The following is a 72089-nucleotide window of genomic DNA, read 5'->3' as shown; positions in this document are numbered from 1 at the left end:
CAATCAATTCTTTTTATCGCAGCTTGCCTTCCTCATCACCTCACAGCTCGATCACACCTCACGGCTCAACTGCATCCTCATCCTCACAAACTTATTTTCACGAACCTCTCCCGTACTGCTCAACTACACCCTCATCCTTAGCTTCATTATAATTCTTACACGCCTCATTCCCCAAGTCAACCACACCCTTACGGTTAAACTTCGCCCTTACCCTCACAAGCCACACCTCACAAACAGACCTCACCCTCACTGCTCAACTACACCCTCATCCTCACAAATCTTTCTGGGAAGTAAGAGTGAAGTCTAACGTCATGAGGATTGCCTTCCAGAGATTCGTTACGTCTATATGTAGTATGTGCTTATTCCATGTCGTCGTCGAGCACAAAGGTGAAATCAAGTTGTCCTTACGCTATTGTTGACTTTTTTGTGCCAATATGTCAACAATGATGGAAAGAAGGAAAGTGAAACAAAGGAAAGCACCGCTGTCATTGACTGATTGATTGGGTTGGTGCTTTAAGCCAACTTTATGCATAGTAAGGCTAATCGGGCATAGACCTACAGTTTAAAGTGGGATCCGAACCACTATGTGCCTCCACCGGGTATCGAACACGGATCCCCTTGATTACAAGGCGACGACGCTACTACTGCGCCATCGGGGAGGCCCTCGCTCTCATCGAGAGTAACATCCCGGTATTTGCATGAAATTGCGGAGATGCGAATACGACCCACGCCAACTTATCCTTTGACTTAACACGTTCAGTGGAAGTTAGTCGTGTAAACACGTTTGTACGTGTGAAATCGACAGAATTAAATTGAATTAATTCAACTGTTGTTTTAAGTCTACTTTATGCACACATAGACTAATCGGAACTGGGCCTACAGTTTAAAGAGGAATCTAGAAGAAAACGCATTAAATGATACGATCACGGGTAGACGTGAATTTCGATTCGTATATAAAGGAATACAGAAAAGTGTGCTTGGAAAACGATTAATGAACCGCCCGTTTATTAAGACAGGCAAACTCAAATGCACAAGAAACTTGGAGCATTGTGTGACATGGACTACATATATTATGTTCATTGTAGAACATAAGTAATACTTGAAGAGAGACAATATGTCGTAGATATTCAACGTAATGGAATATCCTTGAAGAGCATGTATAGAGACAAAACATAATGTCATTTTTTATCAAAGCATTTTAACTAGTTTTTCATGGTTATAACCCACTGCTTTAATCCTTCGCAAACGGAGATCATTGGATGTCTGCGTATGAGTGTGGGGTCAGTGTGGGGATGTAATTTTAATGCTCACTTGTCTGTCTGTCTGTCTGTCTGTGTAATTTTATCTTATTGTACTTTTGGACATTTTATGATGCTTTTCTCTTCCTTTCTCTAAGTTAACCAGGACGATGAAAACGAAGGAAGAACTTATAACTGGTGTTTCACTCGGGGCGGAACCCTGTATTTCGGTCTTAACTCGGACACTAATAAAGATATTGCAACAAAATTTGGAGTATATTTACCTCCGTTCATGCCAAGTCGGGTGACATCATAAGAAGTTCTGGAAATGGCCACCTTTGGCGTCCACGCAGCAAAACATCGCGCGACCTGGAGTAGCAACGGCGCCGATCGGTCGCGCCCGTTTGTCAGCTTTCCCCGTTTGCCGCCGGTGTGTCGCGCAGTCTAGCCCCTGTTTGACCTTGCAGACTCGCCTCGGCTGGTCTCAGTTGCTGCTGCGCGTTTGGCCATCCCAGCAGTGACACCTGAAGTACTGAGACGGACTTTCCACAACATAGAACGCCGCGTCCAATGATGCCTGAACGCCAATGCTAGCCATTTCCAACACTTGTTATGATGTCACCCGACTTCGCATGAACGGAGGTAAGTTCACTCCAACTTTCGTTGCAAAATCTTTATTAGTGTTCGAGTTATGAACGAAATACAGGGTTCCGCCCCGAGTGAAACACCCTGTATAAAGGAGGATGGAACAAAGAAAATGACACACGCGTGCCTTGTTCAAGAATCAAACCTGATCTCATAGATCGCTAAGGTAAGAGATCATTAAACTCCCAAAAGGCATGGAGCTACGTCCCAGATTGTACTTACATGACGAGCTGCCACGAGTGGACTGGTTTCTTTTCTTCTTTAATGGTAGATATTTTAGATTATTGTTGTCAATAATGGCTAGACGGGCAGGTTGATTGAGCTGATTTATGATGCGTTGAGCTGCTACGTGGTAGGTCCATCAGTCCGGCAAAGTTTATCTTCATAGCTCTGGTAAATATAGCGATACCGAGAGAGCGGAAATATGCAGCGCTTAAGGTACTTTTCTCCAGATTTCTAATTAGTACACTAAAGTTTCTTATTTTCTTATTGGCGCGCAAGTGACGTCAAATCCAAGGTTTAGTTTCACGTGAGGTTGTGAATGATTGAAGGATTATTCATGATTCTTGAAATTCTGACTGTGCTATGGCACCTACAAAAGCGGTGTAATTTGGCAAATCATTCGAGAGGCGCTGAAACTATTCCGACAACAACGGTTTGGCGATTCGTGCACTAAACGTTCTGCCACAGAAGCTGACTTTCTTATATTGAACCTTTTATTCGGATCATTATGTACACGACTTGAGATATTTGATAGCTTCACTCTGAATCTCCGGAGGATGCGAACGAGTCTCTGCGCGAGTAGTGACCAGAGAGAGCTCGATTAATGAACGCCTGAGAGGGGAAGTGAGTGCATGGAGGGGAAACGCGGATTCAGCTACCATCCGTTTTCAGAAGCGCGTATTGCTTTGCTTCGCCAAATCGCTTTCTCACCTTCTTTGCAGTTATGCGCGGATTACTCCACCGATTCCAAAGAGGAAGTGTATATGCACGACTTACTTTTAGGCCCTTCGGATGTATAGTTACATCTTTAGATACACACACACATACATATATTTTCACACCATGCAGCTGGTCGTTGTGAAGTAAACTTTCCATGGTATTTATCAGTTACAACAGAAAATGGTGATGCTACATTCACAGAAGGCTACTGACGATTTATTCTTGCCAACTTTTCCTTTCGTCTTCTACATTAACCTAACGTTACAGAACGTGACGTAATGAAAATCAACTAACCCAACACTGTATACAACGATAGTGAGAACCGTCAACTTATACCCTGTCCCAGCTAACTGTAGAGCAGGGTCATGGCATGTACGGACGTACGGTCCAGACCTTAGCCCGTACGCTAAATGCACGGCTTGTCAAAATTTGCTGTTGCAGTTTTATCCCTAATATTTCCCTAAGAAATTCTAAATCCAATCGAACGGACCTGGAGACAAATATACGGTCCATTTGCAATGTGCGTTCGGTATTATCCTTTTCAAAAGTTTGCAACGCTTACAGATTTCCTCGAGGAAATCGGGTAACTCCCGTCGCTCATTACACAATCTCGTTTCTCTCACTGTTCATTGGTAGAGCCGTCTTGCGTCACTAATTGCGCAGAGACTTGTTCTCGTTCACCTGGTCTACAGTTAGCTGGTACGGAGTTTACATTTACCTGACGGAAAAAGGGAAAAAATGTCACGGAACAGAGAAAATGTTGATGTGTCAACGTTAGCGCTAATAACATTTCCGGAGTGACAACTATGAAAATGGCGTCACTGGTAGTTTTCGTTTCCGGTGACGAACCAAGCTCGATGGAGTGGTGACAGGCGCCTCGTTCGATGAGGTCGTATGCGCGAAAATCAACGAAGCCTGACACATCACACGGACGTCCAATTAGCAACTCATTATATGTTCACTCAACCGGCTTCATGTAAATACCTGCTAATGATCACGGCAGCCTTTTCGATTATTGGATTCTTTGCCAAGGGCAACGCCAAACGCAGCGGCTGCGGCAACAGGAAATCATCAAATGATATTCCGTTTACATTGCCGTCATTTACCTAATGCCTTGCCTCTCTCCAAACACATGCATATATAGCGCGTCTCTGTAACTTCGCAACGTGCTAATATTGTCCACGTGAAGCATAATAAACACAATTTCCTCATTGTGTCTGCACAAAAGAGCTTGTGGCAAGTGGATGATGCGATTCTTCAACTTACTTTCAGTTGGAAATGGATGGGTAGCGATGGCCGCATGGCTGATATAGTCAGTCTAGAATTTACCTCTAAACCGGCATTGTGAGGAAAATTCGAGGGCTACACGAATAACTAAAATTATAATGTTGCCAAGTACGATATACGAGGGCAAATCGAAAAGTCTTTGCCCCTATTTTTTTTCAGCTGAAATATTAGTGTGGTTGATAAATCGAGATATAGAGGGCCATTTTTCTTGTAGTGGCAACACTGTTGGTATACACTTGTCAGTTGTAGCTGGGACAAAAGACGATCGAGTCCACACCACACAACAGTACTATCCAGCACCAAACAGCTACACACGATCTGTAGTACAAGACTAAACAAGACCTGATCGTCTTTTCTCCCAGCGACAACTGACAAGCGTATACCAACAGTGTTGCTCCCCGTGATTTTCACATGTTCGGTCCAGCCCACTGAAGAAGATCCTGGCAGGACAGAGGTTCATTTGCGACTACGAAGTGAAGACCGCTGTCCAGCGGTGATTCCATGATCAACCGGCTGAATTCTACAACAGCGGCATCTCCAAACTAGTGCTGCGATGGGACAAATGCCTGAATCGGTGTGGTGACTATGTGGGAAAATAGGGCAAGGTACATAGAACAATTCCTATATTTTGATTTCCCTGGCATGTTTATTATTGAGGCCGAAAAAAATTAATGCAAGACTTTTCGATTCGCCCTCGTATAACATGTTACGTTCCTAGCAACTTTCCTCACCCTTTACTCCTATAGTCGGGAGCATGGAGTCTCTAAGGGTCTACACTGAAACCTATCTTCAGGGTAGGTGCAGAACAAATCCAACCAACGTCGTGAAGTTTTAATGAAAAGTTTATTTACTGCTTGAGTATTTACAGCCAGTGGTTAGGTAACTCGCAACTGGAACTTGGAGATTAATGGTTAATAGATAATTTCGAACTTACTAGAAAGGTCAAACTAGGGTGGCCCAAACCTAGGTTTTACAGAAGAGCGGCATACACCTATTCACTTCTTCCTAAATTGGAACTTATATCCCATTCGGCTAACCTAGGTTTTACAGAAGAGCGGCATACACCTATTCACTTCTTCCTAGATTAGACCGTTCCTATTTGGCCAGTCTAGGTTTTACAGAAGAGCGGCTTGCACCTATTCACTTCTTCCTAGATTAGACCGTTCCTATTTGGCCAGTCTAGGTCTTTAAAGAAGAGCGGCTTGCACCTATTCACTTCTACCTAGACTGACACCAGAACAGACCCCCTCACGGACCAAATTCCTTCGTATTTATACCCAAAATTCCAGCCTCGAACACCTGTCTTTAGGTAATTTCTTATTACAATACTCTAAATTACAACAGAAAGATATTTGAGAAATACATAGTTTGGCAATTAATAATTTACAAAGAAAGTTTACATATTCATTTGAGTTAACAATTATTTCTTTAACGTTGATAAAATCTTACATTTTGGAAATATACAAATTTAAATGTTCCGCCATTATTTAATTACAATTAGGTTAGTTCATCAAACATGGATAATCTTTGATTGGCAAATCTATATTTACATCATAATAAATGCTCGTTGTCTTAAGCGAGCTGTCTTCATTAGATAGTTACAGAAAGGTGAATACATTAGTTCAACAACGCCTTGATTGGCGCGTTCATATTTGCGTCACAACATGTAGTATCACGGACATTAACAATGACTTGAGGTAACACTATATCAATTTTTCTTTTTACCACGGCATTGCAAAGTTACAAAATAAGTAAGGACGTAACAAACATCAGCGATGAAACTAGAAAAAAATGACCATCTGCCATTCAACGAAAATTCGCTTGGCAAATATTGGCCCTTGAATGGCAGCTTGCGACCGGAATAAAATTTAATGTAGGAGTTCAATGAATGCACGAACGTACATGGTATTTTTTTAAACGGAAAGGAGGCAGGGTGGCACCTATCTCTTACTTCACTAACAGATTAATAACAAAACAGAAATAGTTGTAAAGATATAGACAATGATATTTGTAACTACAGACACGTAAGTGAAGTTATATATATTTTCAGTTGCAAGACGATGTAATATTAGTACTTCCGAGAGCGTGGACATACTGGTTCGGATTCCACTTTAAATTGTAGGTCCAGTCCCGATCAGACTGTCCATGCAAAAAAAAACCCTCAAGGATATTAGTACCATACTGTGTTAGAAGTTCGAGCAACTTGTTTGGAAAATTTTATTTTGTTCAATACGTGTTTTGAAGTGAGAAATCCTGGATTCGATTCCTGGTCGAAAGATTGAAACATTTTGTGATTGTTCCCCAAGATCAACAATTCATCTTCACAGGGAGAGATACATAAGTACATGTTACAAATAAGTTTAATGAACATTTGGAAGTAAGTCCGAAAATCTCTTTGCGGTTGTGGCTCACCTAGAAAAATAATACCCATAATAAATAATAGTTTGTTTTGCTAGCAGTGCTATTCACATAAGTTCATTACAGGATAAAAGAACGGTTGTTCCTGTACAACATGAATATTAGTGATTAATCACGATTGCTGTGTTAGTTTCCAATTACCGCTAGTGAGAAGTTGAGTCTTCGCCTGTGGTAATTGTTGAGAACGACAATGATGGATGCCCTCTCAGAAGTTGCGTTTTCAAAACAACGGAATATCTCACCGACGACTAATCGGGAATAATCGGCAGGGATGCGACCACCGCTCAGCCTCCCATGTCTATCTCCCGCGATCATCCATCAATTTATCGGGGCTTCCTTGTCTCTTCTTCCACCCTCCTCTCCCGCCGCCCGCTCTTCGCAAACTGTTCCGGGCCGTCAGCTGCGGCCTCCGAAATACAATTCTAGTAATGGCGATGCTCAGGTGTGCCGCTCGCTTCACTTAGGAGTTAAAGCCGTCTTTTGTGCGCGGCTGCACGGAGGGGTCCGCTCGTGGAGAAAATGGTTCGGTAGGAAGAACAAATTGCATTACGTCGTGTCGTTGTGGTTGAACGATGTTTCGTCATAAGAGGGTGAATAATCGCGGATGAATGTTGAAAAATATTTCGGCGTTAATTGTTATTTCTACTATAGTCTTTACATGGAAGCAGTAATTCATGCACACAATTAAACAGAGAATGTATGTGTAAAGTAAGGAGTAAAGAGGAGGAATGAAGTGATAATTGTAGGCGCGTCAGCACGTAGGCGTCACATTACATGGGGGCATGTTCATTACATAACTAAAATGAACATGTGTCTGAGGACTATGATCTCCTTAGTCAGGACAAAAGCTGAAGCTGTAGAGGCGAACTGAGCACTCATAAAGACAAAGCACAGGACAGCACACAATCCTACAGAGGATTATACTGGTCGTAGGTCCAGAGGTCGTATCCCATACAGCACAACATGGTTTCAGATATATTATGGATACGTAACTCGTGAAACATTGTAACATTGCAGCAACATTGCGAAACATTACTGTGATGTTTCAGGTATGTTTCAGCAATGTAAAAATGTCAGAGAATCTAACATAACATTCGTAATGTTACAGAAACGTGTCAGTGAAACATTACAGAAACTTGTCAATGTAACATTGCAGAAGCATGTCAGGGGAACATTACAGATACATTTCCGTAAGGTTTTGTGATATTTCAGTTACATTACAGTGATATTATTTCACATGCAGCATTCAGCAATGTAAAAATGTCCGCGAATATAACATAACATTCGTAATGTTACAGAAACATGTCAGTATAACATTACAGATACATTTCCGTAAGATTTTGTGATATTTCAGATATATTACAGTGATATTACTTTATATTACGGTTATATTGAATGGAATCAGTATACTGTAGTCATGAGTGGCATATTTAAGGGAACTTATTGGGGTTAAGCCCCTTCATTTCAATATTAATTTGTAAATCATTTCCTGAAAATAAAATTCACAATGTTTGAAACCTAATTAGGAATGATATTTAACTATATTTATTTTACCTCTCCTCAAATGACCACATACTCTGTCTCAGTTATCTCTGGAGTAAGGTAGCGCATAGCGTCAGAGAAGGGGAGAAACTCGAATGGGCAGAGAAAAGCAGTATACTCTGCTCGAAGGCGGTAACTGCAGTCGCATATCTCCCCATCCACGCAATCCCGTGTCTATTGGTGGAGCCGTCTCGCTTCACAACTTGCGCAGAGGCTTGTTTTCGTTCACTTGCTACAGAGATAATTGGGATAGCGTATAGGTGTAAAACCTCGTTGCCATGCAAAAATGCAGTTTATCGGAGTGTACTATGTGGGTGTGAGGTAGACTTTTGGGTCCTTAAGGGGAAGTCACCTTACACCCTGGAGAAAAGGGGAAAAGCCGGGTTAACGTATAAGAATTCTATAGGGAAATTATTATGTCCTAATATTTATGACATAAGCATAAAAACATGTCAAGTTTGGAACTTCATAAATAAGTATATTCAAACTTATAACAAGGTGGATTACATTATTAAAACTTAAAATCATACATCAAGACACATCAACAAGGTGCATCATGGTTACTCTGCATGGTTATATCAGAAATTGATACTAAACAAGGAATTTTTTTGCGAGCTCGGACGTTATAGAAAGCTTTCGATAGCTCCAAATAATTCCCTGCATATTCTCAAATACACCATTCTACCGTGCGTTCATTTCGATCTTCAGCCGAGAGATCGGAAGAAGCGTGGCGGGCGGCGCTGACGGAAATGCCGACATTTGCGGCCTAAAATGCCCGCTTATTTTTATGGACATATGCAGACATTTATATAAATATTGCAAAACGAGCACTAACCTGTGTTATAAGAGTACGGTTTTAATTTTAGTAGCTTAGTGGCTGTATGTGCTGATGATTTTGACACGCCCATCTCTTGTGAAACACGGCGTAGAGGTTTGTTTGGAGAACGTTCTAACGCTGCACCAATTTCATCGAGTTTTGCTTCGGTTAGAATCCGTCGTTTTTGCTTAGGTTAGAATCCGTCGTTTTTGCTTAGGTGTTTTAAAATTTAACGATCCAGTTTCTCATAATTTAAGGGCAAGATGTCTAACCGTACCTCTATGTGGAGGTGAAACGCCTGGGAATTTCTGTACAAATTGCCTACACACGTCTCGATACGAGTCTGTTTTCACGTAAGTGTCATACATAAGAATTGTTTGTTCTAACGTGAACCTTGCGGCTGGCATTCCAATCGTCTCACTGACACAACACACATACACACTGCAATAACACAAACAAGTAACGGCAAGTAACCAAGAATAACACTCTTGCGCACAGTACGAAATTAATACGCTCTTGGTTTACATCTCTGCTCGCCACTATATTCACAGCTCTGTCTTCATCTAGTAGCGAAGGAACAAAAAACTCGAGCTCGGAGATTTCGGATTGCAAGGAAGCTCACGAAAACCATTGACTTTTAACGGTTTCGTCTGCATCGTAATCTTGATACAGTGTTGCACATTCGAAACCTCCAAACGATCTCCATCGACACAAAACTCTTTCAAGGATATAAACTTAAGCAGGACGTTACTGGTCAAAACTATGATTAAAATGTTTTATTATCTGTGGCTCTTAACATCGTTTCTAAAGCGTATTTATTTGTGTATATAAGAGCAGAACTTGGATGTATTACAGAATAACTTTTGCATGTTATAACACAGGTTATTGCTCGTTTTTTGCAATATTTATATAAATGTCTGCATATGTCCATAAAAACAAGCGGGCATTACAGGCCGCAAATGTCGGCATCTCCTTCAGCGCCGCCCGCCACGCTTCTCCCGATCTCTCGGCCGAAGATCGAAATGAACGCACGGTATTAGCACATTGCAGAAATGCAGCCAAAATGAAAAGTGACTGTGGAGGTGAAAAGGGGAAAGGGGAAATACTCGTAATACTTTGTAGCAGCAGCATGTTTGATTAAACTTTTTGTTTACCAATGCTTGTTTTACGTCCACTTTATGCGCAGATAGATAAATCGGGACCATGCTTACAATTCGATGTGGGATTTGAAACACTCTCTTTTATATCAGCGAGACCCATGGGTGGATGGTAAGTGAGTCGCAATTACCTACTGGGGGCGTCCTCCCCTCTATTCCCTCCCTCTAGCATCGTCATCACTAGCATTATAGCCATGTCAGGAATTCTGACGTCCAGTTTACGTCGCAACTGACAGAGACGTGCGGAATCGCCGCGAGGACAAATGCCCCGTAAGCGGTTTCCAACATTGTTGCTTGCCCAGAAGGTTCGATTGTCAATGCGTAATTTTCGCTTCAACTTATTTTGTAAAAGATTGCAACACTTCTATGAGCAAGTTAAATGTCGAACCAGAAAATGTGCTTTTTGCATAACAGGCACAACTTCCAACACTGAAATACAAGCTGAAAACTGAAGAACAAAATACAAAAGTAACCACCGCGACTCCAGGATAAAGTCTACTTTACTTGAATTTAGACTAATTTTAATTAGGTTCTGATTTCTATTTAAATTTACTACCAATAATTTGATAATAGCCAGAAAATAATTGTAAATCTTATACACAATCCAGACGACCATACATGTAGTTTCAAAGCGCACGTTGCAAATTTCTCAGTATGACTATCCGTTCAATTTAAACAACTCGTGCTCGATCTAGTAAAAACTCTTTTCGGGAGAAAATTTAGGGGATGCATTGTGTTCAAAGTGAACTACGGGAAATAATGTTTAATCTGATCCTAAAATAAAAGTGGTTACGTAGAGAGCAGTTTTCTGCATGCGATGGTTACTTTAACATATCTACGATCTTAGGAACTGCGTTCACCGTTGTATGCATAATGTGTAAGATTATAATGGTAGAAATCTATCCAGTCCAAGTGTCTCGTGCGCGCGACGTGTGACGTTTCCACAGCCTAACGAAATTCACAGTTTTAACAACCACTGATCACTTACAAAAAGAAATCCGGTAGTTTCTACTAAAATTGATACTTGTACCTGAATTATATAGTAACAAAACAAATGGACCAAACTGTAAAAATTACTCGAGAAGAATTTGTCCAGTAAAGTCGGGCCTAACGGTACAGAGGGGGAGAAGTGTGTGGGCGGAGTAAATCATTGCGTTCTGATTCAAATGGCTGGACTTGTTGTCTTGCTCCAGAGACAGTATAGTTAGTTTTCTGTGTCCTTTAAAATTTGGTCACAACACTTACCTTTAGTTTTCCAAACAAATATTTTTCATCGATGCAAGATTCGCTAAAATCAATCAGTTTCAAAAGCAATATCATGAAGTAGAAGATAATGTAGTTAAAAATATCTCCTTGAAGTGCATTGTGATTTACTCCAGAATGTTACCATCACTATCCACGCTGTCTCCTTTAATAGGCACGCAAGTTTACAGATAAAGCAGCTAGGAGACTGCTTAAAAAGAAGACCAAGATGCATGTGTGTTTTCCCGTCGTGCACCGCGCATGAAAGAGCCTTCCTCCAGGCGTCTTGTCTGCTGGAAAAATATAGGAGACTTGAGACTGCTATTCATCAAGCAACCTTTAACTAGATATTAGTCCTCGGGCATCCGCACCGTAGGGCGGTGAAGGGAGGAGAATATAGTGTACCGTGGGGGATGTGCCAAGGGGCGAGATGAAGGAAGATTGGAGAGGGAGGAAAAAAGTTGATGGACGCGAGGGAGCTTGCGGACATGCTTTCACACTCCGGACTGTTAAGCGTCGATATCAAATTTATAGAAAAGTTTCCCCAAAACTTTTCAAAATGTCCCGAAAGAAGAACTCAAGAATGCACTTTACAAAAGTCTGGGGGTGCGTCTCCCCATCTTTTCAATGTTTTCTCCCTCTCCTCCGTTGCTTTTCACACCCTTGTATTTTGAAGTAGGGGTCGAGTATTCTTCCGGTCTTTTTCTGCGAGGTTTACTGAATGTCCTCCTCCCCTCACCGTTACGAAGTTTGTTAAGGTTGACTAACGAAATTGGTGGTCTCTGAGCCATAGGCGTTGTTACGTTCCTTACGCCATGAGCTGGGTGATATCCGAGGAAAATACTAACCTATTAAATACTCAGCATTTATGACTACAGGGTACTCAGTAAATCATTACCCCAATATTCTTCTTAAGTTTGTAATTTCTGCAGTATTCTGCAATTCGTTTACAGCCTGTCATTTTTCGCCGTCCACTTTCAGAAGATTATCTCAGGAAACAAAAGTACTTGGCTTGTCTGAAAGAGTTGCTTCCTATTGGCTAATTCTGATATGAGCACGTTCGCAGACATGGGCATTCAGCGCACGATAGACTTCACTGTAGCAGCTTACATTAGAATCGGTGTTATTTTCGGTTACCAACAGTGGAGACATCCACATCCAAAATTTCTCTTTATCTTAAAAAACTTGAAACTGTGATGACAATACTTTTTCAATAAATATCAATATCAGTACTAGTAATAAAATGTATTCTATTATTATTTACTCATAGAAAATTTGAATTCACAGAAACATCATTATTGATTGGAGGTATAGCATAATACATATTATTAATAGAAAATTTTAATATTTGTGAAAATACAGGGTTTCTATAAAAGAACCCCGTGGTTTTGAAGCCAAATATTTTATTAAAAACTCAAACTCAGGAAAAGTAAATACATGTTTTTGAAGGAAATATTATCAAGTTTTGTTTACAATTTAGTAAATTTCAATGTGTGCCTCGTTTGTAGCACGGCACACATCCAAACTATAATCAACTTCTTGCCACGTCCTAACCAGCATGTTTGGGGTGATGGTTGCCACAGAAGCGATAATTCTTTGCTTTAGATGATTGACATCTTCATTTTTCTCCGCATAAACCATGTTCTTCACATGTCCCCATAGGAAAAAGTCTAAGGGAGTAAGTAAAGGGTCTAAAAACTCGGTCATGCATAAGACCGCACCAAACATTCAACTTCGGCGAGTCACGTTGATGCTCAATGAACTCATGAGGCGGTCGTGAGCCCCAAATGCGACAATTGTGTCGGTTAACAGTACCACTGACACGAAAAGTGGCCTCGTCGGTAAAACAAACATCGTTTAGAAAATTATTGTTTTCTTCAATCTTGTTCAGCATAGAAACAGCAAACTGTGATCTAATAGTATTTTCTGTAGGCTTAATTTCATGCAAAAGTTGTACCTTGTAAGCCGTTAGACGAAGCCTCTTGAGCACCACTTTAGGAACAGTTGATCTTGGTATCCCCAACTGAAGATGCGTCGTGTGAAGGATTTGTTGGGGCTTTGTACGTATGAAGTGCGAATTCTTTCCACGTCCTCTTCAGAAACACGCGGCCTATCTGGCGACTTTTGTTCCAGAACACTTCCAGTTTCTTTAAACGCCTAAGAAAGCCATTGACGAATGGTTTTGTCCGAAGGCGCAACACCACCATACTCGCGTCGAAAGTTCCGCTGTACAGTAATAACAGATCCAGTTTCTACAAGCTATGGCCGCGTCCGAATCGGCAGCAGATGTCACCTAGAGCACCGTTCCATCCGGGGACTCAGCCAAACTCCGTTGTCCGAATTCGCGACAGACGTGGAGTCGGAGGGAAGAGCAGAGAGGCGCGACAGATGCACGCTTGAACTCGCTGTGACGCTGCGCTTGGCAGCCATATTCTAACTTTCACTTTGTACAGGCAACATATACTGATTAGAGGATGTAAAACTCAGTTATACTTTAACATTTTATCAATAATACTAAATGTAGAAAAATTGTAAATGATGAAATAGCGTGTTACATTTTTAATATGAGTAGTAAATAGGTGGAAATCATTGTCATGTTTGTTTGGCGTCTGCCTTCTGCTTGCGTGCGCAGAGCGCGGTGGGTGAAGTTCGGACTGACACCTAGCGGGAAAAGTGACAACCGTACTACAAGGGGACATGTAGATTCGGACGACTTGGACGTCACTTCGACGGCACGCGAGAGCAACGGGAGAGAACGGGAGGGAGCGCTTGCCAATCCGGACACGGCCTATATCACACACTGCGTCTTTGTTCCGGCGTCGCCATTGCACTGAACTGCACTGACTGGGTTCGGCTCGGCTCGGCCACTTCAAGGTCAACGCTGCGCAGCGTTGCCAACCTTTGTTGGAATAAACTCCAAACGGCGTGAATAAAACTTGATGAGCTACTGATTTCAAACTAATTAACTAACCTGAGTTATCTAATACCGTTTGCGCATTATGATTGTTTAAAACCCAGGAGTTCTTTTATAGATACCCTGTATAAGAAATATGAAAGGTTTCATAAACATTGGTTTTACACTAGCTGTGTTATTGCAATAATTTTAAAAGTAATATGATAATGAAAATATATTTAATTGTTCTCAGACCAAACTTTAATGGTAGTTTGTTTAGGGAGGGAAAAATATTGAAGGAAAGGAAAGAAAGTAATATTTCACACCCAAATGAGCTTGAATGTATTATGAGAACCGGATACCATCAAACTTCCCTGCTATTGTTATATTTTCATGAAATTTCTCTTTGCCTTTTCACTCAAAATTCTGCCTGAATTTCCCTTCAAGTAGCAATAACGTGGGCACATTTCAAGGCTATTATCGTCCTATGGACCATATTAGTGGGACGTCACTGAGCAAGATTAAGTTCAAACGAGGTTGTCGTGTGTTTTTTCCCTATAGGATAGCATTGGATTTTGTAGCGTTAGAGTTAGCTTTAAGGATTGTGACAGCAATTGTGAAACAAAATAGTGATGTGTATTGTACATCAATATAAAGATGAGATTTCGGAGAATACGTCCATGTATACACAGGCCTTACGAGGCTTACCTCCGCTGTACTTTCCTTCAGTTCAGCTTTTCCTCACGAGAAACACGCGGGAATTATTCGAGCCTTTCTAACAAACTTTGTATCCTTTTCTATCCATGCACCTTCTATACACTGACAGCTCGACTAAAAATATGGTCCTGTGCGGTACACGTTGTTTACGTAAATGGAATATTTTCTTCCCCGTACACACTTGTCAACAGCTACGTCCTACGAGTGCGTATTCGTGTGAACAGTCACACATAATATTCTGTCCCAAGAGTCTGTGGAGCAAGCGAATGAAAACAAGTCCTCAGCGTAAATAGTGACTTCAGAGAACTGGAGGAATGAACACGTGAGAGATATAAGATGGCATGGAGGAGGTAACACTGCTTAGCCACGATCACTAGCTTTTTCCTCTTCTCTGCCATTACGCGCGGCATTGCTCCGCAGCCTGGCGATTCTAAGTTCTCTCACTGAATCCAGTTAATACATTAATTTCAGGTTTTCGCATGGAGTGGTACCACCCATCATGTAGCACGTACATTCAATGCAACCCACAGAACACAGATAACCCATGACACCGTGGCCAAACTTATCAAGAAATTCAGGACAGGTTCCGTCGCCGACCAAAGACCTGGAAGACCAAAGACAGCAACAGATGAAAGGAGGGTAACGCAGGTGCTGACAGCGATGACCAGGAGTCCGACAAGGAGGACACGACGTCTCCCTGCGGAAATTGGAATCATCCAAAGTAGAGTCATGCGCATTTTGCAAGTGAACAAGTGGCACCCATACAAGCTGCAGCTCTTGCAACATCTTGCATCTTGCAACGTAGAGCAGAGTTCTGTGAAAGGGCACTGAAGTTTGGCCAAATTGTCATGGGTTATCTGCGTTCTGTGGGTTGCATTGAATGTACGTGCTACATGACGGGTGATACCACTCCCAGCCAACAGAATTATGTCAATCCCTTCTTCCTTTGATAGTGGCATCTCTTTTTCATTGGTTCACCTGCCTGAAAAGGAAACAAGCATTAGTCACCGTTTTCACCATTTGTATGGAGACTTATGACTCACCCTGTATATATATAATCTACACTCTGTTCCAGGAATATCTGGAGAAGTTTCAATGAACACTCTTAGTGGAAGCGAGTGCATGAAGGGGAAAGGGCGGCTACAGATACCAGCCGTTTGCAGCTGCGTGCACTGCTTTGCTCCGCCAACTCGCTTTCTCCCCTTTTCTACGGATATGCGCAGCCTTGCCCCACAGATTCCCGAGACAGGATGTAGAAAATATGTGATAAAAATTTAATTGTATAATGGACTGATACACAGATAAGCTCATTGTTCAGCAGTCACCTTTCTAAGGGTGAAATAAGTGTATGTAATTATGTGGACACTGCACCTAGGGTGCGAAATCATCGAAGACTTGGGGTCGGTGAGAATATTTTAATCTATATACACGCATATACGAGTGGGGTCAAATGAAAACCTTAAAAGTCCGAAAAAAATTACAGGACAGAATGTAAACAGCTCAAATTTACATGAGGTATCGACTGTTATTTACAAAACGACCTCAAGGTTACAACACTGATCAAGTGAGCTTCACAACACCATTTTTATCATTTTAATGATTGCGCTTTCTCCACACACATGTACCAGCGAAGAGTAGTGGTTTCTTGCCTTCTGGAAGCCTAAAATGTATAGAAATTCCACGGCAAATGAAAATTCAATGCCTCTATGCATGATTACCACGCCAGCAAGTTTACAAATAGAGGAGAATATTCGACAATGGGCTCAGTCCGCATGCAGATGGGTGGAAACAAGGTCCGTAGACCGCTAGTTTCCCCCGCTCTTCAAAGTCTGGTCATAACTCGCCTATTTACCAGCCCGTGTTTACAATCTCGGCAGGGTCTCTGTGACCTCATCAGGATGAGACTTCTCGGAGTGTGTGCTATTTCCAACACTGTAAAGCATTCAACGGTCTTATTTTTAAGAGAAGAAATACATATTAAACAGCATCGCAACACAAATTACACAGAATACATGAATGTGATGGTACACAGAAAAAATTATAAGTAAGTATAATCACAAATTTACCCACGGTTAGTGCTGGAAAGAACTGGGGAAAAAGAGCAGCACTGGATCCATTGCTTTTGCTTCATGGTATTTGTCCTTTTAATTTTTGGATCCTGCGATTCAAATATAGAATTCAGAAGAAAAAAAATGTTCTTCCTTGACAAAACACTTGTATTTACGATTTTTGTGTTTTGTATTGAACAGACGAATGATAAGACCACAGTGATAAGACTAATCAAGATTTTTGTTCTCGATCTGACAGACACATTTACTCAGAACATTTTTCCTAGCAATCTTGCCTTCACATTAAGGATGGCCAAAAAATATCACGAATCCCAAAAATTTTAAATCTCGATTCGGAAATTTTACTATCTGAATTTCGGGGATAGAGGTTTATTACCACTTTTCATTTTTAAGGTCAAATTTATTAACAACGCTCTCAATGTGCTATACTTTAAGTATCGTCTTCCTCATTTCACGATCATTACTCCGGAAGTAAAAGTAAAGTGACTCCCATGTGCTTTACACAACACCATGAAGGCTTATAGGGGGTGTGGAGTTACGACTCCACACTATCTTGATCACGGCCGAAGGTGGGGATGATGTGATCAGCACCACGCCCCTGGCCGGTTTTATCTCCCAGAGTTGTCTCCAGGTACCCACTTTATACGATATTGGCTGGGCGCCGGAGACGTTTTAATGTGTGCAAAAAATCCCGGTTCTCCCCAATCGGGGATCGAACCCGAGTCTCCAGAATGGTAGTCAGATCATATACTCCGTAAAAATAAAAATATTCATTTTTCACCCATACACTACAATATGAATCGCATAAAAAAAAATACTGGGGAAATACACAAATACAAGATCAAGGAAAGAACAGAGAAACAAGTTCCCCTTGCTAAAACTAGCGGATATCAAACTTTCCCCAGCGATCTACCATCCCTATGACCTCGGCTTGCTCAAAAGAGGCGTTATGAATAGACCTTCCAAAGCAGGCGGCAAACAAGTCAACGGACCTTGGGCGGAAAGGCGGCGGCTCATAAGTGACTGCACATGGATTCCAAGTATTATTTCTCTTGAGGTACATAGGCACTAATTCAGACTTGAAAACATTTGTGGATCAGCAATGGATCGATGCTAAAATGATGATAACTTATGCAACTTAATATGCACAAATCTATTACGTAGATAAAAAAAACAAAAAGCAATTAAGGTTTTCATTTGACTGAAATGATGATAACTTATGCAACTTAATATGCACAAATCTACTACGTAGATAAAAAAACAAAAAGCAATTAAGGTTTTCATTTGACTGAAATGATGATAACTTATGCAACTTAATATGCACAAATCTACTACGTAGATAAAAAAAAAAGCAATTAAGGTTTTCATTTGACTGTCACTCGTAAATAGATATCATATGCATATTTGTGGAGTAATTAAATATGAAACTAAATTACCCCCTCGTACAAAATATTTTAAAATGGACTATTATTAAATACATATAAAATAATCAATTTATTCAGTAGCAAAGTAATTTCTTTACAAACTGGTTAATAATGCTAATACATTACAAAACAGTTGAAATGGTTTTATTATGTGTATTTTTTGTTTAGTTTTTGCTTTCTATTATTTATTTTTATTTATTGAAATGTAAATCAATTAGATTTCATGCTTATATTTTTCTTGCAACCTTATTTTACTTTTATTGTGCGTGTGTTGTTATTGGTATACATTTGTTAGTGGTCTCTTGAGAGAGAGAGAGAGAGAGAAAGTTGAAGAAAGTGGGAGAGATAGTCGTAGAAAGAGGGCGACAGAGAGAGAGAGAGAGAGGGAGAGAAAGAAAGTTGAAAGAGGGAGAGATAGTCGTAGAAAGAGGGCGACAGAGAGAGAGAGAGAGAGAGAGAGAGAGAGAGAGAGAGAGAGAGAGAGAGAACATTCAGCACAACACAACACTACTTTGTGTGTGTTCTTGATATTATCCTTAGGAAAATACATTTGAAGTAAAAACCAATTGTTTATATTTGGTTGTTGGTTGTTTGGTGTGGGGATTTTTGAAGCCAATATTATTGATGGAGGTTAAATCCCTTCTGTCCCCCAGGATTTTGTATTCTCGCTGTATCCATTTATAACGGGGTATTGGTGTACTATGTCTCCACATTTGATCATCTAATCGAACCTAACCTAACGTGGTTAAAAAGAAAGTAAAGTAAAGGAAACATACACAAATGAAGAACTTGAAACATACATACATATCACACCTACATTTTTCCTATGTGGAGACATACTACACCTATACCGTATAACGGTGTATATACGCTGCATATAACTGGTTATACTTTTTACCGCAGTAGCCATTGCCGAAAACTTCTGCAACAGTTTCACGCTTCTATTCCACTCCTTACGTCAAAATAGCGTGACACGTGATGGGGGTATAACGTCGCAACATCTCCCATCGTGCCATTTGCGACCGAAAAAAAACTGAAGCATGTGACGTATTTCTACGATCCTTTCATTTGTCGCGAAAAGGTGTTTCGGAACGCGGGAACTGCTCTTTGGAGCCTGGCGCAATGAGCGTCTGTTGTGTGCACTTGGCAGCGCATTTTCCCATCCGCTGCCCCCATAGAAAGCAAAATGGCCCGGGAGAAGTATGGTTTTGCCATTTCACGCAACGCCGTGCATAATCTCTTTCGGCGTCGCCATGGAAACGGAGACACTCAGCATCACCTCTTGGCGTCAAGTGAGGCGTGAGGGCGTTGCCAGGTGTCGTCTCACACCTGGTCGCCCGCTCCAGGAAGGGGTCGAAGAAAGAGGCAAGTTTCCCGGCGATTGGATTCCCCGAGCGCTTGTGTGCGAAGGAGCGGGGTTCATGCATCGGATTTTCCCGTTCGGTGCGTCTCGCTGGCTTAACAGAAAGCGACTTGTAGCGAGCATCACTTTGCCCGGGATTCTTGAAAAGAAAAAGCTGGAAGCAGGTTGTACCATTCACCTTCTCTCAAGAGTCGGCGAGCAGTAAGGCACCTCTGTAGCTCGACGAAATGATCTGGTATATGTCCTTACTTGGACATTCTAACGTGGTGCATTTTCTTAGAAACTATCAACACTCACAAGCCCATGCACCTGGCAATCCATTGGATGAATACGGAACAAGAGATTTCTTAAACCATCCTGCACTCTCAAAAGTCAGTTTGTTACCGCCTGAAAGAATCAGCTACTTCTAATACTTGGTACCTTTTCCTCTTTCCCACCGATCAGTGTTGACAGTCCATTATTGTTATACCAAATGTTTCGTATTATAAAATGTCAGAACCAAATGTCTACACTCTACAGCGTTTTTCTTTAATGACTGCGAATAAATACCGAAAATAGAACGAGCTACTAGGCGGAGTGGTTATCACAGCGTTACGAAGGCAGAGAACCGGTCTAGGCATAAGTGTTCTTTGTGAGTATCCCTTAATTAATTTCATCATATCGAACTCATCCTCATACTCGCGATTAGCTGAAACTGGCAGAAAAGCGAAATAAAATAAACGAAATCAAAAATACCGAAAACGGAATTCAATACTCCAAAAAAGTTGCCACACAGTAATGCTTACATTTCACCAGTTTTTGTTTCCGCAAAGTATGACTGTATACTTAAATTTAGAATACGGACAGTGAGAATCTCTACAATGCTACTGGCAAGCCTGCAGTCAGGTCATTGTGTTCGGAGTAGAGATTTAATCTAATTGAATTGTTAAACAATTAGTTTCATCTGGTTCCGAGAATATCTTCCTTAAGACAGAAATACATATATTAGATGGTTAGGTATCGCATGAAACCGAACACATCGCATTGAGAACATCATCTAGAAAGCGAGCTTATCCGAATCGTCCAATCATTTTGCACGGTTGCCAGTAGGCTGTTGACGTCGGATAATCCGAACACCTATTACCTTACTTCTTGGGGGTTAGTAGATTCTCTGATTTGACTGTAATTGAGTTGGAAATAACTGGGTAAGTATTGATACCAATAAGTGCGGCATTAATGTGGCACATATAGTAAAATCTGTAAAATTACTAAAAATTACCGAACACAAATACGCATAAAATAGTAACGATAAGCACATTAGAAAGACAAAATGGTATTAATTAGTTACGCAAGTATAAAAAATATTAACATACTTATGGAAATAGTATTATTTAAGGCTGAGTGTTTTCAGTTTTCTAAATAATATCAGGATTTTCTAAATGATATTTTATACACAAGACAGACCAACCTATATTAATTTTATTAATAAACTAGCTGATTACCTGGCGTTGCCCGAGTATTTATTTATCCCAATATTCTATTAGACAGGGAAATAATGCATTCTAACTATAGTGTAAAAGGAACATGGAGTTGAACGGCATTGGGAGCGTCACTATTCATCTCGATTACCCCGAAAACTATGGATTTAACACTAATATCGATGGTTTTACATGTCACCCTCACCCCTACGGGTGCCAAAGGTGTCTTGGAGTTGAACGGCATTGGGAGTGTCACTATTTATCTTACCGACCCCGAAAACTATGGATTCCACACTAATATCGGTCGTTTTCGATTATTTTTACATGTCACCCCCTTCCGACCCCCTCCCTTAGGTGTATCCAGGGTGTCTTCAAGTTGTACGGCATTGGGAGTGTCACTATTCATCTTAGCGACCCCGGAAACTGTGGATTCCACACTAATATAGGTCGTTTTCGATTATGTTTACATGTCACCCCCTCCTACCCCCACCCCCAGGGGTGCCAGGGTGTCTTATCCCCAAAGTATTTCTTTCAAGGTTGCAAGTGATACGTGTTCCAAGTTTGGTTGATATCGCTCCAGGCGTTCCAGAGTTATGCTGGAACAAACAAACATACATACACGCATATATACACACATACATCCATTTCTATATATACGAGAGAGATTTCTTAATAAATTCATTGATGAGATATCACCCAAGAAAAACTCGATTCTATTCCTCTTCATCACATTAGCACGTTTCTTTTCTCTTGTACTAAAAGACCAGGTATTGCCTCTGTTATATTTACGTCTACAATCTAAATTTATGTGAACCCTTTCTGAATATGCTTTTATCTCTACTTCAATATACAGGTCGTAAGTTCCACGGAAGAAAGAAGCATATTCAGGAATGCCTATCTGTTCAGGCTTTAAAATGAAAATACGTATTTCAAACGAGCAGTAAATTCCACAACGGTTTCCTTGTTACATTCGAATTGTTCATAAGGTTTCGGGACAAATGTAGATTCACCCCTTTGAATAAGTATTATTGCCCTTCTGAGCAATTTCGCCTTCCACTTGGTTAACTCGAATTACTTCATGTTTTCGTCTCGACGGCGAGAATTTCCTCAGGAAACATATGTTGCTCAACTTCTGCTTTAAGTTTTATTTAAGGCGCCTCTCCTCTCTTTGTCGCGCTTTACACTTCGGGACACCAGCCAAAATATCTCCCTCTGCCCGGGACTCTGTTTATCATTTATACAGTAGAAAGTTCTGGGATACATTAAGATGTATGATGTATAATATATGAAGCCGAAATCTTCCAGTTCTCAAGAATGTTTATCGGTTGTGCAATAATGTATTGTTTGGGTCGTTTGTCTCAACGAAAATTAATCTATTTCAAGTATATCTGTTTTGATGTTATTGGTAAAACATTTCCAAAATTTGGCATTATTTCTATTTCTGTTACGTATATGTGTACTATCTGGACATCTTGTAATAACCACATTCCTAATCATTCTACCTTACCAATGCATTGAACATGTGACCCAACGCATTGCATTGAATTGTCGACTTAATATCTCACCACCGAAAGTTCCGGATCTCACTATCTGCCTTAGTATTCGTAATCCTAAACCCCTTCCAGGCTAATGACGGGCATGGTCCGTCGTTCACTATAAAATTATATTTTGAATGGATAACGGATTATAATCGCACTGCGTCTCCAGTGCAAATGTGTCGCAACTACCTCCTTTAAATTCCAAACACTAGATATCTCATTTCCTTCGTACCTGAATTTTAATTTTTCCCATGTCGAATTAAGTGGCGCTCTTAATTATACTCTTGAGAATAGAATTGAATAATTTGTATGCATATTGTAGAAATATTTGACGAGGATTCCGCTTGAAATTTCGCAGTTACTGACGATTTAGATCCGAATAGGAAGTTTCTTTAGATAATATTCATTAATTAATTCTTTATATTACCTTATCAATATATGTTTTCAGTAACGTTATTTCAAATTTATAATTTTCTTATTTTCAAAAAATTGTTACAGAAACATTCATAAATATGAGAAAATTTACATAAAATGTAACGTATTATATATATACAGGGTGACCAGTAATTAGATGTATTCCCTGAAAGGGGTTAAAGTAGAGGCAATTTGAAATACATTTGACCATATGATAGCCCGTCCGAAAATTAGTAGTTTTCGAGATAATCGAATTTCTATTGTTTTTTTAAGTGACATTTTTTCACATAAAAATGCGAATTGAGAGAAAACAGCTCAATGTATGGCACATATTTCACCGTTTTCTGATAACTAACAAATAAAGTGGTTGGTTGGAAAAACGCTTGTCCGAAATAACAAGCACATGTAAGTAACGGGTGGGTCTAAACTTACAAGTGATGATAAAAAAATTCACTCTTAGTTTACTTGGCAACGTATTAATAACAAAAATGGTATGACACGAAGCGTACAAATTACTTAAATTACTTCCTTGTGTCTATCCAACAAGGTACAAATGTTTCTAACATTCACATTTGTGTACAAGAAATAATACTTCATTCATCTTCATGTGAATGGAATCAGTGAACAATGCAATTAAAGAACATTATACGTATTGCTCAAAGTGGGCACCTCCGTTACGAATGCAGGCAATCAGGTTTTTACGGACATTTGGTCTCTTAACTCGTGACTACTTTGTTATTTCATTCATTAAGTTCTAATGAATGCTTCTTGTGATTGTTCTTTCATCTACTTTCTGTAATCACCATTTTTACCATCTACTGTCGTAGATTTCAGAAAAAATGGAAAATACTAACACACTTACCAACATATTTTCTACGTTTTTTTAATAAAAACAGCAAAAAGAAACAGCAAAGGCTCGTCCGGAATATAGTTGCTCATTAATTTAACCATTCGCCGCCATCGTCACGATTAGTCAAAATGGCAAAAACGACATTAATAAGAAAGATACAGAAGTCCAATTTTGTAGCTATCCATCATTTACATACCTGCTTCTGATCCAGATTACGAAATTATTAATAACGATACGCATTCTAGATATCGTTGCTTCCATGCCAACATCAGGAATTTGCAAGTTGTGGCTTTTAACCTGACTACTTTTTGTCGATAGATTTCTAATCTTGCTACGATCTAGTAAACAATCATAAGATGACAACATTTATCCAAATATTGCACCTAGTTTTCCCCAGGAAATTAAATATTAAAATGTTTTTATCTGAAACTAAGATTTAGCACATTAGTCGTTTCGACATTGGAAACGACGATATGCTAAAAATGTATGTACAGTCACCGCCAATAAAAATGGAACACCTAGATCCTGAAATATTCGCTTCCCAGCAAGGCGTTAAGTGTGTTGCCTAACTTTATGGCGGTGGCAGGAATGCCAATTGAAAATTTTCTACCAGAAACCATAGAGTTAGGCAACACACATAAGGTCATGCAGAGGCGAGTATTTCAAGATCTAGGTTGTCCCATTTTTAATGCCGGTGACTATACCTGACGATACCGCTTGCCCATTTCCTGCTACTAAAGTGAAAAAGGCAGAGTTAATTGCGAAGAGACTGTGCCACCCATCCTGAAGTAACTTATTCACTTTCCCTTCCTGAGTGTTGCACACACGCTTCCGGCCAAGAGCGGCTGTCGCATCATCTTAAATATGCATGGCCGTCGTCTGCCGCGCCGTCTATCAATCAATAAAATCAATCAATTCTTGTTTCCAGTGGTCACACAGGTGGAAGATTTCCAGCTGTTCGGAGGAGAAGCCATTAAGTGACATCCGGTTGATGAACTGGAATAATAATGAGCCAATCTGTCATGAGAACATGAACGGTTTGGCGGGAAACAACCACGTGTTGGACATTTTGTTTTATCCCCTGAGAACGACGCTTTCTGAAAGTCTTTTGTTACGGTTAAGGACTGGACTTACTATCTCGCTATCGATGGTTCTGAGTTCGAATTAAGTTCGAATGAATGCTTCCTTGTGATTGTTCTTCCATCTACTTTTTGTAATCACTATTTTTACCATCAGCATCAGAATTAACCTAAATAAATTCATTAAAACACAATACGATGAACTATTGCCATGTTATGAAAAAATACTTAAATCTCACTTGAATAAACTGAAGTAGCAAGTTAATTTATAAAAATGAGTATCTTTAATTGAAGAAAATTGTTTGAATCTATTTCGGATTAAAATAATGGGCCAGAATTTGTAGGTAATAGATTATAATATATATATTAAAAATTCTTACGGTTACTTTGCTATTTCTTGGATAATTTTCTAGAGCTAAAACATTTTGTATTCTATGAACTTCCTGTATTTATGTATTCTACCATGTACTTCCTGTCTACTTGTATTCTACCATGTACTTTCCCATATTACATTCAATTGCACAGCTTCTAGATTAAGGAAAACACAATATACATCTAAACTATTCTATCCATAATAAATCTTCAGTTACTGTATTTGTCATCTACCGTTTACCTTCTTCCTCCTATGGTGTTGGCAGTTTTTTTATTAATTCTGAGCTCCTTTGCTTCTCAATTGTTCATTCGCAGTTGTTTTTCAGTACATTCAGTGTTATTTACTCACAGTATGTTCAAGATAATACATATACATCAGTATTTTATCATCTCATCTTGATGCTCACATGATTTTCATCTTCTGTTCTTCTAACGCTTCTAACGCTATCACCTTTGGTCCTGAGTTGTTTAGAATAAAATTTGGCACTTTCTTGCTCCACACGTCGTCTAAATCGTCACAGGTTACATCATATCCTCCCTGAGTGAATCTTCATTTCGTTGAGTGTGTAATTCTTGCGTTGCCTTCACTTTGTTATACCGGGCTCCTTTTGAACTGGCGGGTGGAAGGCGACATGCCAGCGATCGGTTTAATTGTGTTTGGCTATCCTCGTTTACTTTTGAGTTCCAAGGTGCCGAACATTGCTCGCGGCACAGAAGAAACTAGAATTGGAAACACTTCATGTTGCTAAATCTACTTTAAGTGTATAGTTTCCTGGGGCTGTAGACACGAGGGTTACTTCATAGCTCTGCTATGAATGGACTCTCCTGAGCGCGAGAAAAATAGCAGTCGAGGGACTTTGACTTATCGTCCTTTCTTTAAACGCGCAAACGTAGCAACGAACAATACTTGGCAACGTTGTCTGAAAGGAGACAATGTTGATCCTAAAACGCTTACGTCGATATTGACACCCGTTCTATCACACATCCCTCGTAGATATCACAATAGTTTTAGCACTTAAAACAAAAATGGTTCTAACAGTTTTCATTTTAAGTCCACTTTATGCACGGACAGGCTAATCGCTGCTGGACCTAAAGTTTAAAATGGGATACAAATCTCTGTGCAATGTGCCTCTACCGGGTATCGAACCCGGAACCCCTCAATTACAAGGTTATGATGTTAGTAAAGTGAAAAATGTAACAGTTATTGTAATAAAAATGTCTCTGAACAAGAAAACATCTCTAAAAGGTTGTCTGTTTCAAGAATTCCCAATAGTGTCCCTTTTTGTGATATGACAGACTTGCTCGTCTCCTTAAGAAGCGAGCGTCCAATAACATTGACCAAAACGAAGTCGTCAAGTGTTCGTAGCAGCATTTTCCATCCACCGGAAAGAGCAAAGGATTGGTTCAGCGAGCCCATCGATCATTGCATTGGGAAATACTCTTCTCTTCTCTAGTTTGTTGTAAGCTGCTTCACGGTTCGACCTCAAAACCAAAAATCCTTGCAGAAAATCCACAGATCGATATCCTTTAATTAACCCTAATCCCCTGTTGGTCATCGAATTGTCGTTCCAATCCCCCAAACAGATAGAAGAAGATTTGATCCTGTCCTCTGACGCAGGCAACTACCTAGCATCTCTCGTAATTGGAAACCGTTTCTCAAAGTTCAAAAGGGCACGTTTAACCATGTGTTCCTGAATGTTAGGAAATATCCTCATAGTGCAAAAAATGGAACATTCAATATACGTTATGCAAACTAAAACTATATGTATAACTTAATTGATTGGTTGAATCGGTGTTTTAAGTCCGCTTTGTGAACAGTAAGCTTAATCAGGACTGGACCTACAGTTTAAAGTGGAATACGAATCACTATGTGCCTCCACCGTGTATCGAACCCGGGACACCTTCATTAATATATTTACATTTTGTCTTGTAACAAAAGATGCAATAACGCAATAAAGGAAACAAACAGATTTAAACAGCACAAAAGTATTGTTTTAATACTCAGAGGTGGTACAACTGAACGACGAGGATTAGTTTTTTTATTATTTCTATTGCAAGAACAACTTTTAAGGTGTCTTGTTAAAGCAATGCAATTCTCTGTTTTTTTTTACCTTGAACATCACCATAGTATTTATAATTTTGCAAGGAACTTTGTGTTCAATACACAATAATATAATTGTCTCCTTGCCAGGATTAAAAGGGTCATTAACTAATTTTTGATAACTTAAGTATAACGTTAAATATTGACTTATTCACGCAATCCCAACCTCTTCGCTTTCTTGCTTCCAAATGCTACTTTACACAAGTATAACATTTTGCAAAACTGCCTCTTTCGTTTATATTCTTGGTGCAAATTTAGTTTTTATGCGCTGATATTCCTTTACGCGAAGAGTTGTACAAAGGTAATGCATCTCTTTATTTTTCTCAATCCAGATGCAATACATTATGGGAGGAATTTATATCCTGCAAGTGAAAATCTTGCGCATACATGTGCGTAATTTCATAGTTGCCCGACAGGCGGTCCCATTGTCTCACAGTAAAAATGCTGGAAATGAGACACACCCGTCTCAAACAGCGAGCATCATTGATTTTTTATGACGGAAAATGAACGTGTGCTTCACAAGCAATTGTGTTCTGCCTGCGGAAGTGTTGCGCTCTATAGAAGTACATTCGAAACAAAATGAAGAGACGGGGAAAAGCGGAGCTGGATGATTTGGGATATCGATGAAGTTGTTCTTGCAAATATGTTGTCCCGGGGTGCTACTATCACTCCAACCCTTACATCAGCACCCTCAACAATCTCCAGAAGCAACTCGGGCGAGTGTGACCTAACAGACATCTTGCTCCTCCACGATAATACCCGGAAGCAAACAAGCCTGAGGAAATAGAGGCAATCGCTAAACGTGGTTGGACTATGCTCCCCCATCCACTCCACATCAGAGATCTTGCCAATGAGGTTTACGTCTGTTCGATGCAATGAAGGACTCAATGCGCGGAACAAGGTTCAAAGACAACGAAATCGTTGCTAGGGCTTTCAATAGATGACAACGGGAACTAAATAAGACATGGTACAGGTATCGAAAACATGCTCTCGTTCCGTGGTGGCTCAAGGCCATAGAACTGAACTGAGAATTTGTAAAAAAAAATATACGTAGCTGAAACATGTAGCTTTGTGAGTGTGAATTTCATTCAAGTCAAGCCTCCCCGATGATGTAGTGGTAGTGTTGTCGCATTGTAATCAAGGGATCCAGGGTTAGATACCATAGTGGTTCGGATCCAAATTTGAACTGTAGGTCCAGTCCCAATTAGCCTTACTGTCCATAAAGTAGACTTAAAACACCAACTCAATCAATCATTTTAGTCGAAAAAATAGTTTATAAAAAATGTGGGATATTACGTTTTGAACAACACTAGTGCTAAAACTTCTGAGACACACTTCTTCAATGTTATAACATGTTTTCTAGACATGTTGATATTTTCTTAAATCATTGCTCATCTGAATGTAATAAAGCTTTAATAAGTTGAGAGTTGAAATTCCTATACGTCAGATAGGGTGTACAAAGTTAGTAATTGTGACGTTTGAAGTTGGAGTACAGCTAACCATAGGGTTTTAAACCAACTAAATTGAAATAGTAAAACTCGATAACAAATTTATCGGAGTCCTATCAGCATTGCTTAGATTTACTATGTGAAGATCTTCATCTTCCATCTTGGCATATTAAATTGCTATACCTGCCTCGGGTTTACATTACATAGGACAAATATCTCCCTTTTAAATCTATATAGACATGACCTACTCACGACAAATTTTAAAGGGAAAATAAGAGTACTTGACTCGGTTAATTTCGATCTTTCGGTCGAAAAGGTCCTTTTTCTTTTTCCACTTACTCATTCCGTTTCATTTCAATAGTGAAATGAAAACTCTGCGTCGAAGAAAAGAAGGAAAGAAATTAAGCTTGAAGAAGGTGGGTGCTAAGGAGAGTGAATGGTTGGCAATTAAAAGATTTGATTGAAGCCACGCCAAGTGTTTTCTATGGGCTGCATCCCCACCACCACCACCAAGCACCTTCTCTTGCGACACGGTTTTCGAAATCTCATAAAGACGTCGTTCCATTCATATTATTTCAGAAGGTCCTACCTACTCCATCTTTGGAAAACTTCATAAGTTCGGAAAAATAACCTTCTAAGAATTTCAGCAAAAGAGGCGAGAGTTGCTGGCGTCAAGAGATCATTGAAATTTCGACAAGTATTGCCAAGTGAATCGACAAACTAGGTCAGCACTTTGATTCGGCCGATTTTGGTAATGCGGCGTACCACGATGCGAAGCCAGGGGTGTTTCGTTTTATTCGATCGCTCATTCATTACATCAGTTAATGGTGCATTGTCATCGTCGCGTTTAACCTAAAGAGGCAAGAATTACCGACTCACAGTGGCAATCGCGTCCCATCAATTTCAGGGAAACCGTACATGATTGGTTTGATATATCACCATGGTTATTGGGAGCGAATTTCCGCTACAAGGTGAGGAGGAGTCATGACATCCAATAGCCCTATCCATTTTAACGGTTGAGATGTAAATGTGCTAGAAAAAGTGGAAAGATTGTTATTAAATCATATCAAGTAAACTGCTGAATGATAACGAAAGATTTTTCCTTCGTTTTCCTCGTCCATATCCATTACTTGATTTCGACTCATATCTCGTCATTTTTAGCCTTAAGGTTCACGTCGACACTGATACTATTCCCTATGAATGAGATATGGGACTCCATTACTCAGTGAAAATAAACTAATTTAATCCTTAAACTTAACATAACAAAATTTTTTAACCGTAGTTACAAGCTGGAACTTGATATTCGGCTGCGGGATTTCAACCTGTGACCAATCAAACACATATCCGTAACCTTATTTGTTACTTAAGTCAGTTCACTAGCAGATCAGTCAGATCCAGCAGTGATTTACATTGTAGGATTTTAGTTTCAGATTCGAGACATCTTAACCTGAACGTTATGCAACCCATATTACAAACTAGATTGACGGGATAGTATATGGCACAGGGATGCACGCTCACGTTGCAAGCATCAACAAAATTGGAACTTGTTTATTTTACATAGGTGTATATATATATATATATATATATATATATATATATATATATATATATATATATATATATATTTTAATTTCCTCCCTTAAATTCTTTCGCACATGAACGGAACAACAATATTCCACTTACTTTTGTGTTGCGTTTTACTTAGAAAAATATATTAATTAACCATTTTTGGTATGAGCAATTTCAAAAATTGAATCTAATCATCAAATATTCTGTAATTCAAATTCAGCAGAAGCTGCGGTTCCATTTCAAAATACATTTATGCAAACTTCTTTAGTGCAAGTACTAATGTGGCCTAACTCTAGGCGATATCAGAACTTTCTATTAAAAAGTTGCTATTGAAGAATTGAGCAATAGACACAACGCGTTGCAGGGAAGCCAGTATTTCAGAATGTAGGTACCTACATATTTTCAGGTTCGTTTGATTAATCGTCTTGCAATCAAGTTTGTGTTTGAGAAAACGACTAAACGAATAGCAGTACTTTTATCGAATGCTGGAAGTTTATTGCCAATGCGTACTTACTTGCATATTATGTAGTTAGGTAAGAAATGCAGACTATTTTAGATTAATTTGCTCAGCTACAGTGATTTTTATCTTGAAGTTCAATTGCTATGGTTTAGTGTTGGAAAGCCAAGAGCGTAAACGTTGTTGAAACCAAAAGTCCATAAACAAATAAAACAAACTAGAAATAGAAATACAGTAAAACCTCGTTAATCCGGACTAATGGGGGGATACGTTGACCGGTTTAACGAAAGTCCGGACTAACTGAAATAACCAAGAAGAACAGCAGAAAGTGCATTATAACTAAGTTTATAGCAACAAAACACGTTTATTATGGTGTATGTAAACGGCATAGGCCTAAATACACTATACAGTACAGTACAGAGTCTGCGGGAAACAGAATTTCATCAGTGGTTGACTGCCTTTTCTTTGGGAAGTTCTCTTGTTGACTTCTAGCCACATTTAAAATCTTGCATTCTTTTTCCCCCTCTTGACATCCGGATTAAGCGAAGTCTATCGGGGTCTGCATAAACGAGGTGTTACTGAAGTTTAATTTAAAAAGAGAGAGCTTGAACGAGGCAATCAACTTTAAAGAGAAAGTTGTAATGAGTCGAAGCACTACGACATTGAAGGGGGAGGTTTACATGGTTCATTTTAATGAATTAATTATGTAAGAAAATAAACAAAGAAGCAGAAGTATACAAGTTAAAATTATGTCTGTGCAGTGACATTTACTTTGTAAGTTCAAACAGTTTCATGAATGCATTTACAATTTACATTCAATCATGATAGAAGAGATGTACTGTCAATCATAATTAATTAATTAATTAATATTCATGCATTAGTTAACCCCATGAAGTGACGAGAAGAATATTGACATTTCAGAAGGAAATTATTGTAATTGAAATCAAAAGTTGTATTGTTAGATTTTCAATAAAATGGACATAGTAGAAATAATATACTTCAATCACCTACATAAAAATGTTGATAAAGGCAGTTGCATGTCTTAACTAAAAACTCTTTACTATTATTTCTAAAGTACTAATATAGCAATATAAATTTATCTGTTAGATATACTTATGGGGCATTTCATTGTCACGGGTGAGACGCACAGACCACATCTCTTACTTTAAAATAACTATTCCACTGCAAAGTAAATTATTTGTGACAAAGACTGACCTCTGAATATTCTAATGACGTTAATGGATAAATTAATTGTTTTGTAATATCACGGGGAAACACAATACAAAAGAAAAGCAAATCATCAAGTTAAAATAACCGAACAATATGTAAAATACCTCCTACCTTCTAACTTAATTATGTATAATATTTGAATTTTTATCCAAGTGACAATTTTAGATTCTGACTCACAAGATAGAATAAAGTTACAGCATTGAATCTAATTTTAAAAATTGGTATTTAGGGTCACTTTGACATGAAATGCCTATTGTTTATTTGGTTTCTGTGGTCTGCTGTACAGTGGTGGAAAAAAGTTCTTCCCCATAAGACTTTAATGGCAGGAAATAATGCCGGAAAGGTAGGCAACACACATTACACCTTTAGGTGATCGGGTGATTCTGTCTGTCTCACGGAGCAACTCGTCTTTCATGCAATAGCCAACAGATAGGAAATGTAGGAAAGTCACGTGACATCAGGTGGAATGTTGTTCGTCATAAAATCGCCTTTTCTCAAGCCAGGTCGCAGAACCGACAAGAGTTTATAGCCTATGTCCGAAAATGATTTCCCTAAAACCGTTGAACGAAACCCTAAAATAATTCTTGCCTTAATTACAAAGGCTACTAAACTATATGTGCAGCGGTAGCTAGGTCGTTAGGGAGTTTGATTACAATGCGAGAGATCTGAGTTCGATCTCCAACTGGGGAGAATTGGAATTTTGTCCACCTGTTCAAGTGGCTCCGGCGCCCACGCAGCGCCGTATAAAGTGGGTACCTGTAGGAAACTTGGGGGGGGGGGTAAAGGCGACTAGGGGCGTGGTGCTGATCACATTATCCCCACCTTCGGCCGTAACAAGAAAGTGTGGGACCCTAACTCCGCACCCTCTACACGCCTTCATGTCTTGGTGCAAAGCACAAGGTAGCACTTTGCTTTTTCATTTACTATACGTCCCGATTTTGTCGGAACAGAACTTTCTAATTTCTATGTGGACTTTCTTCCAAGTTCCGTAGGGATGTGAATAGGCTCCAGTTTCTCTTGACACAATTCATCCATGTTATATTTCGTTATAAAAACCACGGCCGATATCCTGTGTGTGTGTGGGGGGGGGGCTATAATTCAAACATGTGAGGTGATACTTTTCTCACTACTCCATTCTCCGATTCTTCGTATCAGAAATAAATCTTAATTCCACACACTGAAAATGTAGCACTTCCTACATCTTAGCATGCAAATGTCTAGCAGCAAAGTAATGTGTAAGCACATAGTGGTTCGGATACCACTTTAAACTGCAGGTGCATTACCGATTAGTCTTACTGTGCATAAAGTGGACTTAAGACACCAAATCAACCAACCAACACAATCCCGTAATTGTCCAGATTATCGAAACCAGAAGCTTTGTCGCGAATAACATAACCAGGAAGACAATGTGAAATTACCGAACAGAAACAGAACCTAAAACCTACAACGGATAGACTGGATTAAGTCGACGATACAGCACGTGTTCTGAAAAGAAGAAGAATACTAAAGTTGAAGGACCTCGATACACACACACTTTTCCTCCCCTCAATGGTAAGATATCTTTCTTGCAGAGAAGCCTTTACGAAGGCCTTCAAGGCCACGACGAGAAAGTGTTCTACATGCAATGACGAGACCAAAACATAACTCTAGTTTGATATGAAAGCTGTGTTCCTCCTTATTTCGTGCGTCATTGATAACAGGAACACGGGCCTCGTCTGCTAACCCTAGTTTCGTAGAGCAGACGCCTGTTTGCCACCCTTTGGTTCAGTGACCTTTGCTAGCAAGAGTGAATGACTCACCAGATACCTGTTGCCTGTGAGCTTATACAAGAATAGATATTTCGTTAGTATCTGTAAGTATTGTTTCATCTGCAGTTATATCAGTTAACGTTCGAATTGTTTCCTAATGGTTACGTTATTTATAAATTAGTTCTCGAGAGTATCTATTTGTATGGGGGGAGGGTATACAGCCGGCATGTATTATTTTTTCCTGAAACAAGAAGAAATTCCAAAACAAAAAAAGAGTCGTGGAAGAGTAGTTAACAAAAAGAAAGAAGAAAACGAAAATGTAAATGTTTAAATAAATTATTGTATAGATCGAGTGAATAATATTTTCTCACGGGGCCTCCTCGATGGCGTAATGATAACGTCGTCACCTTATAATCAAGGGATCCCGGGTTCGATACACGGTGGATGCACGTAGTAGTTCGTATGTCATTTTAAACTAAAGGTCCAGTCCAGATTAGCTTATCTGTGCAGAAAAACAAAAAAGAAATTGTCACAGTGTAAGAAAATTTCATGTTCAACGACATACAAAAGGGAATAATTTATTCCATGTTGGAGTTCACATTTATAGCATCTAACCAACACAATTATGGATCGCAACGTATTTTCTCAGATCCATTTTAATTATACGTGCATGATAAAAGAACAGAAGTTGAGGAAAGAGAAAGCCAAGCGAAACACAGATGCCTTCTCCCGAATTTCAAATCTCGTTACGTAAGGTTCTGGGTTGAAGTCCCGAGCAGGCATGACTTTCTTGTTCTTGCCCTTTTATCTTCTCAATTTCATCATAAATCGTCTTAATGGTTTACCTACAGGGGAAGAAAAATGACTATAATTGCCAATACAAAGCCAATAACAAACAGAACGACTCAATTAAGGAGATGTCAAGAAAGAACCAAAACTTGACAGTGTCTCCGTCTCTCGGTTTCTCGAATTGAAAATTGCTCTCCCGTTCTCGGTCTTGGATAGTTAAATATAGAAATCGAAAAAGTATGTGAAGATACATATATTTCATATATCCCGGTTTTATAGAAGATTTCGTGAGAGCTGAAATAAGTACTCTTCGGTCATGTTTATTTATATTAGTTTTGTTACGTAACATCACTTTTCTTCCTAGTCGCGGACGAGTGACCATTACATGAAATTAATGACGAAATACTCAAACACCTGTGACAAGGACGATACTCAAATTCGGGAACTTTGGTGACGAGATCGAAGGTTGACCACTTAATGAGCTTCCCCACCGAGTCTGCTTAATGTTGTTTGTGTCAGGTAATTCGAAATAACTGTCAATATCCCACATTCATTATCATTTGTTTCATAACTTATCTTATTGATGTTATTAACCTGAAGTCGAAGAAATAGTTGAAAGGCAATAATGCAAGATTGAATATGTCGGATGTTACTTCGTGCCGAATAATATGACGTGATATTATGATATGAATATATTAATAATATAATATGTCTACTCATTCCATTGATTGATCTTAATTGCGCACACAAAATATGGTATAATGTCCACTCCTTACCAACCTCCGTGGCGGAGTGGTTAGCACAGCGCGCTACGACAGCATGGGTCCCTGGTTAGAATCTCGGCTTGGCCATGGGTGTTCTTGGTGAGTGTCCGTTAATCAATGTCATCATATCATCACTCATTACTCATCATCATCGTCGCTATTTGCCAAAAGTGAAAAAATAGCGACACTAAATAAAAATCCAATCAAATGGAACATCTTCACCGATTTAATTCTATACAGTACGAAATTCCCACATTATTACTGCTTCTTGCTTCATTTTACTGCATCTCAATTGTTTTCCATTTCGAAAAAAATTGGAATGTTGAGCAGTTGATTGTGCATTGTTTCGTTGTTTGGATTGTTTAATTAACGTCGCATTAATTAGTTTTAGACCAATCGTGACAGAGGGAATCGAGAGCACAAAGGAAGGGGAAAAGACAAGTTAGAGACCACGGCTCTCTTTAAAGGTAGCATTCCGTGAATACGACTGAAGTGACTGCAGAATATTATGGATAAAATTTGTTTCGCTTTTTCCTTTTATTTCTGTTTCAGTTATTTTACTTCGCTTTTCTTCTCCCACTGGCTTTAATCGTGTCGGCGAGAAAGAATTATAAACTCGTGAAATGGACGATGGGACAAAAAATATATATGCCTCTCCCACGGTTCGAAACTGGGACCACAAAATATTGTCTTATTTTTAAAATTTACGCCAAATATGCTTTCACTCGTCTCTTTCTCAAGGCGTTCCATTGCCTCTCCGATGGCGTAGTGGTAACGTCTTCGACATGTAATCAAAGGCTTCCGAATTCAATACCAGATAGAGGAACATTTGGTTCGGATCCCACTTTCATCTGTAGGTCCAGTGCATAAACTGGACTTAAACAATTAGCGTGTGGCATGTGGCCTGTGATGAGAACCATCATTTCAGTGAACCTTCTTGACAATGACTAGTATCACTCGAAAAATATTTTCTTACGAGTAGATCTTGTTAAGAAACCAGTTGCTGAAATGTTCTTCTTGAGGCCACGTAGCACCCAGCTGTTGTTTGTTGTTGCTGGGGCATGAGTCATGTGACTCATGCTATCAATGCTCAATCCTTCCCGAGAACTCAGATCCACCAGACAAACTTAAGCGAATAATTTGTTATTTGGGTTGCATAAACAACAGGCTTTAAGACGTTACGAAATTCTAGGTCCCGTGGCCCAGGTAATTCTTTCTCCGACTGTACACATGCAAACATGCTGTAGATGAACTATAGTCAGAAATTCTGACGGCAATAATTTTTAAGATGCAGACGGTATGGTTCCAAATATTTGACAACTTCATGGCTGTTAAGTAGCTTAAGCCAGTGGTATTCAACCTTTTATCTCCGCGTACCCCTAAAGAAACTTTTCCACTCAAGCGTGTACCCCCGTTCCCCGAGTTATCCTTAATTCAGATTATACATAACTACATCTAAAATAAATTATGCAAATCATTACCTATTAATTATACAGTTTTACTATAAAAAGAAAAAAGGTAAAGTGCTCCCCTGTGCATAGCACCACGCCATGAAGGCGTAAAGGGGGTGTGGGGGTAACGCCCCAAACTTTCTTGATCCGGTCGTGAGTGGGGGTGATGTGATCAGCATCACGCCCCTGACCGCCTTTACCCCCCAGGGTTTCCCCCAGGTACCCATGTTATTCGACGCAGGGTGGGCGCCGGGGCCGCTTCCATCGTTAGAAAAGTTCCCGGATTTGAACCGGCCGGGGATCGAACCCGTGACCTTTAGCATGGTAGTCAGACGCGTTACCGACTGAGCCACCGCGGCATTATAAAATAAATAAAGGAAAATTACGGGCATAGCAAAAATATATTATATATTATGAATATTAATGAGATGGCTGAGCATGTTTTCTGCAAACTAGGTCCTAGATTCGTGACTGAATCTTCGTTAGTGCGAGTATCAGTGGTGATTCTGGATTCAGGCGATTTCTGTCTTTGCAACGTTCCTGCCTGCGGGATGCGAAGGCGCCCAAGTCAATTGCGTGGGACGGGCGTGAGCCCGCGGGAGTCGTCCAAGCAAGGGACGGGCCGGGGGGGGGGGGGCGTGGAATCGCAAAGGTGTTGCGAACAAAGAACACCGCGGGTCACTCGGGCTACTGCAAGGGAACGGACAGGTCCGTTGGTATGTCCAGGCAGAGGCAAGAGACGGCAAGGTACAAAGGATAGGTACGAGAGCACCCAGGAGACTTGGGCTTAGGTCGCCGCGACCTAAGGGAGCAGTCATGGACGGGGAAGTGAAACCCTCTCTACTCTGGGTTTTATTTGACCTATAACTTGCACTAATGGGTTTGGATGCATCGTAATCCGTCTCCACAGGTTATCCAGGGCAATATGTAGTAAATCTTCAATCCTGGGCTGATCCAGGTCTTCGTGGAGTTGTTGTATACGTGTCGCTAGCGGGTAATGACCAATGTATCTGAGTGTTCTGTTTTGTACATATCGCAATTTCTGTAAATGTGTTTTAGCGGCCTGTAACCATGTAGGGCCGGCATATAATAATATAGGTCTAATCATCATTTGATACAGATGGAGTCTTGTTTCAATTGACAACGCTGGTGGTCTTAGTAGAGGCATGAGGTATCCTGTTCTTTGTTTTGCCCTTCTTGCCATCTCATCTAGACGTGGGCCAAAAGTCAGTCTTGTATCAAAGCTTATTCCTAGGTACTTTATCTTATTGACCTTAGGGACAAAACTAACTAACTCCCTAGCCTTCTTAAACCCGAAGGTTCATGGCTGCAGCAACACAGGCCTTCCATGTTTCCCTATCTTGAGCAAGTTCTATATACTCTTTTCCATCCCTACCGATTTCCCTTAGGTCCATCTCAACGTTGTTCCTCCATCTTCGTCTTGGCCTTCCTACAGGTCTCTTACCATCAGGTTTCCCAACAAGAATCCTGTAAACTCCTCTTTCCTCTCCCATTCGTGCCACATGGCCTGCCCACCTAAGTCTTCTTGATTTAATTATTCTAATAATATCTGGACATGAATACAAATTATGTAGTTCTAAATTATGTAACCTTCTCCACTCATATGTCTCCTCATCTCTTTTAGGTCCAAAGATTTTCCTAAGGATCTTATTTTCAAATACTCTCAATTTATGTTCCTCTTTCAATGTAAGGGACCAAGTTTCACATCCATATAATACTACAGGCAAAATTACTGTTTTGTATATTTTAACTTTTAGTTTCTTAGATATTAAACGAGAAGACAAAAGTTTATGAAGAGAGAAGTAACATGCATTTCCTGAATTAAGCCTGCTTTTTATTTCCTTTTTAATATCATTTTCATTTGTTAATATTACTCCTAAGTATTTGAATTTGGAAACTTGTTCAAACGAGTTGTTATCAATAATTAGATTTTGGTTATTACCTAACACTTGGTTTCGGCCTGTAAGCATATATTTAGTTTTCTCTTTGTTATCTTCCAAACCTATCTCTTTAGCAGTTTTGAAAAATATTTTAGCATTATTCTTAATTGTATTCACATCATCCCCCAGTAAGTCTACATCATCTGCATATGCTAACAACTGAGTCACACCATTTAATTTTAGTCCTTCTTTAGTTTCTTTTACCTTCCTAACAGCATATTCTAAGGCAAAATTAAAGAGCAATGGAGATAATGCATCTCCTTGTTTTAACCCATCATGAATTGTAAATTTGTCAGACATATTAATACCCACACGAATTTTACTTTCTGTTTCACTGGTGCATGTTTTTATCATACTAACAAGCTTCTTAGGTATTCCAAACTCTACTAATATATTATATAATTTATGTCTTTTGACCGAATCATATGCTTTTTTGAAATCAATGAATAGCTGATGGACATTTTGATTATATTCCCACTTTTTTTCAAGTGTCTGGCTGATGTGAAAAATTTGATCTGTAGTTGATCTGTTACGTTTAAATCCACATTGATAATCACCTATAATTTCATTAGCATATGGGGTTAGTCTTGTTAAAAGAATGTTAGATAATATTTTATATGTTGTTGAGAGTAGAGAAATTCCACGGTAATTATTGCAGTTCATTTTATCACCTTTTTTAAACACAGGAACAATTATGGATTCTTTCCACTTTTGAGGGATTTCTTCTTTATTCCATATTAAACAAATTAATTTATGAATTTGACATATTGATGAATTTCCACCATATTTAATTAACTCAGCTGGTATTAAATCAATGCCAGGTGCATTGTTATTCTTTAGCCTTTTAATAGCATATTTAACTTCAGTCAAGTTAGGTTCTGGAACTAAAGGTTCTGCTGTGTGGACTTCATTTACTTCTGATTTATCTCCTACATGAACATTTAAAAGGTCATTAAAGTAGTTCTTCCATCTATTTAGAATATCCCTTGGGTCAGCTAGAAAATCACCGTCTTTATCTTTTATCAAGTTTACTTTAAGTCTTTACCGTAGGGTCTGGCGTGTGGAATATTTGGAGTTTGATTTTCTCCCTACCTCCACTCGATGGAAAAACTATGGTATTGCTTTTTGTTGGATTTACTTTTATTTTCCATTTCTGAGTACATTTTATTAATTCTGGCACATACTTGTTAATTCGTTTTTCGCAAGTGGACAGTAATTTTGCATGTACTAACAATGCAGTATCATCTGCATATGTTGCTAGTAATCCTTCTTTTGGATATGGAATATCTTTCGTCTATAATGAGTATAACGTAGGGGAAAGGACAGAGCCTTGAGGCACCCCTGCTTCAATTGATCTGGAAGTAGATTTCTGCCCTTGCACAGTTACTTTCTGTTTTGCAGATAATTCATCATAACTTTTAAGTAGCATTGAGGTAGCGGAAGTTGTTGTAATTTGAGCATTAGTCCACCGTGCCATACTCTATCAAATGCTTGCTGCACGTCCAGAAATAAACCAGCAACACGATGTTTTCTGTTGTTATGAACAGCAATATAGTCAACGACTCTGACAAGTTGTTCGGTAGTACCGTGATTCTTCCAAAAGCCAAATTGGTGGTTTGGTAATAGCTGATGTTCGTCTATAATAGCTGTGAGACGCTAACACAACACCCTTTCGAAAAGCTTACTAACATGAGATAATAGACTTATAGGCCTATAGTTTGTCTTCTCGTGCGGATTCTTTCCCACTTTTGGAATAGCTATTATCTTTGCCCGTTTCCATTGTGTTGGAAAATAGCCCAGTCGTATAATGTTAGTAAAAAGTTTGGCAAGATACACAAACCCCTTTCTTGTGAGATACTGAAGTGCCGCAGGTGGAATACCATCTAGGCCAGGTTCTGCTTTCGGTTTTAGCTTTTTTGTCAGCCTTTGGACTTGACGAGGTGTTACGTGCGAAGCATCAAGAGTCGATGGAAGTTGTAGAAGTTGGTCGCATGTATTTTGTACCTCTTGCTCTGTTTCTTGATCAGTAAGTTCTACATTAAGTTTGAAATGCGTTTGGAATTGGTCTGCAAGAGTTTCCGCTATTCCCTGAGGATTCACTATAGGTCCTTCGGGAGAATTCAATGAATTCAACGTTGGCTTATCTCTTGCATTGAAAGTGCGCGCTAACTTCCAAAATTGCCTATCTTGTGGTTCCAGTTTTCGTAGACGTTCATCCCATTGGCAGGTCCGCTCTCTTACTAGGAAATTATGTAATTCTTTGGCAAGCAACCTCCATTCGTAAAGATGGTGTGGTGATTGAGTTCTATACCAGCGACGTCGGGCCCATCGTGTCAAACAAAGTAAAATTTCCAGTACTGGAGAAGTGTTTGGCGTAGGTAAAGTAGACATGGTAATCGTTGTTCGCCTCCAAGATGTTTTAATAACCTCTGTAAAGTTGTTTACTGCTTCATCGATCTCCTCAGCCGTATTCATTGATTGATGGAGGTTCAGTCTCATATGTGATTGCTGGCGAAAAGCATTCCAATCTGTTTTGGGTTCCTGTAGTGCCTGGAACCTATGATAGTAGATGCCCTGGGCAATAGCTGCGATAACAGGGAGATGATCCGAGGTAAGAGCATCTTCAACATGTGTTGCAGTTATAATGCCTACTCCTTTGTTCAAAAGTACGTCTAAGACATCAGGTGTTCCTCTACCCCTGGGGTAGAAAGTAGGGTCCAGTGGAGCAGATATAGAAAATTCAGTATCTGGAAGCGCATGCAGTAGAACATTTCCAGACGGGTTAGATATTCTGAAATGCCATATAGGATGCTTGGCATTAAGATCGCCTCCAACAATAACGTTGGGTCCCAGTGTGTCCAATTGTAGTACGTCTTGATAATCCAGCACTGTGGCTGGAGACCGATACGCTGCAACTAATATCAGATCTTCTGAAGTAGTATGCACCTTAATTGCAATTGCCTCAATTGATGTAAATGTGGGTAGTGCTATTCTTGCCGCGTTGATTCCTTGTCTTGTTAATATGAGAAGTCCGCCTATTCTTTGTTGGAGTCGGTCTTCACGGAAGATTCTATAACGAGAGATGGTCCATTTCAGTTGTGGTTTGAGGTGAGTCTCGTTAATTAGTGCAATATCTATATTTTTATTGCAAAGTAGATGAGTGAGTTCAGGTGTCTGATTTGCTATGCCATCGGCATTGTATATCAGCAAATTGATATGTTGAAGCAAATTATGTCGACTAAAAACAGCCATCAGATTGCATTTCCATCAGTATTTGTATTAATATTGGTATTATAGACATTCCAGAGGTTGCTTGGGAGATCTTTTGCATTCCTCGGGATACATGTTGCCATATCTTGGTAAAGTTCCATGTATTAGCCAGATCCAGGAGTATTTGCAGACCTTGGTCAGCTTGCCCAGTATTTGTTGCTGGTTGGTGACGTTGTCCCATTCGAGACTGTGAGTCAGCTCTGTAGGCATAAGATGTATAACGTGCTGCTTCAGTGGGCCTGATAGATGTTGAAGCTGGAACTCAAGCTGCTGGAGCTGTAGTGGTGGTTCTGACAGGTTGACTGGCAGTTAACATCTGAGGTTTTCTCTGTTGTTGATCTATTACAGTGAAGATCCGACAGCCTCTAAAGTTTGCGGGATGTTCTCCCCCACAGTTCGCACACGTGGGGGGATCATCCCTCTTCTTCTGACATTTATATGCTTCATGTGGTTTACCACATTTAACACAGAGTGGTATGGTAAAATATTGTTTCTGGGTGTGGCCTAGTCGTTGGCATTTATGGCATTGTATGACTGTTGGAGGCAGATATTCTACGACTTCAATTCTATAGATGTTAATATTTTCCAAATCGTAGATCGTTGATGCTGCTCATGATCTCTTGAGAGTAATCAGGAATAGTGGTATGTTCTTCCTTCCGGGACCTTTTGGGTTACGCTGGCTCATTTTGTGAACAGTCATAACTTCAAATCCATAATCAATGAGCTCCGACATGATGAACTTCGTATCTAGATCTATAGGAAGATGTCGAATGACAACCCGAAGTGGACGATTTTGACGATTCGGAGCTATGGCGAATCTTTCTCTGTTTGTTTGAAGAAATGTTTTCAATTTGTTGAAATCATTTGATGAAGTACATTGGAAACGTATACCATCCATTGTGTAACGCACCCTTGGGTTAATCTTGGTAGTTTCGATAGTTTTCATGACAAAATTATGAGGTGCAGGTTGATGATAGACATAGATCAGCGGCTCTCTGGTAGGTTTTGGTGTGGAAACGGAAGGTATTTCATTTTCTCCCTCTGTTTGAATCTGCATATTTTCAGGTGGTAATTCCGGTTGGTCTGATGTGAACGCATCATATCTATTTGATGTTTCAATTGTTGATGGTGGATCAGCAGTCACAGTACTGGCCGGAACATTCTTTCTTGGAGGTACGAGTTGAAACCCATCGGGATCAACGGTCTTGTTTTGTGTGGATTGCATATAACGTTCTCTTCTATCCGTTGGCTTCATAATGAATTTTTCGGAAGATCTGGAATATACTCGTTGTGGTGGGCGCATTTTCCCTACTTGCGATTTGGAGATGGCTCCGGTGTGAGCGGATACTCTTCTCTCTTCATTTACAACATAATCTAATCTAATGTGTAACCGTAGTCAGATGCAATGTCCTGAGGTTCCCGGTTGTCAATATTGTGCATTTCAGAATCGCTAAGGCGTTCTGCATCTATCATTGGTTGCCTCCATAGCCTAACAGGGGGAGGAAGTGGGAGCACGAATTGTCCCCCCTGAATGGTTGAGCTCGTTGGCCAATCGGATGATTGAGTTGTTGGACGTCTTCCTTTATTTCCCTGGACGGGGTCGGGCAGGTTGAGGTTCTTCACTGACATCGCGCGAAGGCGTGTCTATGACGCGGCGATCTCGACGTTCGATGGTCTGGAGCTTCGTTGGGCACCGTGAGGTTTCCACTGCAGGTCCCTTCGGACAGAGGTGAGGTCCGAGCCTCGCTGCTTCGCTTATATACTGTCTAGTGGCAGCACTGAAGCGGGTGGAGAAGATCGGAACTAAGCTCGCTGCAGCGTTGCCAACTCCCTTCAATTTACGAGATGCAACTCGTGCGTTAAGAATTATCATGTTTTTCATCGTAAAAACCACTAACATGTGCAAACTTAACACTTGTGTGCTAAACTAAACCCGTTACAGTAATGAATTTACAATCTATGCACAAAACAAAGAGATTCAGCAATGCAAGTTACATATTAAGCAACAATTACTGCGCATAAGATTAAACAAAAGATGACTGAATGCGTAAGCCTCGCAGGGCATTTAGCATGCTTTCTTTAACCCTTGTGTTACAATAAACTATGCACAACAATATACGAGTATGTTTCATGCTTAACAACAATGCAGTCAAAATTAGATAAAGATAAACCAAAAGTGCAAGCCTGGCAGGGCATTTCGCAAGCATGAATTATTATACATTAAAGAATATGGTGATCACAAATGTGGCGACCACGCAGGATCATTACATGTTTCGTTTTGATGGCTGTCAATGAAGAAAAACCCTGCTCATACAAATAAGTGGAGGGGAAGGGAAGATGGCGTGTGATGGCAGTGTCACTAAGTTCAATATACTCTTTGCGTGCGTAACACCAGATCTCGCAAATAGACACGTTTTCGAATTTTATTCAAGTGATCTATCAGTGGACATTTCCAGCAGACTTTCTTTTAATTTAAAGGAAGATCAGAGAAATTGATGGCGGTGGTAGAAAACAGATTTGTAATCCAATCTTGTGTGTTATCGTCTTTCTCAATTTCTGGAAAGTATTTAAAAAACTGTAACCTGAGATTTTCTAGGTGGAATTTGATTATTTCCAGAAGTTCACCAGCAATACTAACATCATTTTGTCCACAATATTCCAACACAGTTGGAAAAACTGCAATATTTCCTTCGTTAACGCAATCAATCCAAAGTAATACTTTCTTATAAAATCCCTTCACTTTCTCACGGGCTTTAAAAATATTTTTGTCGAAGCCTTGGAGTTGAAGATTGAGATCGTTAAATTTGTTGAATATATCCGTCAAGTAAGCTAGTTGGCAAAGCCACTGTTCATTCTCAAAATACGTCACCAGATCGGATTTTAATTTTGAAAGGAAACATTTTACCTCATTTTTCAGTTCAAAAAGGCGAATCAATACACGTCCTCGCGATAACCACCGCACCTCGGTGTGCATAAACAGTTGAGTGTGTGCGGATCCCATCTCCTTGCACATTTTTTTGAAAATACGGGAGTTCAGTGCACGCGACTTAAGTTGACTTCTTTTACAGCAATGTTCAGCGTTTCGTTTAAATCAGGAGTTATTTTTTTGCGACCAAATTTTCTGTGTTTAATAAAATGTTCCCAAATTATTTGAGGATTCATTTGGCGAATACGAGCAACAAGACCGGTTTTCTGACCTGTCAGTGAAGCAGCACCACCTGTGGACAAACTTACACACCAGTCCCAGGACAAATTTAATTCTAATGTTATGAAATTAAGAATTTTAAAAATATCCTCTCCCTTTGTATGTTCTGGTAATCGTTTACATCCCAGAATTTCATCACTAATAGCACATTTCTTAACGTCAAAATATCGAACATAAATAAGTAGCTCGGCATCGTCGGAGACACCCACCGATTCATCGATTTGAATCGCAAATCTTTTGTCCATTTTAATGCTTTCTATTATTTGCTCAACAACATCTTCTGCCATGTCATGAATTCTACGCCCTATACTTGTGTCAGAATTCGGAATTGTTTTTATTACGTTGGCGAAATTTTTGCGTAACATTTTATCTGCTACAATAAAAGATTCAACCGCGATGTAGGGTGATTTATATTTGGTAACTAACAACGCTAACTCGTACGATGTTTGCAGTGTGCCACCTTTGTTGTTTGTGTAAAATTCTGTATTACATTTGAACTTTTACCTAAATTTTCCCCTTTGCGCCTGAAAAATTCAACTGGCTTGTCTTTATACTCGTTATGATTGGTTGCCAACTGTCTGTGAAGGAGGGATGGTTTTATACAGCTATTCGATAAAGTTTGATTACAAATAACGCAGAGGGGAAGAGATGGATCACACGTATTCGATACAAATCCGTATTTAATGCAAGATTCATTGTAATAGCTGTATTTCACATTTTTCCAGATTTTGGACTTGCTCGTAGATGGTTCAAGACTCTTTTCACTGATATCCGGTGGAGGAGGAACCGATTCTGCAGCACTTTTCACTGTCGGTGGTTCAACACTAGCGCCACTTTCACTTGTCTCACTGATTTTACGATTTCCTCTTATAATGAAATATCCATGATACAACAGAAGCTAAAATAATCATACTAATAACGAGAAACTGAACGTAACTATAAAGAGGGAGAGACGAGAAGAAACCGCACCTTCACACAACAGTCTCGAAAAAACACTGAACTCCCCTTTCTCTCCCTTCTTCCCTCCCTCTCTTTCATTCTTTCTCCAGTCCGTAACGTACATTCACAAACACTCCCATTATTGTCAGCATTTGAAACAAACAATTCAAATACCATTCGGAGCACGATTAGTAATGATCGCAGTTGCAAGATTTCATTGTTGCAAAGAGTAAACAAAAGCGATTCTTGGAAATAGAGGATAATACAAGTTCTGAGCATAATAATAAATCAGAGTTAGAATCCTTTAGTCTGGTGGTCGGTGGGGGGAGTAACATGAAATCCTCAATCGATCACTTTTTATATTTACTTTGAGGAAAACGTTGACAAAGACATGTCTATTTTCTTGGCTTCCCTTTATAACATTTTCAAGTTATCTCTGTCAGAAACAGTTTTCATTATTTATAAATATTTTAAATTGTTCGTACCCCCTAAAAAGTATTCGCGTACCCCCAGGGGTACGAATACCCCAGGTTGAATACTGGTTTAAGCAATAACTGATGAGGCTTCGTACTTGACTATTTTCAGCGAAGCCTTATTTGCAAAGTGGAAGAATACATACACATGGCGTGTAAAATATGCGAGAAGTGAGGTACCGTATCCTGCGGCTTAACGACTGCAACACATGCAGATCTGAAATTACGACGCCGTAAACGTTAACCCTGAGTAATTGTCAAGCCAATAGGTCTCCGCTGAAATAACTGTGAACTGGATACTCGGCATAAACATTGCAGGGCAAGGACACGCAATGCTGAAGAACTGTGCTCGCGGATTGCATCAGTGAAGCTCGCATCTGTCCTCCTTGACTGCGAATATTGACATAAACAAGCTCGTAATCCCCTGAAATTATGCCCGCGTAATGCATGGCATTAATAACATACATGACCGAATAAAATGCGATGGCAACGAGGCAGGAGAATAATAATTCACGTCATACTTAAAGCCCGGAGGTGTACATAACAACGCATCTGCTGGGAGATGTGTCAGTGTGTTGGCAGATTCGCAAAAAATTACAAAGCGAGACATGTTTAAAGTGGCGGGAAAAAAAAACATAATTACAATCCATATGCATTTGGCAAGGTTTTTATATCTTGTATGTTATCCACGTTAATTCCATGTGGGATGAAAAAGTGTTATGTATCTTTCTATCATGAATATATTTGTATTTCATGTAGGTCTCTGAAGGTTGGGAGCAGGGAATAGCGTACACTTATGTGAACACTCTTTTCGATGTTACAGGATTGTACAGATTATTTATCATAAAAAAGACGATTTTTACAGGAATTACAATAGAAGTAAAATTTTATTATTTAGACTTTGATCGCTATGCAGGAAAAACAGATGTGTGGATGTACGTGTATCCGAAAATAACTGAGCATCAGTGTGTATTGGCATATTTGGAAACTGAAAAATAAGGACAACTTACACACCACTGGCGTTTCTTTTTTAGATGGATGACGGATTTACGTTTGTCTTTCCCATTCATACAGCATCAATTCGTCCAAGAGTTTGGTGAACTGTGAATTTTGGGGAATTTTCCTTTCTTCTATGCGAATATCAATGTGGTAAGACATGGCTATTTTCCCTAGAGACATCTGGGCTTTCTTAGGTCAGATAATCTGAGTAGATTGTTCCCAAAATTCAGGAAAAGGAATCATTAGTGGCAACTGTGTGTATGTGTGTTGTTTTTGTTTTAGACACGTGCATTGATTTTAGTCTCAATAAATAGTTTATCTCTCCCACATTATTTTTAACCCAAATATGTTTCATCCTTGACAAGGGACTAGTGGTCCTGTGATGTTACCGGAGCGATGAGTCTGAATTATGACGAATTCAGAATTCCATATAAATCAATTAGCCTCTACTCCTAAATTAATGCTATAGTGATACCGTTAATCGAGGGGTCCCGGGTACCTTCTCCAGTACACAATGGCTCGGATCCTACTTTAAACTCCAGGTCCAATCCTAAGTAGCCTATATGAGCATAAAGTAGACTTAGAACAAATATTGAATACAGTGGTATCGTAAGTGAAGATTTAGTATTATTATTTGAAGTGTACTTAATTGATCTACATTTCATGTGTAGTTTAAAGATGGACGTGATTGACCCTCCGGCCCAGAGCGTAAATCTGCTAGGCACTAAGGTCATCGTCTCCAGCTGTCCTGAAACAACATAACCTTAGTTATGAAACTTCAATTTTCATCTATCACTCACACACTTCATTTTTTCGGAAAACTGCTTATGATGAAGCCGAATGGCAGGAGGGGGTATCCAATTTACATAATTTTCATTTTTATAATAGCTTCAATCCACTATAATCATCCATCAAACCTTGTAATTGGATCATTATCGTGTATTTTGTTCTGTACCTCGAAACGTTTTATAACCATTTGAGTTTATTATTACAGAATTTTAATTAAAGGATTAACCTTTAATAAAAAAAATAGTATCCTATGCATTTTCGTGCAGCGTTGATGCTTTACACAGCATGTTCTTGCAACACTAGACATAGGTTACAACGTCTCAAATGCACATCTGCGTCTGGAGATTCTCATTTGGGAAAACCTGATAGATCTTAGTCAGAAAGCGCTGCTTCATAGGGTACTTCGAATATAAGGTAACATTTGGAGTGTACAATGTATCCAGAAATTTTGAAAAATATTTATTTCTATTAAAAAATGCCCGTAGTTACGGTAAAGGTTTTCAAACTCGTAAATTGAAAAAAAGTATTGATTGGTGGAAATAGACCGAATTTTGTTTAAAACATGGAATCAAAGACGCCTTCGAATTTGTTGCCTTTGATGGTTTTGGTTCCGAAGGGCAGCAAATGAAGGAGACGTCGAAAAGAATACTCACCTCACAAGATGAATGAAGAATAGCCGAGTATCAGGATGGTGCACCAAATCTGAAATAGAAAAAATATTACGTGAGTCTTTGTTGGAGAAAGTGATTATGAAGTCTGGATACAAGTGATAATGTACAGGTTTTTTTTAAAAAGTTATACGTTTTTATGTTATAAAAGTTCATTCATATCCAACCAAGATAGATAGTATCTCAAGTAAAAACTGATAACATTTTCATAACCAGTAAATTCTGTTTTCCTAGGCCTACCTAGGACCAAAAACAGTTTTTGTTTCTCTTCTGGAAAATACGTAATCTCTAAAATGCAGGCAGGCTACCTATGTTCGTAAAAATGTCTGGTTTACAGATGTTGTAATTTATCATTTTTATGCAGAAAGTACATGGTGAAATACATACAAAAATTTAGAACCGCAAATGACCGACATCAATGCCGTAAATATAGAGAGGTTGCAAGGTGAAAGGTTATCAACGAGCTGTAATGTTATATAGAATCAGAAGCAGCATACCCAGTGTGAATTATTTATTAAAAACATTTATTTAAAATATAATCTAAATGAATGAATCGAAGTTGTAGAAGATAATTCAGGAATGTTAAAACTATATAAAATTTAGATTCTTTAATGTACTCACTGAACAATATTTCAAATCATTTCCTATTATTTCCACCTGGCATTGATTTAATACCAGATGAGTTAATTAAATATGGTGGAAATTCGTTAATATGTCAAAGTAAAAAAAGTAAAGTGTTCCCGCCTGTGCTTAGCACCACGCCATGAAGGCGTATGGGGGTGTGGGGATAACGCCCCACACTTTCTTGATCCGGTCGTGAGTGGGGAGATGTGATCAGTACCACGCCCCTGACCGCCTTTACACCCCCAGGTTTCCCCAGGTACCCATGTTATTCGACGCTGGGCCGCTTCCAACGTAAGAAAAGTTCCCGGATTTGAACCGGCCGTGGATCGAACCCGGGACCTTTAGCATGGTAATCAGACGCGTTACCAACTGAGCCACCGCGCCCACTTAATATGTCAAAATAATTAATTCGTTAATATTTCAAATTCATAAATTAATTTGTTTAATATGGAATAAAGAAGAAATCCCTCAACAGTGGAAAGAATCTATAATTGTTTCTGTGTTTAAAAAAGGTGATAAAATGAACTGCAATAATTACCGTGGAATTTCTCTACTCTCAACAACATATAAAATATTATCTAACATTCTTTTAACAAGACTAACCCCATATGCTAATGAAATTATAGGTGATTTTCAATGTGGATTTAAACGTAACGGATCAACTACAGATCAAATGTTTCACATCAGACAGACACTCGTAAAAAAGTGGGAATATAATCAAAATGTCCATCAGCTATTCTTTGATTTCAAAAAAGCATATGATTCGGTCAAAATAGATAAATTATATAATATATTAGTCGAGTTTGGAATACCTAAGAAGCTTGTTAGTATGATAAAAGTATGCACCAGTGAAACAAAAAGTCAAATTCGTGTGGGTATTAATGTGTCTGACAAATTTACAAATCATGATGGGTTAAAACAAGGAGATGCATTATCTCCATTGCTCTTTAATTTTGCCTTAGAATATGCTGTTAGGAAGGTAAAAGAAACTAAAGAAGGACTAAAATTAAATGGTACGAATCAGTTGTTAGCATATGCAGATGATGTAGACTTATTAGGGGATGATATAAATAGGTACAATTAAGAATAATGCTAAAATATTTTTCAAAACTGCTAAAGAGATAGGTTTGGAAGTTAACAAAGAGAAAACTAAATATATGCTTACAGACCGAAACCAAGTGTTAGGTAATAATCAAAATCTAATTATTGATAACAACTCGTTTGAACCAGTTTCCAAATTCAAATACTTAGGAGTAATATTAACAAATGAAAATTATATTAATGGGGAAATAAAAAGTAGGCTTAATTCAGGAAATGCATGTTACTTCTCTCTTCATAAACTTTTGTCTTCTCATTTAATATCTTAGAAACTAAAAGTTAAAATATACAAAACAGTAATTTTGCCTGTAGTATTATATGGGTGTGAAACTTGGTCCCTTACATTGAAAGAGGAACATAAATTGAGAGTATTTGAAAATAAGATCCTTAGGAAAATATTTGGACCTAAAAGGAATGAGGAGACATGTGAGTGGAGAAGGTTACATAATTTAGAAGTACATAATTTGTATTCATGTCCAGATATTATTAGAATAATTAAATCAACAAGACTTAGGTGGGCAGGCTATGTGGCACGAATGGGAGAGGAAAGAGGAGTTCACAGGATTCTTGTTGGGAAACCTGATGGTAAGAGACCTGTAGGAAAGCCAAGACGAAGATGGAGGGACAACGTTGAGATGGACCTAAAGGAAATCGGTAGGGATGGAAAAGAGTATATAGATCTTGCCCAAGATAGGGACAGATGGAAGGCCTGTGTTGCTGCAGCCATGAACCTTCGGGTTCAAGAAGGCTAGAGAGTTAGTTAGTTAGTTCCTATTATTTCGCGCTTATAAAGTTTTGTTATTGCCTACATAACATACAAGTAACTATAATAGCTACAGAAAAGTGTATTAAGTAGTTGTATGATTGCAACTGATAAATGCTAATATAAGTGAACTACAAATGTACCACATTCAATAGAATTTTTGGAATCGAAGCAAAGCAACAAATAAATTTCCCATCATGTGAAAAGTAAAATTAATAAATTCTCTTAACGTGCCATCTGTTGGTGGCTTCGTAAGAAAGCATCGTTGCCAACTGCATGAAATTATATGATTTCTTTTTAAATGCACTGTAATTAGTTTTAATTTTGCAGGTTTATATATGTAGTGCTCACCCTAGAAAGATATATAGATTATGAATTAATTAGATGATGAAGCATTTTCAGACCTCTAACTTTCTTGCATCGAATTGCAAAAATTACCTTTTTTGCTAAGCGTTAGAATATTAGAAAATGCGAATTGTATTAAAACTTTAAATCTTTTCCGCCATCACTGGCAGAGATAAAAATAGGCACGCATACAGTAAATTCCAACTTTTGTGTTGTTTTATGCCTGCTAGAAAGGGAGGAAACTTTGAATTTTCCAGAAACTTTCAGAAAAAGAGAAAAGACTTAACAACATTCCTAGTCTATCGTGAAGTTTCTATTTTCCCCGGAGGTTTTCTCCAGACTTTAACCGTCGGACGGAAAAGTTCCAGAACGGAAAAGGCTCGGAGAGTCCAGACTAACTGGAGGACGTTCTAGTTGCTAATTGAAACATAACTTTTGCCTAATTGAATTTCAAATTTTAATCAAGCTTTTGTTTCGAGTCTACCATCGCGTTTTCCCATCACAGTTCTCCCCCGTTCCGTCTGCGAATTACTTTTTAACATTTCTGTGTCTCTTTGCAAACCCGTGTGTGCTTTTCGGTTCCGAACCGATATCAAATACTTTTGAAGTGGAAACTCAAAGCTATCAACTTTATACCGTTCGTTAATAAATTATCGCGGGGGGGCTTTAATAAAGATCTCATTCTCCTGCAGAAGTTGTTGGGCAAATATTTGCTTTCGTCATTGTGTGCGGAGTAGGGTGTAGAAATCTTCGCTCGTTATGCAATCGAGATGACTGAACAAAGGCAGGCCAACGTGGGAGATTACACGAGAGGATTTTGAAGTCAATGGGAACAAGGTACGGTACGTTTCATATCTTTATTTACACAGGAGTCGATTTAGCTTTTCTAGTTGGTTTCTGAGGCGAAGAATTTAAAACCGGTGGCTCAGTCGGTAACGCGTCTGACTACCATGCTCAAGGTCCCGGGTTCGATCCCCGGCCGGTTCAAATCCGGGAACTTTTCTAACGGTGGAAGCGGCCCCGGCGCCTACCCAGCGTCGAATAACATGGGTACCTGGGGGAAACCCTGGGGGGTAAAGGCGGTCAGGGGCGTGATGCTGATCACATCACCCCCACTCACGACCGGATCAAGAAAGTGTGGGGCGTTACCCCCACACCCCCTATACGCCTTCATGGCGTGGTGCTATGCACAGGGGAACACTTTACCTTTTTTACTTTTTTTTTTTTTTTTTTTGATATTCATTGAATAAATTGGCATATTTTTTTAGAAATATATTAGAAGGGATTAAGTTAGATTACTATATATTATTATAGATGGAAAAAAATATCGCAACCATAACAAGCGAAAATTTTCTCTTAAAGGTATTGCAATCAACAATTGTTTTAAAGCTGCTGAATAGACTGAACTTTTCTTAAGAAAAGAGGAAAGTGGAGATACAGAAAACTATCTACATAAGCAGAGTATAAAAGAGCGCTTGTATGTGTAATGAAAAGGCGAGTTAACTAGAATCTTGTGTTGAAAATTGTACACTGTATAAATCCAGAAACATGTGCCATTTGTCATTGTTTTTAAAACCAGAACATAGTTACAAACGTGACAATTTTACCAGAATCGGAGATTTACTTTAATTGTCAAAAAATATAGCGGAACTGCTCTAGATGTTTAAAATAACTAATTTCTCAGGTTGAGAAATTATTGATTGTGAATAATAAATATAGTTTTTTTTAGATAAATTCATTAAAAGGGTCAGTGAGAAAGAATATATGTTTACTTTTGCTTTAATATTCGAACAGGACCTATACTCCGGAAAGTCATCAACACTAAGCAAGCCCAGGCACCTGGCTACCCGTTGGATGAGAATGAGAAAGGGAATATAAATTTACCCTCCCACTCCCCCCAAAGAGAGACATAATTATGCTGATGGACTGATGTGATTATTTGGTTTATTTTATTTCGCTTTCCTGTCGCCACTTTTGGCTAATCGCGAAGATTATAATGGGTGAAAGCATGGTGAAATTGATTAAGGGACACTCACAAAGAACAGCTATGCCCAGGCTGGGATTCGACCCTGGGACGACATAATTATACTGATGGTCCAATAAACTAACTTTTTACTGATTAGTTGCAACGAGATGGTCACTTCCGTTGTTTTCCCCTGATTCGGTGACCCCGCTGGTGAGGAGTGTCGAGTGGAACGCTTGTCTCCCAAGGCGCGAAGAGGTGGTTGCGCATCCCTTATTTTTCTTCCGAACCCCCTATCCAAAGCCTATATTCTACCGAAAACATTACCTCTTACAGTGTCATATTGAGGGCCGAATGTCAGGTACTGAAGTGAGACTGCTGTTATTATTTTCAACAGATAAGCATTGGTCCTTCTCTCAAAGAAACTCCGCATTTATTTTCCTGTACTGTCGGCAGTCTATAAAGATCACCGGATCTTGTATTTCTTTCTTCAGTATTGTTGTAAATACTTGTTTCTTATCTTGTTTCAAGTAGAATGCTTGTGATTTTCGATAAATGTATATAGCTCAGTGTGAGTTGTTGTATGTTTTCCTTTGCACTGTTGATACACGCTTTTGTTGTCCGCCTACTTGTTCATCCTCTTTTCTTCACGTCGCATTGGAACAAATATTTCAGTTGCTTTCAAGTATCATCAGGTCGTTCTCGGGAAATTTTTTAACGTGAGTTGTATCGTGACGGTACTTTCCTTGATAATTCGGCCTGTTTGTTCTAGTAAACGTGCCATTTGAGACTTTTTCAAAAACTGTTACGAAGAGGCTAGAAATTCGCCAAAAAAAAAGTTCGTTGTTGGGGACATTGCGGTCCTGCTGCGTACTCAGCGTTTTGTCTTGACACCCCAACATCTGGGCAGGCGGAAGGTAGGCTATGTACTTGTATTATGTAAAACGACTGCATATAATAATAATAATAATAATCGTTTATTTTAAGTGTTGAGCACAGTATGAAACCTTATACAGCACTAAGTCAAATACAAATACAAAAGCACAAAGTTACACGAATAAAATACATAAGCTGCAGAATAACATAACATAACAAGTTAGCATATCCACACCTCAAGTTACAGTTTTCAATGAGATCCATTATATCTCTGATACTAATAATTGTTTATTGTTATATAATATTGTGCAATTAACTGTGTATTGTTCTAATAATAGTAATGCTCATATTTATTGAAGTGATGATAACGATTAAACAACCACTATGTTATACAAAATTAAAAAATTGAATACATAATTATAAAATAAAACACTGGATCCTACAATTTTATACATCAACATAAATTCAAATTGTAGGTTTCAACAAGATCAGCTACTAAACCTCTTGCCTTGTTTAGGCATGTGAGAATTGAGATATACCTATGGGAATATCTGGGAATTTTATAAGCTATATTATTCAAAAAGTATTCACTGTCAACTTGGAAATTTAATATCTTCTCTACAAAATTTAACCTTCTCATTTTTCTTCTTTCTTCTAAGGAAAACATATTCAACTGTGATAACCATTCAGAGTAATGTTGGTCATAGTAATTTTTTTTAAACTTTGTGCATAATAACCTGATAAAAAGTTTTTGAACTGATTCAACTTTTTGAAGGTGACTGGTTGCAGTCAAAAACCATAATTCATTTGCATATTCAAGAATAGGACGAACTATCGTTTTATACAGGAATATTAAGGTATCTTTCTTTTTAAAAACTTTCCATGAGAAAAATATATAACCAAGCATTCTCTTTGCTCTTTTGCAAATTTCTGAAATGTGCTCATCAAATATGAGAGAGGAGTCTATTACTATTCCTAAGTCTTTATGACTGTCGCACACTTGGATTTTATTTTCATAAATAAAATAGTTTGAGACTATATAATGAACTTTCTTAGTACATCTTAAAACTTTACACTTTCTCAAGTTAATTTCCATTTCATTAATCTTGCACCAATATGTCATTCTATCGAGATCAGCCTGAAGTAGAGCGACATCATTATTTGTTAAAATACTCCTAAAAATTTTTATATCATCTGCATATAGTAAACATGTGCTAGATTTAAAACATAATGTAACATCATTGATAAAAACAGCGAACAGAATTGGACCAAGTGGCGACCCTTGAGGTACTCCACAAAGTATTTCTTTTTTAGAAGAAGTTGTTTCACCAATCTTAACAGAGAAACTTCTATTTACTAAAAAGTTGGAAAACCATTTCAGAAATCGTGGTGATAATCCCATTTGGTCGAGTTTGTAAATTAATAGCTGATGGCTGACACTATCAAAGGCTTTAGCCAAGTCAATAAATAAAATATCGGTCTGGGATTGCTTCCTAATGTTAGATTTAAGAGAGTCTATTAAAACCAATAAATTTGTGATAGTAGACCTTTTTCTAAAAAATGCATGCTGATTTCCATCAATATATTGTTTAAAAGAAAAAGACAAATAGTCAGCAATTATGTGTTCAAAAACCTTTGCCATGGAATTTAATATAGTAATTGGTCTATAATTGTTAAGATCATTGGCTTTTCCATCTTTGTTTTTAGTTACAGGTACAATAAACACATTTTTCCAGATATCTGGAAATATTCCAGAAGTAAGTGACATGTTGTAAATTTTAGTTAACAATGGTACAAAAACATCTTTGTTTGCTTTCAAAATAAAATTAGGTATGCCATCAGGACCTATAGAAGACCTGCCTTTTAGTTTCCTAATTGTATCACTTACATCCTTTTCCAAGATAACAGGTACATCAATTAGGTTGGTGTATGAATGAAGATTAATATTTTTAAAATTTACATGACTTCTTTTTGAGAAAGATTTGTGAAAAAGCTCACTAAAAGCATTAGCGATATCATATTCATTGAACAGTACATCATTATCATAAATAATTTCAGTGATAGTATTTTCTCTCTTCTTTCTATTAAAGTGAAACCAAAAAGCATTCTTGTCACCATTAACATTGTTTTCTAAGGAGGAGTGGTAATGCTCCATTACAATAGAATATTCCTTTTTAACATCTTTCCTTAATTGGGAATAAATACTGTAATATACACACTTATTTGTAAGTTTAAATTTATCATGATACCTTCTCTTTTTATTGATCATCCTCTTTAGTTTCCTTGTCATCCAAGGCAGTTGATTGTTTGTTCTTTTAACTTTTGAAGGAATATTGTTTTTTAATATTGCATACACATTTCTAGTCAGTTCCATAACAGATTGTTGTACATCATTATATATTTCAACCATATATGGTAAATGCAACAATTCATTATAAACATTCACATAATCACCTCTGGCGAAATTAAGACATCTATAAATATTATTTTCCCTTGTATCTATATTGTCTTTTTTAGACCTATCAAATTCAAAATAAAATGAAAACGGTGGATGAAACTTATCAATTTTAGATAAAGGATGTTCATTAAAACTAATGTTACAAGTGGAAATGTTAGTAAGTAGAAGATCTAAAACATTAAAAGGCAGTGAAGGGTCATACGATACATTGTGCTGAATTAGATTTGAAAGTGTTGCGATTTCAACAATTTTTTCAGCCTTTCTTTTAACATAATAATTAGAACAATACAAATTTCCAGTAGCCCAGTCAATTCCACCAGCATTAAAATCTCCAACTAAAATTATTTTATTGTGTTTCATTAACATTTCTTGAACTACCCAATCCAAGTAGCTTGCAAACAAGTCACAGTTTAAATCAGGTGGCAAGTAATGCAATCCTATTATGGTAGGATCAGAATTATTTGACATTAATTTTACCCAAATTACATCCAATTCTGTAAAAGGTGATTCCAAGATCATACACTGAACCTTTTTTTTAATAAATAAAAGACAACCACCACCACCAGATTTCTGTTTGTTTAAATCCAGATTTCTATCTTTTCTTATCACCCTGTACATTGGATCTAAATCTATGAAATAATCTCTATCTTGTTTACACCAACTTTCTGTAAGAAAAATTATGTCATAATTTTCAATATTTATTTTGCTTACTAATGTTTCAAATTTGGTGTTAATTCCTCTAACATTATGATAAAAACATTTAATCATATTATTACTAAGGAAAGAACTACTTAGTTTTTTGAAGTTGAGTTTTCTCCAGACTTACTGTTACTATTTGTATCAGATACACTTTTGTCTTTGTTGGCAACTATATTGTCATTTTTCAATTCGCCAAAAAACCTTGTTACTAATACCCCTTTAGGCCAGATATTTTCATCGAATAGTACATCATAGTCATCCTGGGAAACAGATACATGAAAAGAAGAGTAAGAATGATATTTAGTTTTCAGCCTTGTACATACCATTTTCTTTACGGAAGAAGTTTCAGCAATATATTGCTGAAGGTCAGAATTTGAAACTTCAGGATGAAGTCGAGTCACAAATAGAGCTCTCTGAGGAAAAACCTTGCGTTGCACTGCTAACCTAGTAGAAGGATTCTGACCTTGCACTGATTTCTTCACGTCGTTCACCTGTTTGTTTACATTTTGCAAGGTCGAAGCTTGACGAGTGTTTTTGGAACCAGATGTATTTAAAACCTGGTTATTTTCTATCGACTGCACTGATTGACGCAGAAACTTATCAGATCCCTTATCTGTGCGAGTTTTGTGAGCTACTGTAGATAAAGGTAAACAAGGAGTACTGCGGGGCATTCCGATTGTGCTTTGTTTTTCTTTCGGAAGATTCGTTTGAATTACGTGTGCATAAGTGTTTTGTAGAATCTTTTTTTCTTCTGTTTTCATTAGTACTTCATTCTGTTCTTTCAATACAATCACTTCGTCTTTAAGAGATTGAATTTGATCACTTAAATTCTGCACTGTCGAGATCAATGTTGACATAATGTCTTTAACATGGCAGCAACTGAAACAGTTTACATTACCTGGCTTTTGTCATCCAAGTTGATGTTCTTGATCAATATCATCTTCATCACTATTATCACTATGTATTGCCATTTCTTCATTATTTTCTCTATTTATGTCCATGTTTTCATTGGCACTATCGCGAGCAGCTACACGATTCACCGGAACGGGTCGTGGCGTCACAGGAGTTTCATCGCTACGCTGTTGTAAACATTTCGTACATTTATAGGTAGATATGTCGTTCAGCATAAAAAATTGAACTTCATATTTAGAAAGTTTCAAACATGGTTTAACGTGAAACCTTGTATTACACAGACAACATGCCAATACCTGTTGCTTTCCATAAATTCCTTTGGAGCAAATTCCACAGTGATCAGAGGCAGGCGCCATGTTGAATTAATATGAAAAGAGATGTAATAAAGCAACGGAACATTTTCAGAAAAGTGAAGCAGTCCAAAAAGAGTGAATTGATAATTGATAATTACATGAAAGTCACTACATGATTTTGTATTTATTGTGTTATTTTCTTTTTCGAATTGCAGAACTTTAGGTTGCATAGTAGCGATCTCTTTCTTTTACCCAATGCACGCAAACTGAACACTCAGCAGTTGTTGTCACCTACAACGTATTTAACATTTGATTAACTGAATTTTGTACCTTGATTGGCTGTGCCTTGTAATCAAGGAATCCCGGGTTAGATACCCGGTGGAGGCACACAGTGGTTCGTATCTTACATTAAAGTGTAGATCCAGTTACGATCAGCCTGCATGTGCATAACGTGGACTTAAAATTGGACGTCAATTTAAAAATGTACATTTCGATCAGGGTCAGTTATGTTAATTGAGCGTTGCAAGAACATGGTAACTTCAAACTGAAGAATTTTTAATAGAGAATGAGCAACACTATTAGGGGGGAAATATACCTCGACCCCTCTCCGTGGAAAAATACCTTACTTCACTTGCTTCCATGGAAAAAATCCTCCAGTCGTGCAGACATGTCATTAGCTTCCCTTGAACAAACTATTCTTTTCAAATTTCCAAACGTCGTTGTTGTGCTAAAATCAGACAAAAATGAAACAAATCGCTAGTATTCTTCAGTTTCATTAGCATATTATTACAGACGCCAACTATAAGTTGGTTTATATTTGATTTATGGACTAAAACTTGCATTCGTATTTCATGGTTTCTTTATTTTTAACGTCGCACCCCCTAAATTTCATTCCATTACCTCTCAGCACCCCTAGATGATTAATCCTGGAGCCGCCGCTGCTCCCAAGATTGTTGCTTGTAGTGTCAATTGATAACTACTGGGTAAATATGTGATGGCTGGCTCCCTGTAGATACTACGTCAAGAAGGGTAAGATGCTAACTTGGGTTTGGTTTGTGCAGAAATAGTGCACTTGTTGGTATATTTCCATAGCGCCGTTGCAGAAATGATGAAAACTACAGCAGAACTTGTTTAGGAAAATACATTAATGCATCATCTTTCATTTGATTTTAGAAATAAGTTTATATTTATGATGATTGTTAGACGAAACACCTTTCAGTTACATAATATTGAACAAAACGAACTTGGATGAAACAGCGACATCTCTGGCAAACTAGGGTAAAACGTAAGTCAGAAAGTACAAAAAGTACAGTTTAAAATGTAGTAATCAAATAAGAGGATAACATCTCTGGGATGGAGTACAATGGAGACGATGCGAGTGCAGGACAAGACTTGCTGCTTGCCGTATATGCTCCAACGTTGCACAGTCCCACGCGTCAACCCCTCAATGGGAATAGAACGTTGTTATCTCTTATCTTTACGACAAACATTAGTGGAATTTTATTCTATTAAGTGTATTAAAAAGACGAGCTGCAAAATTAATGAAAATTTCCATATGTCGTGTTATGGCCAAGTGTGTTACCAAAGATGTGGCAACAGCGCAAATGCTGTCTAATTTTGTGTCCATGAGTTTACTGCATCGGCTACTTGTTAACTATTGATTTTGTGTTCAATTTTACTAAAATTTTCGTTATACAGCAAAACCCAACACACACTAACTTTTCAACCTTAGCACCGTTGGCTTCTTTGACGATCCCCAACAGAGTTTCCCTCTGTTTATATTTTTTCACCCCCCCCCCCCCGCCTCCCCGCCGCTTCCGGCCTTTCTCCTCGGCCAAGCCAAAAGGTAGACCGAGGCACGTATACCGACAAAAGAGCAAGGTTTATATGTATTTTGGGAACCGAGGTAGGTGGCGGCACCGACCGGTATATGTGCCAGGAAGAATGAAAAATGGATGTGTTGGGGAAGATATGTTTTCCCATTATTGTTTGCTTCTTTCATTTCGCCCCGGTCGAGGTCACGTCCCCCATCCCCCTCCAGCGACTTTAGAGGCCTTTGTTTCTGCGTAAACGCTCCGAGGCCCAGGTACAGTTATTGCCGCCGCTGGATGGATCTGCGATAGTGACGACCCACGTGACTTGGAAACTGATGGACGACGAATGAAAATTGAAAAAGGTCCACGGCGATGTTGTCCTCCTCTACGTCCCCGGTCTGTAGAGTTAGCGAGCGGTCGATGCAAGACAGACGTAACGTAACGTCTTCTCCCCTCAGCGGATTGAGAACGTGGCTCAGAAGCAGATGGGGGACACCGCAAAGCGAACAGGAACAATCTACATAAAGTATGCATCAATGAACTTATGACAGTCCTCTAAACTTTCCCATTTCTTCAGGTGGGGCCACGCTACAGCTCTTTGGCATATAATGTACACACACTGAGAAGTATGCACGCTCACAAGTAAAAATAAAAAAATCAAGCATTATAATTATGTACAGAATGTACATTTTCTTCATAATTTTAACAGACATTTATTAATTATGTAAATATAATTTTAAAAAAATGTTTTCAACACATTTTTCTGAATATTGTTATATTTTTTCTGCATGTTACGTATAAAAAAACATCTTATTACTCACGTGCTAGGTTGGTATAATTTACCTGGGATGAGTAAGAACTTTCTCCTGAATGGATGCAATTTCGTTGCCGACTCTAATCCAACTGCTCTACCCTCGTTCTTCGTTATCCACAAAAACTACGATCATTCACCTCTCTACGGCAACACCCTTACCACCTCGTTCTTCCTTTTCCACCAAAACTACGATCATTCACCTTTCTACGGCAACACCCTTACCACATTTTGCTTTAGCAGCGCTCCGCATTCCAGCTCACGCTGACGCTTACACTTCCTTGTTCCTGCTTCTTTCCTAACACACAACAAAATGACCGCAAATATACGAGGGTACTTTGAAAAGTGTTGCGTGACAACACAAGAGGAGCCCTCATTAATGCTATAGCGCGACCATCTGTAGTAACTGTAGAAATAACATAGAGATTCATTCTATACTGCTTGTAGTATTTCAGTGCTGCTATTCCATGGAGTATTTAATAGGAAACCAGAATAAAGAATGAATGCTTATTGTAGAAATAGCACGAAAGAAAATGGTAAGGCGTTAGGAAAATATTATCTCAGAGAACAGTAACATTCATTAACATTTTTAAAAAAATGCGCATTTCGGGTAAATAACAAATCCAAATTCTTGACATTTCCATGACTTTTTCGTGACCTTTATATCCTTTTTCTTGACTTTTTTGACATTTTCTTAACATTTACCGCCCTCTACTTAGGAATAGTTCAAAATTTTAAAAATAGATATCTTTATTTAATGGAAAAAAACTACTGCAAGGCTGGTTAAGATGAAAACTGAGCTGTACTTTAACAAGAGAGTTAGACTTTAATTATTAAGTCGTGTAAAAATTAATGCGTCAGTATTCATTCTGGATGGGGAATGTCCACATTGCTTTATTTAAATCTTTACACAACTTCACACACATATGAATGTAATTCTTAAGAAACAAAACGAAAAATCCTTAGCCACAACTCAACACAATTTCATATTTCCAAATATTCAATTTTATTAAATCCGAGAACAGGTTTATAACAAAGTAAATTCACTATACTGTAAAAAAAATAGCAAATATTTGTGACCAAAAGCATAATTTCTTGACTTTTTCTTGACTTTCTTGTCCTACATCATCATTTCTTGCCTTCTTCTTGACATTGGTAGACTCCCTGATTCGTATATCAAGTTTCTTTCTTGCTTGCTGGGTGAAGTGCCAATTGTACTCCTCTTATGCCACCACTGATTTAGTATATCTGGCGTCCCATCTACTTCATCATCTTCAAACTCACGGTTAAGCTTGGGAGTAGAATTTTGCTGGCAATACCAACATGCAAATAGTTTGTTTTTTAAATAGATATTTTAGCCAACAAAATTCTCAACATTTCAGAAAAGAGATAATGGCTAATCGCAAACACTAAATGGCGAGTGATAGCGTCGCCGCTTTGTATTGAAGGGGTCCAGGGCTCGATACGCGGTGGAGGCACATTGGTACAAGTGATTCCGATCCCAGCTTAAACTACAGGACCAGTCCCTATTAGCCTATACGTGCATAAAGTGGACTTAAAACAACAATTCAAGCAAACACTTTTGTGAGAGAGAAAAAGAAATTGATCCTACCTATAACATGAATCACATATCATATTAAAGGATTGCAAGCAGACTCAAGACAAAGTACCAATGAGGTTTAGGCATAAAACGAAAAATGTACACAAACCAAAACAATTTGCACTCTATTTTTCAGTAGTGAGAACTATTTTCTAAATTTTCTCAATCCAAATACCAATCATCTTTAATATTTAGTTAGGATGGAAGATATCTCACCAAAGTCAAATATTTTACCTGAACTATTTGGTCATTGTCTAATAGTCTAATCTTGCATACTTTAAAAAAAAAAGTCGAGTGAAGTTTTGTAACGATATGGGCACAACACCTGTTCCTTTTTGTCGCAACAGTGAAGACATATTTAAAATTCCCTGGATTCAATAGTTAATGTAATCAGTATTAAAATCTAATCTACTAGTCCCTCTTGTACAGCTATAAAACCAAAAGAAGGTACAAAATCCATACGCAATTTTACCCTGCTCGGAAAAATATAATCACTCAGTTACTCAAATAATGTTTTCTTAAACCTTTGACACACATAAAATTATATAACTCATCGCTATAGTGTAACTGAATCGCACATATATTAGTCTATGGCTGACTCTCTAAAGAATTTCTTCAGATTTATTTCCTTTTCATAAAGATCCTCGTACCCTGATCAAAATCTAACAGTATCAGTAGTTGTCAGCTCCACACAATCGGAGGATAATTCAGATGTCAACAATTTTCTTAGTCCTACTAATAGATATAAACAAACCATTTCTCGCACATAGTGTTTCGGATCCCACTTTAAACTGTAGGTCCAGTCCCAATTAACCTTACTGTGCATAAAGTGGACTTAAAACACAAAATCAATCAAATCAATCAAACCATTTCTCTCATAAGTATGAATAATCAGAGAGGCCACTCTAGGACCATCATAAAATCCAAGTATAATTCCCGATTTTCAAGGTGAACTTTCCAAAAATTGAAGAGTAAAAACAGATGTTTTCCCTATTACAACCTTACGTATTACCGCTTCTCACCCCCACACACAATATAAAGGATCTGTGTGATTCAAATATATAAAAAGAAATAATTCCATTAAATTAAACAATATTATATATAGTATATATACATATACGTACATAAAATATTTAATTTAAGGTTCGGAATTTACATTTGTTTTTTCACATATTCAGACTCGAAATACATTTTCAAACACAAGTCACAAACGTTAAGAGATATAATAATCTACTGAAAATTGTTAATTGTATAAGAATTCCAGACTCAAATTTAATTTATCAAGTTCGACATATCTTATCTTGCAATAATCTTCCGTCTGTCTGATTGTTGCGCAAAAGGATACTAACAAAGTAATCGGATTGAGAGAATTATATTTCATTTTTCAGGCAGCTTTCTTTTACTTCCTCGATAAAAATGTAATCTAAACTGTGAAAAACTTGCCACAGGGCATTTATAAGTATGTATAAATTTAAATCGGATTTAGATTAAGAAAAGTAGCAATTTTGCATGCCTGCGGAGAAAAATTCACGCTGAATGCACGCATAATTCCCGAGTCCATAATTCACGCAAAATTTCCGGAATTCAAGGAATTCCCTGTGAATAGCCACCCTGTAATCGGACACAAACTTGGATCGTCAGTAAAACCTATCGATCTCTCTCTAGCAAGAGTCACTTCAAAATCACATTCTACATAACGGACAGCAGTGATTTCGAATTGATGCTCCACGACACGTTTCTGTGGGAAGGGGGGCAGGGGTTGCGTAGCAGAAGCACATATTTTACGATCTTGTTCAAGTTGGATGGCAGTAATGTGAAATATTCATGGTTTGCTCAGCTGTTTTTAACCCAAAATTAGAAAATTCTCAAAACGTGAAAGTAAGACCTGTTCTACTTCTGTAATTGGCTGAGTTCCTTAGCTAATTGACAACAACTGACACATGCGTAGCTGTCAATCTATCTTACACACAACGCGAGGAATCTCATAATAGCTTGCTAGCTAGTTGACCGTACGGGTTAGCATTGTCACAGCTTATTTCAACATATCTTAAATCTCACACTACGTGCAAGCATCAAGCATGCGCAAAGTTTTAGCACAATCTGCAGCTTTTGACAACGATGCGACGATCTAATTTAATGCTTAAAGCCATCAAGCGGGGATGTTTTAGTATTCATTAACATTCAACGTAACATGGCATCGCGATATGCAACCAGCTTTACTGCTGATTTTTTTTTTCATCCAAAAAAATTATCACATACGCGCTCAATATTTTATTCCCGTGCTGTAAGAACTAAAATGGAGGTGACGGTTGGTTTGGCCATTAACAACTAATCGCGCTCGTAACTTCTTGCCTTTTAGCAAGCCGCCCGCCCTCCCTAACTCAATATGTTGAACTCTAATTTCTGGGGCATTACACTTTCTTTTGTCCTCAACGACGCCGTCAGGTGCTCCCAGAGTTTTGAATTGTTACGGCTGTCACGTGCAGTGTCTATCAAGGTGAGAATTTGTACTTTAAAACGAAGTGCCGGGCGCAATTCTTGATCCATAAGGCTACGGTGTTTTACTACCTCAATACGCACCCTCGCAAAGCGGACAGGCAGCCTGGCGTACTTGTGTTTATGACAGCCTATAAAACAGGATACTGCCTCCCACTCTTTTGCCGCGTTCCCTATTTCGTTTGCAAAAGTTGCAACTCCATCTCCGAGCTTCCTCAGACTCCCGTTTATGCCTCTGTGGCGCTAGAGTCCGCTTTACCTTAGCAGGATGCTACTTTTTATGCCTTCTTCTCCCTTCTCCAACCTTCCAAATCGTGTTAAATGTAGAATGGAACGTTACAAGAATGAAACTTCACAAGAGGGAAAGTACATGGAAGGTGATCCAATTATAAATCGAGCTATCAAGCTTCGCGTATACACGGAATTATTTCATGTAGTATACAGGTTAAGGATGAAAATTATATTAAAGAGGAAATAAAAAGTAGACATAATTTTCGAAATGCTTGTTATTTTTCTCTTCATAAACCTTTATCCTTTCGTATAATATCTAAGAAACTAAAAGTTAAAACATACAAAATAGTAAGTTTGCCTGTAATATTATATATATGAAACTTGGTCCATTACATTAAAAGAGGAACATAAACTAAGAATATTTGAACATAAAATCCTTAGAAGAGTATTTGGACATAAAATGGATGGAGAGTTAGGTGAGTGAAGAAGGTTACATAATGTATAATATAACTACATAATATGTAGCCTACTCATGTCCAGATATTAGAATAATTAAATCAAGAAAACCTAGATAGGCAGGCTACGTGGCACGAATGGGAGAAGAAAGAAGAGTTTACATGATTCTTGTTGCGACACCTCATGGTAAGAAACCTGTGGGTAGTGCAAGACGGAAGATGGAGGGATAACGTTGAGATAGACCTCTAAGGAAATCAGTAAGGATGGAAAAGATTGGATTGATGTTGCCCAGGATATTGACACATGAAAGGCTTGTGTTGAAGCACTTTAAGAATGCTAGAGAGTTATTTAGTATTCATGTAGACATGCGCCAAAATGTCGTAGTTGACACTGCGATTATTTTACTGTCGGAAAACATATTTAATCAATGCAAGAGTTAAGGAAACGTGTCATGCGAATGATTTTTTTTTTAAATTCTGATTTGCTTTATTTTACTTCACTTGTTGTGCCACTTTTGGCTATTTTGCGAAGATGAAGATGAGTGATGACTAGGTCCCAGGACTTAACATATTTTTCATTTGGCTTTGGATCTAATATTGTGGTGAGATCTTTATATATCTGATGAAAATCAGCCGAAATAGACAAACTTGACAAAGCATATTTTGACATATTACACCAATTTTGCGTTTATACAACACATTTCTTCAATTTTGTTGTAATAAGACAAATTTCTGTAAAATTTCGTAATTCTCTCGCACATAGTCGGTTATTTCATAATTTTTTCTTCGTAGCTTTAGCACAATGGATAGTTCATATTGTCGATGGCAGGATATGGAAAGGCAGGAAGAAAGGAGCCGTCTTTTCTTAGTACAGAACAATAATACCCCACGTTTTTTTTTCCCGCCGACAATTGATAGCCATGCAAACATTATTGAGGAAAAATGTTCTCTTTCATTGTTGCACGTGAAGTAAAGAAGTTTCGTTCTCATTTCTTTGCCTTTTTCGTTTTTCACAAAAATCAGTCGAAAGTAAAAATAACATTCGGTAGCTACATTACAGCCCCTACTCTACTCTATCGGGTATGGGAGAAATTCGAGTACAGTTGTGCATATTTGTGGCTTTACTGGGAATATTTCTGCATTTTTCTGACGTATTTGTAATTTTCCATGACATATATTCCAATTTATATGACATAATTACATACATATTTTAAAGTTTTATAGGACATAAAGTCCCGGGCCCTTGTGATGATATTATGAAATTGATGAATGGACACTCACAAACATCCACGCCCAGGCCAGGATTCGAACCAGTTACCCCTAGCGTCGTAGCGCGACGGGGGGTCATGCCAATGAAAACTCTGGCAGGGTGAATTAGTAGTTTAACCCCGCCTTCCTTAAATCATGCATGTAACAGTACTATACATACGTAGCATATCCTCTTTCATGGTTTTGCATTGAAGAAGGGTTAGAATGATTCGTTGATTTAGTTTATTTTACTCCGCTTTTCTGCCTATTTTGTCTAATCGCAAAGATGCAATTGATGAAGGCCACTCACAAAGAACACTCATGCCGAGGCCAGGATTGCACTACGTCACTGAGGTCGACTGAAAAAGGGTTTGGTATGTTTTGTCGAGACGAGAGTTATTCGCACTCTAGAGGGTGGTCCTTGCCCTGATTGGTTGCACATTCAGTCCAATCAGCATACTAACAATTTTGTGCCTTTCCGACAGAAACTATAAGAGTCAGTGCCAACCGTGAATCTGTACCACATGGCTACATGCATACAGGATGTAAATTCCTGTTATTCGAGCTAACATTACTAAACATGTTTGTCCCGATGTTTTCTACGACCTGTGAAAAATCATCGGTGTTGCACGGCGACATCCTGTGGTGTGTAATAGTAGTAATTATACAGGGTGATCCGATTGAGATGTCATAAAAATAAACCATGATATACAAGAGGTTAATGTGCGTATCTCTGAGAGTTTTTTTTGGTAATATAAACGATAGGATGTAAGTTTCGAGCGAGCGGAGGTTTGCAGACTTCAGTCGCGTGGCGGCGCTAGCATGCATGATAGACAAATACCAGTGATTTATCCACACACACCAACACTCTCCTAGCACCCCCTAAGGTCACTAAGACCGAATTTTTGGTTATTAGGACTGTAATTTTGCCTTTCCCCTCTAAATTCAAACTTACACCCTCCCAGATGAAACATTCTGTACACAACCCTGGACAAAGGTGGTAGTCACGCCGCAACAAGGCACACAGTGCGTTGTATGGTATGCAACAGTTTTGAGTGTTACATGCACCCTAGCGCCGCCATACGGCTGAAATTTGTAAACCCCCGCTACTCGTAACTTACATCCTTTCGTTTATATTACAATAAAGTTCTCAGAGATGCGCACATGAACCTCTTGTATGTAATGGTTTACTTTTATGACATCTGAAACGGATCACCCTGTATATTTTCGTTCATATTTTAAGAAAAACTGTGAAAGACATTGGGATCACCCTGTACGCTTAAAAAATCACTCTTCTTAATTCGTTGTGACGTATGAGAAAGAATTCTAGCTCTTCCGCATTCGATGTACTCCGTTGTGGTGAGTGTATATGATCCTACTTCAACGTGTTCCTGCTCCAACAATCCCCCCCTTTCCCCCCATGGGTGAAGGGAAATGGGCTGTTTACCAGTTGAGCGATGTTTTGCTGTTATCTCTCCCGCTGCGTCCATAAGAGTTTACCCATTCGAGCAACCGAGCTGTGTTTAGGTTGGGCGTGGCGGCGCTCGCTCCCAGATGAGCTTGTCTGATGGAGTTTCCCCGATGCATGCCACAAGCGCTGTTTCAGCGCCACGTCGGGGCAAATTGAAAAACATTAGTTGCACGTAGCGGACTAACATGTTGGTGGCTTCAGCCTACTCACTTAAATTACCTTGGACTGTCAGACCCGTCTTTCTCAGGTTCATTTTCCATGGAAAGGTACAGTGCTCTCTTTCTTCACTAAGACCAGAATAGATTTCAAAGTTAGAAAACAGAAATCAATTATGGGATGGAATATATACAGGTTGTTCCTGAATGTGAGCGACAAACTTTCAAAACACATAGAAGACTTATATGGTTTGATTTTGGGTCTAAGTTCACTTTATGCTCAGACAGGCTAATCGGGACTATATCTGCAGACTACCTGTCTATGGCAAAGTTTACAGCTCTGTCTCTTTACTAAGACCAGAATAGATTTCAAAGTTAGAAAACATAGAGCGTTAATTATGGGATGGATAATGAATATGAACGACAAACTTCCGCAACACGAAGATGACTTCAATTGCTTGATTTTGTTTTAAACTCCACTTTATGCTCAGGCAGACTCTTCGGGACTGGACCTACAGTTTAAAGTGGGATCCGAACCACTATGGGCCTACACTGGGTATCTAACCCGGGATCCCTTGATTACAAGGTGAGGACGCTATACTGCGCCATGCAATTTTTAATTTTACTTGAGAAATGTTATTAAGCCGAACATAGAGATTTACAACAAAATCTATAAACACAATTACAATTGACGATACAGAAAAGAAATTGCAAGAGTTTCTTAGGTTCGAAGTAAGCTTAAACCCAACTCCCACCAAAATTATATCATGTGTTGTCACTGTCAAAAAAACAAGGGACTGTGAATATGAGCATCATTATTCAAAATCAGTTAAAATAACGTTTATTGTTATTATAATAATCTGAAGTTGATATACGTTTCTGTAGATCGCAAGGTATCCTATGGTACGAATGTCCGTTCAGTGTCTAGCTTAATAGTGAAAAAGAGAACGAAGTGATGATTGGTATTGGGAAAACCATGCCATACCTTTGTGCTACCAAGGACCGAACGTAGAACATCTGGGTTTACAGTGCGTTACGCTAACTACTCCACAGTGGGAATCATCATCATCCTTGTCAAGTTGTTAAATATACTCTTCATCCATCACCAGAAATAACAGCCCGTGTTGTGTGTTTTGTGTTGTGCTTTCATAATTTGCAATATTGCAATCGATGTTTCAGCCGTTGTCACTTCCGGGAAATTACGGTGTGGTGTATTTTTTAACACAAAGTCGTTTGTTTCACACACATAACGTTTTCAAGCAAAACACATATTCCAATATATCCGTTGCTGCTATCCAACGGTAGATATTCTAAAAAATGTTATACTAGCTCACTGGCAAATTAAAAATTATAAGATTTGAAGGTTTAAGTGAAATAATGTAAGCATTGTAACTTAGGACTCTACAGAGCAAAAAGACGTTCCTGGTCATTTGTCAATGTTAACGCTGTTTACCCCATATGATGATGATGTGCGTACATGTCAGAATTTGAAACATGCAAGTACATAACAGATAATGGGCGGAAATATGGAAGAACAGCACTTCAAATTAGTCCCTCGAGAACTTCGTTTACCATTTGCATATTACACAGAAGTCACGCCCATCCATTTCTCGGCATTGTGTTAATAAACAGCGGTGCTTTCAGAACGTGCATGCACGAAAATTGATTGTTCCAGTCCGGTATATTGGGCCTCACCGATGACGCAGAGGTAGCGTCGTCGCCTTGTAATCAAGGAGTCCCGGGTTCGATACCCTGTGGAGACACATAGAGGTTCGGATCCCACTTTAAACTGTAGGTCCAGTCCGGATTAGCCTTAGTGTGCATAAAGTGGACTTAAAACATCAAATCAATCAATCAATCAGTCCGGTATATCTTTTAGGATTGACCTACACTATGGTTTGCCCAATGTCACAATCACGCAGAGAAGGAGTTCCGCTCAAAAGTTTGGGGATCAGGAGAGTTTGTACACTCGAATAGTTCCGTAAGAGCTGGTTGATAGAAGAGTTCGTGTGCATATTACAATTATATTAAAGTGTTGTAGATTATTGCAAACCAAGATCTTCTTGTAGTTTTTGTTGTTTTTCTCGATTTTGCAATGTGAATGTAGGGAATCAAATTAGCGCAATTTTGACTAAGCGTGTTTAATGCCTACTCTCAATAAGGAAAACGAACCTTCAGTTAAACATGAGATTTGAATCACTTCCATACGTTCCGGCGATAATCAAGCCCGGAATTATTTTATTGCCTAGCCGATAGGGTAGTGGCTTACACTATGCGAATTAAGCTTCTTGCTGTGGGGAGATTGCCCACTCAATGGCGTATTTGCGATTTCGTTTCGGGAGTAAGGTTTTTCTTGGAGGTGGTGTATGCAAATTTGTGTTCACGAGATGAACCCCGACGGAAGTGAAGTGACATAGCGGCAGGCAACTCCACTATTAGGGTCGGGGGTGCA

The sequence above is a fragment of the Lepisma saccharinum genome, chromosome 1, assembly GCF_977018435.1.
Source record: "Lepisma saccharinum chromosome 1, izLepSacc3.1, whole genome shotgun sequence".
In the NCBI taxonomy this organism is placed as follows: Eukaryota; Metazoa; Arthropoda; class Insecta; order Zygentoma; family Lepismatidae; genus Lepisma; species Lepisma saccharinum.
Note: the sequence above shows the minus strand (reverse complement) of the source record.